The sequence below is a fragment of the Thamnophis elegans genome, chromosome 1 (assembly GCF_009769535.1).
Source record: "Thamnophis elegans isolate rThaEle1 chromosome 1, rThaEle1.pri, whole genome shotgun sequence".
NCBI lineage: Eukaryota > Metazoa > Chordata > Lepidosauria > Squamata > Colubridae > Thamnophis > Thamnophis elegans.
In genome coordinates, this window is record NC_045541.1 from 14,854,041 (window position 1) to 14,915,897 (window position 61,857).

Genomic DNA, 61,857 nt, shown 5'->3' on the forward strand with positions numbered 1-61,857 from the left:
CCCTGAAACAACTGATTGTTGTGAGGCTGATCCAACCAACAATCAGCTGCTTATGCTAATTAGCTGGCTGAAATTGAAAACATGCTGTTTGCTGCAAGGAGGCAAATTGCTGGGAGGCAGAGGCAAATATTTTTCCCCTTGTACTAATCAGCTAACTGAAACAGAAACCGGCTGTTTGTTGTTTGCTGCAAGGAGGCAAATTGCTGGGAGGCAGAGGCAGACGCAGATTTTTTTTTCTTGTTTTTCTCCCAAAAGCTAGGGCTTATATTTCAGAGTGTCTTATACTCTGAAAAATATGGTAGGTTCTGATTTTACAAGACAAGTTATAGGTAGAAATTGGCCAGAAGGTTCACGTGACTCTTGAAGAGAGAAGGATAAATTTATGGGCATATTTCTACATCTTTAAATTGGCATACATTATAGCAGCTGCCATATAAAACATAGTTGTTTCTGGATTTACAGGTGTAAGGAAAGTAGATACAATAGTGTAATTATTGGGCAAATAAGAGAAGTTAAAGATGCTTTCAGGACAAGCCTGCAGTTTAGAGCTGCAGTCTCTAGGAGATTCCTTCATCTAAGTCAGGGGTGTCAAACTCAATTTCATTGAGGGCGGCATCAGGGTTGTGTTTGACCCCAGGGCAGGAGTGGGTGTAGCCAGGGTGGGTGTGGCCAGCTCAACATCCACTCATGTCAGAAGTGCCTGTGGTGGCACTGAGCATTCTGCCAGCGGAAAACGGGCTGGTGAGCTCCATTTTCAGCTGCAATGGCCTCCTGCAACCCGCTGCCAGTGAAAACGGAGATTAGGATGCCCCTCTCGAGCTCCATTTTCGCTGGCAGAGGTCATCTAGACCAGTCCATTGTTGTTTCCATGGCAGACCCCCCCCCCCCGACCAGATCTAAGCACACTGTGGGCCAGTCTGGCCCCTGGGCCTTGATTTGACACCCTGATCTAAGTAATAATGGCGGTGGGGCAGCCTTTCATAACTTTAGAAATCAACCAAACCTCAGCTACAGGTTATTTACTTCCATTGCCAAATTGAGTTTCATGAATACATAAATAAAAGTAGAAAGCACTAAAGTCTAGCGTTGCACAAAGTTCACAGATCCTAATTCATGGGGGGGGGGGGGAGAGTTAATTTGCAAATATGAATCTCGTATGAGAAACTGTACTAATATTTGTATCTGTCTTGTCTGATTTGGGTGGGGGGGATTTTAGGAATTGACAAGGGTATGCTAGGTAGGGTAAATGTATTACACCTGCTCCCCAGAGCCATTAAAGAATCAGTAAAAATGCCCCAAAATGCTTAGAAGGCAAAGGAATGTTGATAACAAGGAGAAGGGGTATTTGGAGATGAAGGGAGCTACGGGGAAGTAAGGGAAATTAAAAAAATCAGTCAAAAATCATTATTCTAATCCACACTCTCTGTATTCTTAATAAATATGTCTCTGTAGTCCCACTTTCCTTATTTTACCACCTCTGCTCTTGTGGATTACATCTTACTCTGATTTGCATAAATATGGAGTTTTCCATCTCCTGCTTGGGAGATTTGATATTGCAACTTCTGATATCAAAGAAACACAATTTGAGCTTCAAAAGGGTGGGTGTTGCTGGACTTCATACCTTCATAACTAGGTATGTCTAGTTTAGTAGAAAGAAGGACTAAGGGAGACATGATAGCAGTGTTCCAATATCTGAGGGTTGCCACAAAGAGGAGGGAGTTCAAACTATTTTCCAATTCCAAGGTACCTGAGGTTAGAACAAGAAGCAATGGGTGGAAACTAATCAAGGAGAGAAGCAACTTAGAACTGAGGAGGAATTTCCTGACAGTTAGAACAATTAATCAGTGGAACAACTTGCCTCCAGAAGTTGTGAATGCCTCAACACTGGAAGTCTTTAGGATGATGTTGGATAGCCATTTGTCTGGAACGGTATAGGGTTTCCTGCCTAGGCAGGGGGTTGGACTAGAAGACCTCCAAGGTCCCTTCCAACTCTGCTATTGTATTTGTATTCATTATTAATGATCGCCAGGGGAAAAATGTCTTAATACGGCTATAATCAATGTCTTTATATTCCTTGAGCCTTAAAGCAGACATAACACAGCGAGATTCCCTATCAGATTGAAAACTAAGACAATAATTGCTTACTTCCTCCTCGTAGTTTTGTAGATTAAATACAGTAAGAACATCTTATATGACCATACATCAACTCCATATTTATTAATAAAATATTGACACTATTTATAATTTACAATGATTATTTCTAAATAATTTAAAAAAATATTAAAAACAATAAAAAAAAAATTTTAAATTGAAAATATGAGGGAGAGTCTATATCAGGGGTGGGTTTAAACCGGTTCGCGGCTAGTCCCTACGAACCGGTTGGTCGCCGAACCCGGAAGTAAGTAACTTCCGGGAACGGCGAAGGGGCGCCCGCCCGCCCGCGGTCCTTACCCGGTTTGACGAGTTCTGCGCTTCCACGCATGCGCAGGACGCATACAGCGCCTGCGCGATCCGGTTGGAACGGGGTGAGAAACCCACCCTGGTCTATATGTGATTTTCCCATTATTTCTCCCTTACCCATATTACAGTCCTTGAGCTACTGCTAGTCAGCTTGAAATCAAATGGAACTTAATGTAGCTTTGCATGACAAGAAGGTGACAGATACTAACAACATGACCACCCTATTTAGTAGACGTAGATTGGATTCAGATTCCCTAAGTTACCAGTCACCAGTGAAGGACCATAATGCTACTTTTTGAGCAAGTTAAACCTAGCTTTCCAATCCAGTCCTGTAAGATACTGTACCTTGGCCCAAGGGTACATTCAAAGAACATTAGATTAAGGTATTCAGATTGTTTTGAATAATGTATTTGATGTTATAGTGAACAATAAAGTTACTTCCCATAGTATCTCACAACATTAGTGTTTTGCCAAAAGCCTAAGTTAAAAAATGGCAAAAATCCCCATATGTACATCAGTATGAACAATAGGTAGTGCATCAAAGATAATTTATTGTAGCAGAAGGATTGCTTAAGATGGTCCCTCCATATTTTAAAAGAAGGATTTATAGGAAATATAAGAGAAAAATTATTGTTGTATGAAGGATATGGAATGAATTTTTGTATGAGATCAGTTCTGGTGCATAGTTGAAGGTAAATATAATTTGTAATAAGTTCTTCAGACTATGTTAGATAATGAGAAATCTTACTTACATGTTTAACTGTTTTGTTTTCTTCTATATATTACTGATTCTTTTATCTTACAAACTCCCTCATTCACATTCAACAGAGATGTGGGTAAAACCATCAAAATAGAAGATAAGGAATTGTGTTCTTTTTTCTGTGAACACTATTACCTTTACCTACTTGGCATGAGAACCATAGTAGGGGATATGATGTCACAATGGAAGGCCTTATGTCATAATGGTCTTCCCAATCATCAGCCATGAACAGTAATTTTGAATTCAAGTTTTAATATTTTAAATTATTTTTAACACAGCTTCCAATCCAAGTAAAATGTTGATGAATTATAAATGGTTGCATTTGATGAAGATAAAAGTGCATATAATACTTTTAATTATTATGAATACCATTTTAATTTCTTTTAATATCATTTGATACTGCCTCCTAAACTTAAAAAAAATCTAATCACTTTTGACAGCATGTCACAAAGCACACACACACAACATACACAAAATCCTAATGCACTATTCCTGTTTTTTTCTTTATAGATGTCAATGGATAACAGTTTCATATTATCACTCATTATCAAATCTTCGCATTGTATTTATTCTTTGTTATCTTTAATCAACATTACTCAGACCGATCATAAGAAACTATCTCTATCCCAACTAATAACCAACTTCAGAATTATCAGATAACTGAAAATTAAATAGGTAATATACAATTGTTTTCATCGTCTCCTCTGGTTATTAAAATTGTATTATCCTTATTTTTACATTAAGTACATTAAGCACTGCACATTAAGACAACTAGACACAAGAACAGTTTTTCCCCCGAATGCCATCACTGTGCTGAACAAATAATTCCCTCACCACTGTCAAACTATTCACTAGGCTGTGTTACTATTACCATTAGTCTTCTCATTGTTCCTATCACCCATCTCCTCCCACTTATGACTGCAGGACTGTAACTTTGCTGCTGTATCCTTACGATTTATATGATATTGTTTCCTGACTGCTTATTTGTAACCCTATGACTATCATTAAGTGTTGTACCTTAAAAGAGCCGAGGTGGCGCAGTGGTTAATGCAGCACTGCAGGCTACTTCAGCTGACTGCAGTTCAGCAGTTCGGCTGTTCAATCTCAGGGTTGACTCAGCCTTCCATCCTTCCGAGGTGGGTAAAATGAGGACCCAGATTGTTGGGAGCATTATGCTGACTCTGTAAACCGCTTAGAGAGGGCTGAAAGCCCTATGAAGCGGTATATAAGTCTAACTGCTATTGCTATTGCTATGATTCTTGACGAATGTATAGTGTCTTTCTATGTACTTTCTATGGAGCACATGCACCAAAGACAGATTTCTTGTGTGTCCAATCACACTGGCCAATAAGAATTCTATTCTATTCTACATTAAAGTACAACTTTAAAAGAGTAACAAATATCTTCAATTTCATAATCACATTTGTTGGTCAAAAGTATTGCTTTTTTTAAAAAAAAATCTACCTATAGATGAGGGTAAACCTATCCTATTTCCTAATCCTAACCCTGAACCACCACAAAAGGGACTTCCTTTGTATAACAGTTGCATTATAGGGAATAGAAAGCAATAGCTTTCCTTGGAAAAAAATCTTGTTAATTTTTTTATTCTGTCTGCAAGGAAATAAAAGTGGAAGGACGAACAGCCACAACAGACATAATTCAACTCTAGTTTATTTTTTTATTACAGGATATATTACAATTGGCAATTGTCACGCGATGGAAGCATCAGCGGCGAAGCGCACGAATCTTGGTAGCTGGAAAAGTGGGCGTTGCAGCGGGAGGAGGAGAGAAAACAATCCGGTTTAGCGCAGTTGCTTCAATTACCACCAGGAGGCGCTGTATACAGCAGTGCAGCGCTCTTTGAAGGGGAACTCTGAAATATGTTTCCAAGTAATTTTCATTCACAAAATAGAGAGCAAGCAATGCTGCGCTTCTGGGGTTTTAGGAACTCTTGTCTTTTGGGCGCAAAGAACTTTCTAGCACGGGTCTCTCCAGATCAGGAGAAGCAACACTGGGGAATACGGGCAAGATCCAGATACTGTCGGATGTATCGGTGACCTGATCTTTCCTCCTCCAAATAAATTTCTTTTTAGTCTCTTCGAGACAGTATTGACTCTTGGAAAACTGCTTACGTGCCACTTCCTCCGGGTTTATTTATTTATTTATTGTCAAGCATGTATAAGATAACAGATATAAGTATCAACATGATTATGACTGCAGAAAATGGGACACGAATAAGTGGGGACATTAAGACAGGGACGGTAGGCACTTTGGTGCGCTTATGCACGCCCTTACAGGCCTCTTAGGAATGGGGTGAGGTCGACAGTAGACAGTCTAAGGTTTACTTTTGTTGGTAAAGTTTTAGGAAGTAGAATATAGAATAACCAGAGCTGGAAGGGACCTTGGAGGTCTTCTAGTCCAACCTCCTGCTTAGGCAGGAAACCCTACACCACTTCAGACAAATGGTTATCCAACAATCTTCTTAAAAACTTCCCGTATTGGCGCAGTCACAACTTCTGGAGGCAAGTTGTTCTGTTGAAAGAAATGTCCTTCTGGGTTCAGCTCCAAGTGGGGAAGAAGACACTGGAGACATGGAGGCTGCTTGGAAAGATGGTTTATTGTTGGACAGGGCCACATGGCTTGAGCCCTGTACAGAAAAGGTGATCACATGCTTCAATGTTGATGGAGAAGAAGAGAGAAGGGCTGAGGGAGGGGCTGCTAGGCTTTTATACCCTGTTCAGTCCCACCTCTCGTTTCCTGTTCCTGTGTAAGAAATGTATTCTGATTGGTTGTCAGACTCCCATGGTGCCATGCAGGGGGCTACTCTCAAGGCTGTGATGAGTTCTGTTGCCTTGTGGTCAGTTGAGTAATATCCCTTCCCCCTACAGCTGCAGTGAGGAGAAGTCTTATTATGTAAAGTGGGCTAGCTTGGCCATCTTAATAGCCCATAGCTGGGGGTGGGCAAGAAGCTACAGATAACTATTCTGTCTTTAAAACATGTTTCTTTTCACATCCAGAGAAATATTCTGCCTTTTTCAATATTTCCTAGGATATTTCATTTTTCTGGGAGAGGGCTGGATGATAAACTTCCCACAGTTCCACTGATCAATTGTTCTGTCAGGAAATTTCTCCTTAGGTCTAAGTTGCTTCTTAGAGGTAAAGTAGTTTACCCTTGCTTGCTTTTCCCTAAAGCTGAGAGAGAGCGATGGCTATGAGTTCCCCATACGAAATGTCCATTCCTGAAATGCATTATTTGAACCGCTAAAAGCACCGACGAATAACTGTAACAGGGGAGGGATGTTTAGCTGTAAACTCAGACGGTCATCGCCATATGGGCAGCGATGCATAATTGTTGGGTGCCTCCTGTAGGCCATCCTTAACGTGAAACGTGGAGCCCATGGCAAAGTTATCCTCTGTGAGAGGTTTCCGCGCCAGGAGAATAAACCCAATCCAGATATTTCCGATCCAGGCTATGAGATCGTTCCCCGCTATTCGCTTCTCTTCGCTTCGGGTGGCCTCCCTACACGTGCTCTGCCTTCCAGCGCACTTGGATGACGTCATCGGGGCGCGCCTCCCCGGCGTCTCCTTGCTCGGGCGAGGGTGGGGGCGTGAGCGGACGGTGGCGTGATGGGACTGCTGGTGACCCCTGTGATGCGGAAGTGTCTTCCAGGTAGATTCCGACGACCGAGGGGGAAAGGCTACCTTCAGTTTCGACACCTAGTAGGATGGAGTAGGGGGGATTGAAGAAGTGCCCAGCGCAGCCCTCCGTCCCACGCTTGCTCTGAGCGATCCCGCTCGCCCCGGGGATTTACTTAAAGTCCCACGAGTTCTGATAGTTGAACTCTGCCCCGTTTTGCATTAAGATCAGTTCGCACATTGCGCGCGAAACCCGGAGTGACGGTGTCAGCTGGGCGTCCCAGCGTAAGGTTACAGCTGCTCCCTCTCTCCTAGATAGATACGCGCTGCAAGCGAGCAAAAAAACATACTTCGCTGCCATCCTGATGGATCAGCCCCAAAACGGTGAACATCTTCTCACGCATGGCACTGCACTGCACTGCACATGATAATAAAAGCTTGAATCGGTGTTCCTAGTTGTAAGCAAGCTCAGCCGATCACTTTCGAGTGCATTTCTTTAGTTGGATACTATAGAAATGATCCCTTGAACTGTAAGGGCAAACATTTTGATTTATCAACCGAATTTGAGCTGCAGGATTAAGCAGTGATTTGGAGCTTGCCCTGCATCCAAGGCCAGTAACAGTTAATTTTCTGCTACCAAAAGAAACAATAAAAAATATCAGTGTTAAGCTCTTTGGAAATTAAGATAGAGAATCGGGCTTTGCAGATATATATATATATATTTGCATATATTATTTGGGCATACCAGGGGTTGTGACTCTACATACATACATACATACATGTATGTATGTATGTATGTATATATGTATATGTATATATGCAATTCTCTATCCTAATAGAGAATCGGGCTTTGCATATGTATGTATGTATGTATGTATGTATGTATGTATGTATATGTATACATACATGTGGACTTTATTCCTTAGTATAAGTATATTTCCTACATGTTTTATGTCATTCTATTGAGTCCCAGATCTAGAGTGTTTCGGGGAAAACAGTGGAGAAAGAGCATTAGGAGAACAATATACCAAAGTCATGTAAAGTCCCATATGTCTGGCCAGTATTCTTGAATTTATATATTGTTTGTATCAGAGCAATAGAAGCAAAAAAATCTTTGTACCGTATATTAGAAAAAATGTAACTACATTAAATGGATGTATCATTTAGAGAAATATGCAGAGGAATGAAAGACATATCTAAAAACAAGTCTAACAAAAATACATAATTTGCTTTATGTATTTACATTTGCTGTGGCAGAGATATGTCTGACCTTGAGTTTTTTGTTTCAGGTTGAAGTCATTCAACAGGTTGCAAATCACACTACGACACTTAGTAAGTGTGGAAGTTGGGTGAATAAATATTGTTTAAAACACGGTAGCCTGTAATAACACTAATTCCTCAGTCCAATGAGGATTTGTTGATTTGTGTTTTTTAAATAGCAATCTCTCAAGGCAAAAGGAAAAATGCTTTTGAAAATGAAGGAAGTTCTTACAAAACTATCAACTGGTAATGTTCTGTTTCAAGACGGGATAAGGGTAAAATGCGAAGAACATCAGATAGTTAAACAATATGGTTTTCTTTAAAATAGAAAAGTAACAATTTAGTCCAAATGCACAAAGCATTATAAACAGTACTATACAAACAGAGTTGACAGGTTCCTAGTGATTTCACTTTGGCTTATAAACTTACTAATTGTGGAACCTCTTAGATAAAATTCAATTTTGTAATAGGTTGGGTATATTTAACAGTGTAAGAATGAGAAAATTAAGAACAAGAATCAAAGGTGTTGTAAGGAATGTAAGAAAGAGTTCTATGTCTGGAATACTCAGTTCAAAATTGGTGGAGGTTCTTATAGTCAATATTGGGTACTTCTGTAGATTTTTGCCCAAAGTACTTGTCTTAAAAATAGCCATTTTAGTATGTTACTAATTATGTTTTGAAGATCTTCTGCAGAGTTACAGATTTTGTAGAATTGCTAACCAATCTGTCATTGGAGCATAATTACTAATTATGTTTGAAGATCTTCTGCAGAGTTACAGATTTTGTAGAATTGCTAACCAATCTGTCATTGGAGCATCAGCTTCATTAAAGTCTTTGCCATTCCATACAGAGTATGACTAAGGATCCTTCAGCTGAGGTTCTGTTGGAAAAAAGAGGGGGTGCTGGCATTATTACCATGAACAGACCGAAATCTCTGAATGCACTTACTCTTTCCATGATTCGACAGATCTATCCCCAGTTAAAGGTTGGTGGCTTTATATGAAACCAAGGTTATAACAGTACCAAAACATTTTAAATACAGGTAGTCCTCGACTTATGGCCACAGTTCAGCCCAAAATTTATGTTGTTAAGTGAGATGTTGTTAAATAAATTTTGTCCCATTTAGGACCTTTCTTGCCATAGTGGTTAAGTGAATCATTGCAGTTGATAAGCTAGTAACACGGTTGTTAAGTGAATCTGGCTTTCCCATCTACTTTGCTTGTCAGATGGTCACAACATGACCTTAGGACACAGCAACAGTCATAGCAATAGCAATAGCAGTAGACTTATATACCGCTTCATAGGCCTTTCAGGCCTCTCTAAGCGGTTTACAGAGAGTCAGCATATTGCCCCCAACAATCTGGGTCCTCATTTTACCCACCTCGGAAGGATGGAAGGCTGAGTCAACCCTGAGCCGGTGAGATTTGAACCGCTGACCTGCTGATCTAGCAGTAGCCTGCAGTGCTGCATTTAACCACTGCGCCACCTTGGCTCTAAGTATGACTCAGTTGCAAGCATCTGAATTCTGATCACATAATCATGGCGATGCTACAAATGACATAAATGTGAAAAAGAATCATAAGTCACTTTTTTCAGTGCCATTGTAACTTTGAATAGTCACTAAATGAACTCTTGTAAGTTGAGGTCTACTGTAAAGCAATTGATGAATGGATTGACAGAAGACATATGAGACTACTGTGTTTCTCCAAAAATATGACAGGGTCTTATTTTCTTTTGATTCACAAAATAAGTGTTTGGCCTTATTTTTTTTGGGGGGGGAGGGTGTCCTACTATTTTTGAGGTGCGGGAGGCCCCTTAACCTCGGCCTGTGGATCAACAAATCCAGAGAGGGCTGGATGTTCTGTCTCTGTTTCTGGCACATTCTTGCCAGTCCTAACATCGTTGGGCCTGCCGTCACTAAGATAAGTGGCTTAAATATTTTAGGGGAGGTCTATTTTCAGGGTTTTTTTCTAAAGGGTTAGGGGTGCAAGGTCTTATAATTTGACAGCTTTAAGACTTGCACACTTCAATGCCAGAATTCCTGAGCCAACATGACTGGAGGAGGAATTCTGGGAGTTGAAGTCCACAAGTCTAAAAGCTGTCAAGTTTGAACACCCCTGTTTTTTTTTTCTAAACGGTTAGGGGAACAAGGGTCTTGTAACTTGACAGCTTTAAGACTTGCGTGCTTCAAGTGCCAACATTTTGGTTGCTAAGCAAGAGCGTTGTTAAGCGAGTTTCACTACATTTTACAAGTTGGCCACGCCCACCCAGTCACATGGTCAGCAAGCCACTCCCACAAGCAGGCCACACCTACAGAAGAGATTCTAAAAAAAATTGAAACCCACCACTGGTGTGTACCTCTTGCATGCTGGTTTGTATAGTAGAAAGAGGGTGAGAAGAGATGGGGGCCTAATGTGCTAATAGTCCCAGCCTCTTTCATGGATATTCTAAGAAGGAAAAAAAACTTCTCTCAGTCCCCTGTGTTACTTGATTTGATTTGATTTGATTTGATTTATATGGTTGCTCATCTTGCAAAATGCAACTGGTGAGTAACACCCTTCCAAACAACAAAATAAATAACAGAAATAAGAAGCAATTATCATAAAATAAAAGAATCAAAGAAAAGGAAAAATTGCAACCAGAATAAATCATCCAACACTAATTAAATCAGGGGGACACCTCATCTCCTGGCCCCCATGCCCAGAAGAACAGCCAGGTCTTAAGGGCTTCCCAAAAGTTGTATGGGGTCAGTCCGATCTAATCTCAAATGAGATGGTGTTCCAAAGGGAGGAGGCAGCAACAGAAAAGAGTACTCTTGCCTCTCCTTGGCCATCCTTCAATAAGTAGAACTGCAGTATTTATAAGGTTTCAGCTTGATACAACCTTTCCTGAACTTAACTGTATACATTTTTATCTGGGCATATGAATAGATTGACTGATTGTCCAAAAGGCCTTTGTAAGACTGTGTAATAGGGTAGAAAATTGTGAGTTCCATATATTTCTGAATTACAATTTCTCATCCTGCAAATGCAGTGATTGGGAATCCAAGGGTGGGGTATAGAGTCAGGATGCTTATGATGGAAATATGCAGGAACAAGTTACCTAGGCAAAAGGGACTGAAACTTTTTTTTAAGACTGAGAATTGAGATAAATTTGCTAGGGTCAGATAGTATTGTGGCCTGCTGGCAGCCTGCAGAGCTGACAGCAGAGTCCGACAGTGAGGAGGTTGGGGAGGAACATGGGCCAGTCCTGGGGGTTGAGGAAAGCTCAGATGAGGGCTCTGCGTCTGAGGCAGAGAGGGAGCTAGACAGCAGCGAGGCAGAGGAACAGCTGGAGCCTGTTCCCAGTGTGCGCATGCGCAGAGCTGCCAGATGACAAGAACAAGTAAGAAAGCAGGTTTGACTTAAGAGTAAAGCCACACCTTGGAGATGATTGGCCCTTCCTATAGGAAACAAAGAATAGCAATAGCAATATAGCAATAGCAGTAGACTTATATACCGCTTCATAGGCCTTCCAGGCCTCTCTAAGCGGTTTACAGAGAGTCAGCATATTGCCCCCAACAATCTGGGTCCTCATTTACCCACCTCGGAAGGATGGAAGGCTGAGTCAACCCTGAGCGGTGAGCCGGTGAGCCGGTGAGCCGGTGAGATTTGAACCGCTGACCTGCTGATCTAGCAGTAGCCTGCAGTGCTGCATTTAACCACTGCGCCACCTCAGAAGTGGGCTTTTGCAGGAAACAATTTGTTCATTCGGTCATGTCAAGAGAGAAAAGTTCTGTTTGTAACTATAAGAGACTGTGCCAAGTTTTGCCTTGCCCTGCATTTGGAACTAGTTATTTGGTAGCTTTCCAAACGAGATAAGGTTCGTGTTTGATAAACAACCCTCTGAAAGACTGTTTGCTAAGCCTTTTGGACTGTGAATGAAAGGAATCCACAGTTGTGTAAATAAAAGGGGTTTTTGCCAGGACCAAGACTCCACTTCTTACTTGTTAAGGAAGCCTGGATCAGAACAGATAGCTACCTTTCTGCTTTACTGGATGATAGAAAAAGGGAGTCGGTATAGCACAACCATTCTTGTACGATTTTGTTATTATAGTCAGTAGTTTATAACCTTCCTGAGGAATTGATTCCTAGGCTGGTCTACTTGAATGAGGCTGACAATAGACAATGTTCCTCAGGCTTGCTGCAAAGAGTTTTAATGCTTTGGCTTTCTATCTTTCTGGACAATCCAACCTGATCTAGGTAACGTTTACATGTGTTGCATAATTTGAAAAAAGAGAGACCGCACATTTAAAACGTCTAATGCTCTGACATGGTTTTTCCCATTATTTCTTTCAGAAGTGGGAGCAGGATCCTGAAACTTTCTTAATATTAATAAAAGGAGCGGGTGAAAAAGTGTTCTGTGCTGGGGGTGATATAAAAGGTGAGAATGTGAACATTTTTTTTTACAAAGTTCAGGGCTTTGTCCTTGATTTTGAATCCAAGGAAATGTCATCCTAACCCTGCTCCCTTATTGAGTGCTAATGCCTGGGTGGCCTCTTGACACGAACTTCTTACTTTGAACCTGAGAGGACCTCATAGGAAGCCATTTCCTCAAGCCTCATTTGATTTGGGGTGATCTACTCTCTATCTTAGCTCACCATAGTTAACAGAATTTGATAATTCTTATGAAAGGAATTGTGGAAGCCAGAAGGAAAGGGGGAAAAAAGAGGAATATTTCAGGATATTAAATGTCATCATTAATTTTGACATTTGTTTTTTAGCTATCAATGAAGCAGGAAAACATGGAGACAGATTAGCAAAAGATTTCTTCAGAGAAGAATACAGATTGAATAATGCCACTGGTATGTGTACTTTTAATAGTATCCCCTTAATAACTTCTTTCGACTTCATCTCTGCAGTGAAAATTCTGTTTTAGGATAATAGATATTTATTGTGTAAGCCAATAAAGTCTGTTCTGCTTGGTATTTTTGATGGTCTTTCCCATGTTTAGGAGTGAACGCTATTCATTTAAGGAAACACAGCAGCAGAAGAGAATGAAACTTTATGAAAGGGTTTTAAAATTAGGACAGTTATTTTTTTAGATCTTTTTAAGGTCACATCCCAAAAGATAAAAGACTGAGTGCTATAACCCTTTATGTGCAAAATTTATATTATTTGAATTTATGCTTAATAGTATTTATTTGCAATTCCTGCTAGGGGTGTCCCCGTTTCATGTTTACATTGCATACTATATAAGTAAAGCTAAAGAAACATTAAAGGTGGAGTATTTAAACCAATTCCCTTATTAACTTGTTTGCTTTTCTTAATATTTACTCAAATTATTCTAAGAACAGTGGCTCCATATTTAAAATGTAAAATTCTAATTATAGAATGCCCTCCTTATTGAGACCTATCTACTATTTAATATGTTGTTCCTTTGACAATGAACAAATAACTGTTTCTTGTGTGCTACCGCTATCAGTACCAATCTGTTCGCTAATTTGGGTACAGCCAGCTTCTTCTTTTTTTCTATTCTGGCCTGTTTTTACTTCTCTGCTATGTTTTACAAGGTGACTGTTGTAATCTGGTTAAATGAACAGCTGGTTTTTCCTCCCCAAACAACATTAAGAATGGGGGGGAAAGAACCAGTATCTTAAACATAAAAATATATTTTAAAATGAAAAAAAGGATTGAAATTTTTAACTTACCCATCTGAATATTTTATTCACATTATAAAGATCTATTTCCTTAGGTAAGTGTGCATTCTAACATTTTAAGTAGGATAACATATTATATCATTTTTGACAGGCATCTGCAAGAAACCCTATGTGGCACTTATCGATGGAATTACAATGGGTGGTGTAAGTGGAAACATTTTGTAAAATGTTGTGTTCACAACTAGTCTTAAAAATTGTGGGTGAACTAGTTACAGCAATTTCAAGCAATCTTATTTGATGGATAAAATTGACATTTATATATTTTGGAAGAAGGTTCACAATACTGTCTTCTCATACTGAATGTTCATCAGGCTGCTTTGTTAAAACTATTTTTAGCTGCAACCCCCCACCCCCGAACTATGGTAAGGAAAAATGAGAATACTCTGAATACTCTAAAAGGAGTTATTCCAGGAGGAAGAATATTTAAAGGTGCAAGGTGAAAAGTGTCTTAGAAAAACAGAAGACGAAGAGTAGGGAGGAACCATCTTAAGAAACAGCATTAAGGAAGAACAACAGCTACAGCAAATAAAGGTTAAACGAGCAAGATAATCAGGGATTCTACCAGGTTTTAAATACAATATTTTTTGAGAAAGATACTGAATGAATTTCTGCCTGGTACTGTTTGTCTTACTACGTAACTAGTACTGTGATGCCAATGACCATCTTACCTTTATTGTGCTAAAGGATTGTGCTCTTAGGAAAAAAGCATCCTGCTTGAAGAATCTAGTTTCCTTCTGCTAATATTTGGACGGTGTCACATAAGCAGTGGTTGAGTTACAGACAAAGCACTGTATGATGTATGCGTTTTGCAAAGAAAAACAATTGCCTGGTTTATCTTACGTAGGATTGGGAATATTCTCCTGTTGCCCCTTGTATCTTTCCTCTTCTTAGTATAGTATATGGCCTTTATTGTCATTGTGCATTATGTATACAATGAAATTGGTTCTTCTGCTCCCTTGGGAATAATCAATCCTTGAAAAGCTGGGTGTAATCATTGTCTGACTGCAAATGATGTAGTCTAGTCACCAAACTTTTGGAGACCCCCCCCCCCTTTTCCCCCCCCAATATATGCAATTATACGACCCCATTCCCATCTTGAAAGAGCTGAGTAAGTAAACTCTCTTCTCTCCTAATTTTTTTCTCGTTAAATGGTAGCACGAACATTTTGTGTTTCGTTCCATGACAATGTTTTCCTTTGAGATTTCAAAAAAAAGAAGAAGTGTCATTTGATCCTAGAACCAGCTTTGGATTTCAAATGTGCAGGTGAGCCCTTTTGTCTGTGGGCAAGCCGAGGTGGCGCAGTGGTTAAATGCAGCACTGCAGGCTACTTCAGCTGACTGCAGTTCTGCAGTTCAGCTGTTCAAATCTCACAGGCTCAGGGTTGACTCAGCCTTCCATCCTTCCGAGGTGGGTAAAATGAGGACCCGGATTGTTGTTGGGGGCAATATGCTGACTCTGTAAACCGCTTAGAGAGGGCTGAAAGCCCTATGAAGCGGTATATAAGTCTAACTGCTATTGCTATTGTGACAAATTTGCCACGTTACATCCGGGTGTCCTGATCCAAAAGGAAGTCTTAGCTGAATATTCCGTATTTTGAAACTGCTTGACCAGGCAAGCTCTGGACCTTCCTTCCTTGTATATCTCATTTACTTAGGCAATACTCAGGGTATTCAGACAAAGAACTAAAGTAGAGAGATCCCCCCCCCCCAAAAAAACCCCAGTTTCATGCACTCGGGTTTGAGGAAATTATGTCAGTTTTCCCATGGCACTCTAGGCTCTGGATTGGTTCTCACTGGGGCAATGACAGTGCAGTCACCCATTTCGCCCAAAGCAAGATTGGACATGGCTTGCAGATCAGTTAGTTTACAAGAGCCGAGGTGGCGCAGTGGTTAAATGCAGCACTGCAGGCTACTTCAGCTGACTGCAGTTCTGCAGTTCGGCTGTTCAAATCTCACTGGCTCACGGTTGACTCAGCCTTCCATCCTTCCGAGGTGGGTAAAATGAGGACCCGGATTGTTGTTGGGGGCAATATGCTGACTCTGTAAACCGCTTAGAGAGGGCTGAAGGCCCTATGAAGCGGTATATAAGTCTAACTGCTATTGCTATTGCTATCAAGCTGTCATCATCTCTGTAGGCTGAGAAACCAATGTATCAAGATCACTGATATCGCTACTTGACTTTCACACATTCATTTGAGCCAGCCAGCAAAATCTGGTATTGAAGGAGGAGAATGAGCAAAGGTAACAACGTTTATTCAGGACTTGGGTCTCAGTACCTCCAGCTGTACTGACCAATCCTGTGAGACTTCAGCACATTCTCAGCCACTAGAGCAGAGATGTAACATAATGGCAAGAGGTTGTTGAAGTCTGCTTGCTCTTTTCCATTTCTGGCTTCTTAGACAACTTGATCCCGTGATTGTGCATCTTTCTCGGGGTAGAGGAATGGTCTGCTAATTGGATTGGGCCAGGAGCTCTTATGCCATACCCACACTGGTATTTGGGCTGCGCAGCGCCTGTGGCATTAAATGGAGACTTGAGTTTCAAAATGTGCTATTGAGATATACAAGGATGTCCGTGGAATTCCTCCAAGTTTAACTTCCAGGTACTGAGGGGGCTTGAAAGTGTGTGCTTTTGCCTTATTAAAGAATAGAAATAATAATGGTCGTAGTTATATAATAATAGTATAAATAAAAGAATATAAATGTCAAATTAAAAAGAACTATGTGATCTAAATTAGCAATTTGCAGTGTATTTTGTTGTTGTTCCTTCAGGTCAGTCTCAACTCCTAATGACTGCTCGGACAAGTCCATGCAATTTTCTTGTGAATATTTTTGGAAGTGATTTGAATTGAATTGAATTGAATTGAATTTATTATATTTCTATGCCGCCCTTTTCCCCGAAGGAGACTCAGGGCAGCTCACAACCCAAGTCAAGGGGGGGGGGGTACAAATAAGGAATAAAAAAGACGAACAAAACAATACCACAATTTAAAACACACAACAACCATACCATTCGAGGGGGGACAAAAGCTCATTAGCCCCAGGCCTGTCGGAACAGCTAGGTTTTAAGGGCTTTGCGGAAGGCCTGGAGGGTGGTGAGGGTTCGAATCTCCACGGGGAGCTCGTTCCAGAGGGCCAGAGCAGCCACAGAGAAGGCCCTCCTCCGGGTGGTCACCAGTCGGCATTGGCCAGTGGATGGAATTCGGAGGAGGCCTAATCTGTGGGATCTAATCGGTCTAGTGGAGGTAATTGGCAGCAGGCGGTCTCTCAAGTACCCAGGTCCAATACCATGAAGGGCTTTATAAGTGACGACTAGCGCCTTGAAGCGTATCCGAAGACCAATAGGCAGCCAGTGCAGCTCGCGGAGGATAGGTGTAACGTGGGTGTACCGAGGTGCACCGTGGGTGTACCGAGGTGCACCCACAATTGCTCGCGCGGTTGCATTCTGGACAAGCCTTTCTGGATTTGCCTTTGCCTTCTTCCTAGGGCTCACAGGATTAACACTCAAGAGTCTCCTGGTATCTTGCCCGGTGCCTTTAACCACTCCTCAAAATTGGCTCTCAAATGCTAATATATATGATGCAAATAAATAAATAGCACAAATAAATTGAATTTAAAAGGAGGGTAAAATTGGATTAATCAAGTAACCTTGCTGATATCCAATGACCCAGGGAAAATTACTTGTTTCAGTTTACAGTTGACTTAGGAATAGTTGCTTCTCATCAGCTTACCCCAAAAAGGTACTTATGACCAAGAATTGAAGTTTCAGTGGCTGCCATCCCATAGTTATGCGATTGCATTTTGGATGCTTGACAACCAGCCCATTTACAGCATCCCGTGGCCACATGACCACAATTGATAGAGGTATTTTTGCCAGAAACTTTTAGCCTTCAGAGAAAGCCTTAAAACCTTGCTCTAACAACTGGCATGGGGCCCTTAGGAGAAACTGCTGGCTGGAAGTGATTGTACACTAATATAGAAGGCAGCCTGCCTCTCCCTTCCAAATCCTTGTTTTAAGCTTGTTTTAATTGTTGTAATTTTAATCCATTTTTATATTTATAATTGTTGGATTTTTGTTAATTGATATAATCCACTCTGAAGTGCAAAATGGGAAGGTAGGTAGGTGGATGGATGGATGGATGGATGGATGGACGGACGGACGGACACACTCTGGGTTTCAGCAAAAATGACTGGCATTTGCTTAACTTAATGACTATGGCATTTGCTTAATGACAGGGTGACTAATGGCCACTGCAAAAAATGTCATAAAATTGAGTCAGTCATATGATGACTTGCTTAATCGCTGGCATGACTTATGACCATCGTTCCAAGCTCAATTATGATCGCAAGCCGAGGACTACTTTATATCTAAGCAGTCTGGTGGTAATGACATCTTTGAAAGGGTAATATCTTTAAATGCAGACTGGATCTATTTTAAGACACAGTTTGCTTTCTATAGTTTGTTAAATAAATAACCTTTAGCCAATGTTCATTCATACTATGCCTAAATCACACTTCAATGCATTGCATAGCAAAGGGTAAAAGTGTCTCACAGTTTGCAGTAGCAGCTAAATTAAAGCAAAACTTGATGGGCCTTGCATGATTAAAATGCATCCTGAAATAGTAGATAATTGTATCTTTTTTTGTCAGTTGACCTAGAGTCCAGTAGTCGTTTCCTGTTGAAATCATGTTTTCATATGGTGAAGTGCTCCCAAATGGAACTGAGATAGAACAGAGGCAAACAGCAATTCAGATAAAATATTGGAGGTGGAGCAGAACAGAAAACAGACCACTTCCTTTTGAACAAGGCAGCTGAAGCTTTTAAGAACATTTCAGGCCATCGGTTGACCAGAAATGCATGTTAAATGGAACAAACGGAGCTTTAAATGGATTACATTAGTCTAATAAGGCGTATAATGCAGGAACCAAATTGATGTTCACAAGACTGGTTTTTAGATGTATTGTTTTATTTTCTACTCATTTATTAAATCTGGTCTACCACAGAGTCACTGCTTATAAAACCAAAGATGCAGCCCAGCCTTAGGTACAGAAGCCAACTGAATGGTGTTTGGGGGAAAGGCATTCCTTCTCAGCCCTAGGAAGGAGGCAGAGGCAAACCATTTCCCAAAATTTCACCCAAGAAAACTGAAGGGACCTGTTCAGACAGTTGCCAAAGACAACACTGACTTGAAGTCCCCACGCCACCCCCAACCCCAAAAGTGAGAAATAGGCTATGGGAGGAAGTATGTGTATGATTTGAAGGTCTCTGAGAATCCCGTTTTTCCTCAAGATTCGTTTTGACTGGTGATTCGGCAATAAGGATATTTTATTTGATCATATAACATCTGTAGTGAATATTCATAGCCCTTTATTCAGTATTACGTTTCCCCACTAATTTTTGAATGCACTTGAACCAGGCCAAAAGATGAGGCAGTGTTAGCAGCTGATTTTTACGAGCATGTGTGAAAATATAAATACGCTAAGAGTATCCATAGTATTTTTAGCACCATGTAGTAAAAGCTCCTCTTAGGGGGAGCATCAGTAAATAAAGCTGCAGATGGCCGTATAAAATAAAAACAGATTGTGATTTCTCCGTTTTGTGACTAGCCCCTGGTGGAATGAATGTAATGAATTGAAGACCAATGACTTCCTGTTTCTTTTGGGAATCGTGAAGGAGAAATAACTTGCCAGGGTAAAGTGTGCGAAGGAAATTTTAGATGCCAGCAGTTTTATTCTATAACACGAGGGGTTTATTTACTAGCGTTTTTTCAAAAATGTCCTCACACAGAGTTTATGGATGTTATTTTTCATCAAAGAACAACAATAAAAGGCATCTGAGGAGCAAACCTCATTGATTTCTGTTAGTTTGCTTCCATGTGTAAATTGCCTAGAATTTCTAAAAGGGTAGTCAGGCTGGGCTGTTGCTGAAAGAAATAGCTGAGAATAGCAATAGCACTTAGACTTATATACCGCTTCATAGGGCTTTCAGCCCTCTCTAAGCGGTTTACAGAGTCAGCTTATCGCCCCCACAATCCGGTTCCTCATTTTACCCACCTCGGAAGGATGGAAGGCTGAGTCAACCCTGAGCCGGTGAGATTTGAACCGCCTGAACTGCTGAACTAGCAGTCAGCTGAAGTGGCCTGCAGTACTGCACTCTACCCACTGCGCCACCTTGGCTCTTCTTTCCTGAAGCATCTCAAAGACCAACACATCTGATGTGAAGGTAGTCTCTTAGAGCTTTCATTACATGTATATTACCCTTAGTTGGGAGGGGAATATACAGATGGGAACTAAAACATAGTCTAAATTAACAATAGCCAAATGTACCTGTATTGACAATCCTGTTCCAGCTTAAATGAGTTCTAAGTAAATGAGTGAGTGGGAATAATCTCTTCATCTCCCAGCTAAAGCCGCATTATTTTTGTTGTTTCTGTTCAAGATGTGTTGTTTTTCCCCCTATTTTTGTATCATGTATGTAAATCTGTGCCCATGTAGCTTCAGGGATAGAGAAAGCACAATGTGGTTTTGAACTAAAAGCTGTATTAATAGGGATAGGAGGAAAGGTAAGAGCTGTATGTGTGCCTAGATACTTTTTTGGATTGCAATAAGATACATATTTTTAATTAATGCATATTAAACAGGCCTGCACGCTGGGATGGGGGTGTTAGTGTACTTACGAAATAAATTTATTTATCCAAAGCTCAAACCAAAAGCGCATATGAAAAAAAACACCAAGCTAGTTTAATCCAAAGCCAGCATCTAATTCAGCTTTCTGTTCTTACAGTGGTCAAGCAGATGCCTCTATAGCACGGGTGTCAAACTTGCTGCGTCACGTTGCTGTCACGTGACGTTTCGTGATGTTTTTCCCATTTGCGGTGCTGGGGTGGGCGTGGCCTGCGCATGACGCATCTGGCCTGAGGGCCGTCAGTTTGACACCCCTGCTCTATAGAATGCCTAAGGGAAAATGCAGCGTGACACTATCTTCCCATTAAATTCTCTGGCAACTGGATTCAAAAGGTCTTTTAGCTTGGAGTCATGGCCTTGGCTTGGCTTCCACTAATGATGTTCCTGCTGTGGTTCTGAGTGAAAGGTCCTTTGTTTCCCTCCTCCTCATTGCTTTTCCATATATCTCAGCATTAGTATGTACTATTTGTTAACATCAAATGACAGTAGCCGTCTAATGTTTTACTCGCAATTCTTTCTCAATCGTATAATTGTATGTATGTATGTCTAATTTATTTAACTGTAGAGCCAGGCCCATGTAGTATTGCATTTCTGATATAGAATTCTTCTTAGTTGTAAATTTTAAAATCTGCATGAAGGTGCCAGATGAAATCATTTTAAGGATTAAACATGTGAACATTATGCAAATGAAGACTCTATTTCTGGATTCTGAGTTAGATGAGACATTTGAAGTATACAACTTCTTGGATAAGGCTATTGACTGAATGAAGATCAGTAAAAATGGAATTCAGGGAAAGCTCTTCTGAATCATTATTATTTAATGTTTGTTGGTGGGAGTGTTGACAATGGAGACCATTCATCAATCCAGTCTGGTTGCCAGTGCTTATTACAGCCACTGACATGTAGCTCTTCCCATAGCTACGATATATAATATAATGGAAGGGACCTTGGAGGTCTTCTAGTCCAATCCCTGCTCAAGCAGGAGACCGTACAGCGTTTGAGACAAGTCTCTTCTTAAAAGCCTCCATTGATGGAGCACCCACAACTTCTGAAAGCAAAGTGTTCCACTGGTTAATTGTTCTCACCATTAGGAAGCTTCTCCTTGGTGCTAGGTTGCTTCTCTTCTTGATTAATTTCCATTCATGTTTTCTTGTCTTGCCTTTTGGTGCTTTGGAAAATAGGTTCTTCTTTGTGCCAGCCCCTCAAATATTGGAAAGCTGCTATCATGTCATCCCTAATCCTTCTTTCCTCTAGACTCGCCATACTCAATTCCTGCAACCGTTCTTCATACGTTACGCCACTTTTTGTCCTCTGTGTAATTTCATACACATATTAGATACTAAATATTAGATTAGTGTGGTAGGTAGGCCACTTAGCTTTGGGATTAAAATATTAATTTTGCTTTGCCCTTTTCTCCCCCTCCTCTGTGTAATCCCCTCCGCCATGAAAGTCTCAAACAAATTTCTGTACTCTGAGGGGAAAAAAAGAATTGTAAAGTTAAGAATAATAAATGAATTATTGGAATGGCTCTGAAGAACATCTTTAAAATATTTCACACATTGAAATGTGTGATGTAGCTATTAATATATTCACAGTGCAGTGACATCCAATTAGCCATGTGCTCCTATGCCTTTGTACTAAGTAAATCAATCTCCCATTTTCAAGTTATCTACAGCTTGATGACAAATTTGTAAGGAATTATGTTAATGTCACAGATAAGGATAGCTGAATCTTGTTTTTAATGAGCACTTGGTTGAACCTTCTTATAACATTGTCACCTGTACATTTTGATAAACAGCCCTTGATGCCATTTTCCCCACATAATTGGCAATTATTTCTGGGGATTTTTTTGCCCTTGATAAAATGTTCAGCTCAGCCAAAAATATAATAAAGTAATTGCAAGGGATGAGGATTTAAAGTTCAAGATGGAACAATTTGGAATATGTTTGAGTTTTAGACTCCTCTTGCAGGTTTCTAACATCACATCCTATAGGACTAATTGTCTTTACAAGTACTGAAATGTCATCCTGTCCCTAGCATCATACGACGTAGGGGCATAGAAAATTGCTTATAACTGTTTATACCAGTGGTTCCCAAACTTGGCAACTTTAAGACTTGTGGACTTCAACTCCCAGAATTCTCCAGCCAGCTCTGCTGGTTTATACTATTGTTCCAAGTAGCTTAGTCTGGCAATGAGTGCCCATAATTGATGCATTTTTCCAGCTGTGCAAGGAAATGCAAAGGATTGAACCAGAGATCTCTGCGTGCAAACCACATGAGCTATGAACTAGGGTCAGTGGTGGGTTTCAAAATTTTTTCGAACCTACTCTGTGGGTGTGGCCTCCTTTGTGGGTGTGGCTTGCCGGCCATGTGACCTGGTGGGAGTGTCTTGCCAGCCATGTGTTTTCTTTCTTTCTTTCTTTCTTTCTTTCTTTCTTTCTTTCTTTCTTTCTTTCTTTCTTTCTTTCTTTCTTTCTTTCTTTCTTTCTTTCTCCTTCCTTTTTCCTTTTTTCTTTCATCTCTCTCTCTTTTTCCTTTTTTTTTTTCATCTCTCTCTCACTTTTTCTTTCTTTTTTCTTTTTTTCTCTTTTTCTTTCTTCCTTTCTTTTTCTTTCTCTTTCTCTCTCTCTGTGAGTCTCTCTGTGTATGTGTGTGTCAGTGGTGGGTTTCAAAAATTTTTGGAACCTCTTCTGTAGGTGTGGCCTGCTTTCTGGTGGAACCTCTTCTAACCGGTTCAGTAAATTTGACGAACCGGTTCTACCGAACTGGTGCGAACTGGTAGGAACCCACCTCTGACTAGGGTCCTTCCATTGAGATTGGTTTAACATTACTATTAAGTTTGCTTAGCATAACATCCATTTCATGTCATTTAAAATAATGCTTGTGTTTGGGAGATGAGGATTGTTCCATTTTTTTTTTTGCATTAAATCTTGCAAATGATTTAAGAGGTTATAACATTTTTTGTATATTGATATATGGGAAAGGATTATTATAATTCACCCCTCTTGAAACTGATGCCCTCTGCATATGTTGGGCTGCAATGTTGATCATTCTTGGCTTATATAGCTATTGAACTTTCTTAGATTAGAGCATTTGGAGGTTAGCAGATTAGTAGAGCCTCCATCTTTGTTACCGCCCTTTTCTTCTACGTTAGTAGTTGTGCTACCAGAGCGAAACTTTTGTATTTATCAGAAAAGCTGCTATAGCGGTCTTTCCCAAAGTAAGAGATATGCTTACTTCCAAGCTTCCAGTAACTGATGACTGGATGATGACTTTCGGTTCCAGTGCTTATGGGATGCAATTTGGAAAGTATTGGTTGTCTTCAAACTGTAGCAAAGGGTTATTTATGTCCATCAAGTGCAACGTTTGTATATTCAAATCTCTTAGTATTCCCATAAGAAGATTGAAAATATTTGCTTCCATTTTGAAATAGGTGTGATTTGCTCTTTTGAAACCTGAACAAAAACCATGATCACATCAGAGGTGATATTCAGCTGGTTCTCTCCTGTTTGGGTGAACCTGTAGCGGTGGATGCAGGAGGCTCCGCCCACCAGCCCCGACATAATGCGCGAGCACTGCACATACACAGAAGGCGCTGCCGCATGGGCAGACGTGGTGCGTGCGAGCGAACCGGTAGGGAAGGGAAGGTATGATGTGATCCAGCGGGATCCCAGCCCTGGATCACATCATAGGATATCCACATGGTATATAGTTTTTGTTTGTTTAAGGCCAAATTGTGGTTTCTAATCATAGTTTACTTGTTTTGGACAGCTCTCATTAGACTGAAGGTATTTTTATAGAAACTTAAGATAAATTACTGGCTGATCTACTGTGTTATTCCTTGCCAATATGTATGCCTTACGTGCCTAGTTAGAAATTTCAGTTTCTGTTTTCCTGACTCTGAGGATTTTCCTGACTCTGAGAATTCAGTTTGGTTGAAAACGCTTTACCTGTTTGAGGGCAATGTTAATTTCTCTCCTACAGTAGCCTTTGTATGAGATCGTTCTGCGTACTATTTATCTGTAAAGGCTGAAAACACTGAAAGCAGCCCCGAATTAAAATTGAATCTTTCTGAATCTATCAGATGGCTGCAGACATAATCCCAGAGACAAAGGGTGCAGGTTGTTTTGTAGCTAATCCTGAGTTATCTCATAATAAATCTTGATAATTGAAAAAAAAAAAAGATTCAAGAACTGGTCAATGGAAAAGCTTGACCAAAGTAATCCTGTGAAGCATTTCAGTAAGCCTGTGAAAACCACGTCTGTGGAGAAGCTACTAACCTACATTTCCTTATTGGCTGCAGAAACAAAAGTAAAATGCTTGCGTTTGCAACTAGTGTGGAAAGACAAATAACTGGCATTATGGACATTAGTTTGTGAAACAGCAGGTGGCAGCAGCTAGCCATGTTTGGCTGATCTCAAAAAAAACTTAGGAAGCTTTTAAATAGTGATGGGAGACCCCCTTGGAATCCCAGGACTGTAGATTAAATTGGGAAGTTGACAAAAGCTTCCCAAGAGGAGGTGCTAGCAAACCACTTTTGTAATGTTGCCAAGCAGGCTACAGAATCACATCTATGAAGTCGCCCTTTTTGCCATTGTGGGAAGTTATCATCCAGCCCTCTCCCAGAAAAATGAAATATCCTAGGAAATATTGAAAAGGCAGAATATTTCTCTGGATGTGAAAAGAAAGGAACATGCTTTAAAAGACAGAATAGTTGTCTGTAGCTTCCTGCCCATTCACACTTTGTCAATAGGCCATTGAGAAGGCCAGCCCAGCCCACTCTACATAATAAAGACTCCTCCACTGCAGCTGTAGGGGGAAGGGATATTACTCAACTGACCACAAGGCATCTGAGAACTCATCACAGCCTAGAGAGTAGCCCCCTGCATGGCACCATGGGAGTCTGACAACCAGTCAGAATACATTTCTTACACAGGAACAGGAAACAGAGAGGTGGGACTGAACAGGGTATAAAAAGCTTAGCAATCCCCTCCTTCAGCCCTTCTCTTCTTCTCCATCAACATTGAAACATGTGATCACCTTTTCTGTACAGGGCTCAAGCCATGTGGCCCTGTCCAACAATAAACCATCTTTCCAAGCAGCCTCCATGTCTCCAGTGTCTTCTTCCCCAGTTGGAGCGGAACCCAGAAGGACATTTCTTTCAACACCATTTAGAGAAAATAGGATAACTGTATCATTAAAGAATACTTCAACTAAGCATAATGGCGGGGCAGAGACCCGTTTTCCAGATGGTAAAAGGAACAGAGGCACTCTTTTGTGTTTTCCTAGCACAAAGCTTTCGGGAACTTGGGGGAATTGACAATAATGAAATGGGTGATTTAAATATTGCAGGTTAAGGTGCCTGTTTTATCCTTTAAAACTCATCTCGCCCCTCTCAAATCAAAGACCTGAATCTTTGTCCTCCTGACTTCAAAGGAGAAGGGGGGGGAAAGGAGGAGGAGAAGGAGGAGGAGGAAGAAGAAGAAGCAGCTTTATCAGTGACTGGGCAGCTTATGTAATAAAAAGTTTAAAAGTACTAGGAAACAATTAAAATTACAAACATTGAATAGAAAAGCTACAAATAAAAATGATGGGGTTTCGATTGGTATCGATTGAGAATTGCTGTTATAAAGAGCAGGAAACTCCTGTTCGTATTGTATTGTGTAAATGTGGTGTACATCTAAGTTTTGTGTGTGTGTATTTTACATGTTTGTTAATAAAAATAAAAAACATGTGGATCTTCTGGAGATGTTTTGATATTTTCAAAGCTTTTGTTAGTTGTGCAGTGGGGGATTGAATGAGCTTATCAATCAAATTGCACGGGTATTCCTTCTGTTGGAAGATGTTGTGTAAATAGTCTGTTTGCTTTTCTTGATGCTCAGGGTTGTAGTATGTACTCGTCTAAATGGTGTTTTTACACAGCTCTTGTGGGAGATTAGGTTGTCACCTTGGTAATGGAGCACTTGCTTAGTGTGGATGGTTTTATGATAGATATTTGTTTCTAATTTGGTACCATTAGCTCTGCTGATGAGAAAACCTAGGAAGGGTAGAATGTTATTGTTTCCTTTGTTCCTTATGAATTTTATTCTTTAGATGATGTTGTGTCATGTGTCTTCTCCACTTATTCTTTTTTTTACTATGACAAACATGTCATGAACGTACTGGATCCATATTTTGATTGTATACATGGGAATATACTATAATTTCTAGACATTGCATTAGTCCTAAAAATGGTGATCCCATGGATGTTCCTCTGATTTGTTGGTATATTTTTCCATCAAATTGAAAGTAGTAGTAAGGCAAAGATTGACAAGGTCCACAATTCTGGTTATTTGAAACTACATACATACATACATACATACATACATACATACATACATACATATCAGTGGTGGGTTTCAAAAATTTTTGGAACCTCTTCTGTAGGTGTGGCCTGCTTTCCAGGTCCACTGGTGAAACCTCTTCTAACCGGTGCGAAATGTGTGTGTGTGTGTGTGTGTGTGTGTGTGTGTGTTTTATTTTTATTTGTGCTGATAAATAAATAAAGGGAGACTAGTATAGATCTATTTCAAGCTATTTAGCTCTCATCAGCTAGCCATACCCTTACTGGGATTTGAACCTGGGCTATATTGCATACTAGGCAGAGATCTTAGCCATTAGGCCACAGGCTCTTATCCGTTATCAGCGAAAAATCTAATGTATGTATGTATGTATGTATGTATGTATGTATGTATGTATGTATGTATGTATAGTAGTGCTATCATGGATTCTTTTACTAATTCTGGGAATGTGCAATGTTCAGAGTAAGAAAGTAGTAGATGTTGGGGAACTGTGATTTAATTTAATTTAATTTATTTTGATTTACATGTACCGTGAATAACACTAAATTAACTTCCATTAATTAATATGAGTTGTCCATATGTATACAATGTGTTTTCTGTTATGCTACAATGTACCAGTTTGGGAGGGATCGTGAAGGAGGACCAAAGATGCTGGAAATATAGGTAGGGTTTCCTAACAGAAATTGATCAGAAGAGGAAAATCAGTGATAGACAAGAGTTGTTGATTTTTCAAGTTTTAAAACTGGAAAAAAATAATTAAATTCCCCAGCACCACCTTTGTATTCTCAGAAGTTTGTCATTTTTTGGCATGACCCCATTTTAGTCTGAATCATTGTTCTATGATTTATCTCTGACATTTACAGGGGTTACAGTTACAGAGATTTTTTTCAGACATTGTCAATTGAAAATATATATTTTATATTGGATATTAAATTTGTTGGCATCCAGTAGAAGTAATTCTAACCTGAGAAGCTTAAAAATATAACGAAAATAAAATGTAAACAAAATAGGCACCGACTAATTCATTGATTTAAGCATGAGTCATCAGATGCAAGCATGCAAACGCAGAAAATATATATTACCCATGCCTCACCTTTCTTGTTTAATGTTTCTTTTTTGCAGTTTTATGTAATTTACAAAAGAAAGAATCATTTACTAATAAAGTTAGAAATTAGTAAAAACTTGGCAAGACAAAGCTGTTCTTCCATGTCTCTTAAAATTTGAGCTCCGGTGTTATGGAGGCTTGAGTCCCAGTTTTCCTCTCTTCTAATGAGCCATAGCTTTAAATGTGGTAAAAATATGGTTTGTGTTTGCATTTTGTGGTTCTTTTTTTGTGCCTAGTCTTGAAATGTTACAAAAAGTTAGCTCATCCTTACTTGAATTGACCTTATTGAATAGCAAGACATCCTTTTTTTTCTATTAGCATAACATGCATATGGAGGAACCTTTTGATTGCACTACTAAAGGATTAATTTAGCAGCTTTGCAATACATAGACCAGCTCCTGAAATAATTTGGTTTCCCAGCAGTGAAGGCCGGCTTCAGTTAATTAGCATTTTATTGTAATTTAGAAGGTCAATCAACAGAGCTGATAATTCACTGGAGATGCATTTTGGTGTCAAGGAAGGGTGGTTAGTCTGTAGCACGCAAGATATTGCTGAACTACAATTTGCAGCTTCTCTAGGGAGTATGGGCAATGGTGAGGAATGCTGGGAGATGCAATTCTGAAATACTTCGAGTGCCAGAAATTGCCTAACTTTCAATTATGTTCCTTTATATTTTGAATGTTGGAACTGTTCCTTTAAATTATTGTTGGCAATGACAGATTGAAATGTTCTTTACAGAAGGGGAAGTCCTTATCTCAGGTGCCAGAAGCGGCAATATTTGACCCTGAAAGAAATAGGTTGTCTAGCCAGTTCTTTTTGCGCTGAGTGTTTTCCTGTTCTGAATGAGCCAAATAGTTCTGACCTTTCCAGTATCCTGAGTAGTGAATACTTTTGAACATGAACATTGAAAAATATAGGAGTATGTGCCTGCAGTTTTCCCAACTTCCCTGTAAATATCTGATCCAAAACATTGGGTCTAAAGCCATGATGGCAAACCTATGGCACATGTGCCAGAGGTGGCATGCAGAGCCCTCTCTGTGGGCATGCACACCATTGCCATGTGCTCTTCTGGTTTCCAGCACACACACGGACAAGCCAGAGCACTGGAAAACGACCTGAAAAACGGCCAAGAAACAGGGCATTTTTCACCCTTTTTCGGGCTGTTTTTGGCCTAAAAAACCACCAAAAATAGACATGTGCACACGGGCCAACTGGTCTTCGGGTTTCCAGTGCTCTGGCGCACGCACACATGCACATGCGTTCCGGTTTGGGCACTTGGTGCCGAAAAGGTTCGCCATCACTGGTCTAGAGCACGTCATAGCAGTTAGCAATAGCAATTGCTAACTGCTATGACGTATATAAGTTAGACTTATATACCGCTTCATAGGGCTTTCAGCCCTCTCTAAGCGGTTTACAGAATCAGCATATCGCCCCCACAGTCTGGGTCCTCATTTCACCCACCTCGGAAGGATGGAAGGCTGAGTCAACTTTGAACCGCTGAACTGCAGATAACAGTCAGCTGAAGTGGCCTGCAGTACTGCACCCTAACCACTGCGCCACCTCGGCTCTTTTTATCACGGCAGCATCATGTGACGTATTGTGACTTTCCTCCCTGTGTTAAACCGGCACAGGCGTGGCCATCACATGACACATTCAGCCCGCGGGTTGGGAGTTTGACAGCCCTGGTCCAGAGGCAGAGAAACTGGGTTTGTTTCCAGAGATAAAAACAGTGGTGTGATTAAAAGACCTTTTAATGTGCTTAATTGTTAGCTTTAGTTGTAAAAGTGTTCCTAAATGTCTGAATGAATGAAAATTGTATTTCTGCAATAAGTAGCAGTTTGACAGCCAGTTTGGTATAATGGTTACGGCAACAATGTAGAAATGGGGAGATCCAAGTTCAAGTTCAAGCCCATTGTCAGCCATAGAAACTTACTGGATCACATAGACCCAATCACTCTCTCTCAAAGTAACCTGAGAATGTATCTATTGTATGGATAAAACACAGAGAGATTCCCCAATAGACTGTCTTGCGGAGACAGGGGGTGTAAATCTTACAAATAGAATAGTAATAAAGATACAATAGCCTTGCGAGAAATGTATAAATATGCAATTGGCATTATGTTAAGCAGGGCATGAGAGAATTCCACTTAAAATAGTTCTCAGCATCTGCAGTGTTTCTAAGCACCTGTATTAAATCTGTATTAATTAAATCAAGCACAGATTTTAGTCATTATAAAATGGTTGACAAATGAATGGCCTAAGTCTTGTAGCAATTGCAATAAAAGATGATCACGGGATTATGCAACCATCTGGTTGCCAGGGGTCTGAATTTTGATCACATGACCTTGGGGATGCTGCAGTGGTTTTAAGTGTGAGTACTGGCTGCAAGTCACTTTTTCACTGCTATTTCCATGTAAGTTTGAATAGCAATAGCCCTTAGGCTTATATACCGCTTCACAGTGCTTTACAGCCCTCCAAGCAGTTTACAGAGTCAGCCTCTTACCCCCAACAATCTGGGTCCTCATTTTACCAACCTTGAAAGGATGGAAGGCTGAGTCAACCTTGAGCCGGTCCGTGACCCGTCAAAAGCGCGAACGTCATAAGCGCACCGACAACACTGCGGTGCTAAAACCGCGATTTCAAAAGCGCGCCGACAACAGCGCGCCGACAGAAGCGCGATTTCATTTAAGGTAAGATTTACAGTTAGGTTGAGGGTTAGGTTGAGGGTTAGGTTGAGGGTTAGGTTGAGGGTTATGTTACAGCGCGCTTCTGTCGGCGCGCTTTTGTCGGCGCGCTTTAAGGCTAATTAGTCGCTCATTCGTCGCACGGTTTTGTCACCGCGCTTTAGACACCGCGGTTTAGTCAGGCGCACTTTTGTTGTGCGCGCATTTGTGGTGGAACCGAGCCGGTCAGGATTGAACTCCTGGCAGCGGGCAGAGTTAACCTGCAATACTGCATTCTTAACCACTGCACATCATGGATGGATGGACAGATGATCAACGGAAGGAAGGGCAATAGCACTTGGACATATATAAAATTTATTATTAGACAAATAGAGGGGGGGAGAGTAGTTAGGCCTAAGTGTGGACTACAATAGGAAACTGGTTACTAGGGTTCCCACCTGAACGTATTACAGGTCTTAACTGTCCCTTCCCTTCCTTTTTGTTTTCTTTTGGTAGGGTGTGGGCTTGTCTGTCCATGGGCATTTCAGAGTTGCTACAGAGAGGACCATATTTGCCATGCCAGAGACAGCAATAGGTAAGCATCACACATTGCCTTTTATGTTGACTTTCCATGGAGAAGCAGAAGCTACTATATAATACCGGTATAATACCGGCTAGAATATGAAGAGTCAAGTTCCTATCCTGCTGCAGCACTTAATAATATTGATCTACTCACACACTCTGAAAATATCATTTCACAAACCCTTTGTGGGATGTTATTGTCAGAGTGTGTGAGTAGATCAATATTATTAAGATCATTCACCTCCATCTATACCACTTAGACTTTGCAGGAGAATACATCAGATAACATCTGAATAACAATAATGATTTGCTCTTTATGTCCCGAATTACTTCTTTGATCTTAATTTCCACACATGGAGTGTGCTTTTTCATGCTAAGGGAGAATAGTTCCCGAGCCCTTCGCTCATTTTTGAAATATGAGCAGAGCAAGAGATGGAATTTGACAAAGAAATTAACCTTTTCTTTATGTAGAATTAGGACATCATCATTAGAGATTGGCTACTAGATTAACTAAGGAGAAACGATATAATGCATGGGGGAACCACATAGTGTCTGCAGAATCCCAAAATGGGGAAATAGATTTTAGGGCAAAAATGGTGAATTAAAATAAAAAATAAATAAATTACTGCCACCTGAAGTCTTACCATGTTTGGTTTCAGAACACCAACATCCCCTGAAATGTGGCGATCTCCAGAAATATACAGTACATTTGTTTTTAGAAATTATTGTAGCACTTAATCCATAGACCACAGGCTGGGAATCATTTGTTCAGAGTTCATTCTATGAATAAATACATTTTGTTCATGGGGAAAAGATTGGGACGTCATTAGAATATCTGGAAGAAAAGCAACCTGATGAATTGAAGCAAAGTCTTTGGGGTGATTACACTAATCACATGCACTGTTTTGATAACACAGCATCATCTGTGTCGCTGTCATTCCAGGGTGTCTGTTAAGCTTGTATTTTTGGCTTCCAAGATCTCATGAAACAAATCCAAGGACGGATAGAGCAAGAATACCCTTGCAGGGTATTAAAAAACTGTTTTACAAAGATACTCTAAAGACAGCCTTTTTTTTTTTCCTCAACTGAAAAGGGCTAAACAAGTGGCAGTTCTCAGAGAGTGCAAATTGTGGCGTTGTGGTTAGGTCTGATTTGGATAGAGACAGTAATGAAGAATTTTCATTGCCTTTTATCTCCATTGTGAGTTAAACTATTATCAAAAGCTCTAAGAAAATGTTTCTTCCAATATGGATGTGAAAGGGAACTGCTCAGTTTGTGGACTGCAGCATGGGAACCCAGAGTCTCCCTAACCTAAGAGCCAGAATCCCTTCTCTCCCAGTATTCATAAACCAATAGTTTGGTTTTATACTTAGTTTTTGTATGTATTCATTTCCCAGAGTCACCCAGGATTTGGGTAAGTTAGAAATGTGAAGTGGATGCATTCCATAGTGTCCCATTTTATTTGACCCTGAGACTACTCAGAGTCTAAGTGTTTAAGCACAAGGTTTTTAAAATAGCTGGTATGAAAAAACACTATCATGGATTTGGAGTTGGAGTTTGGAGTTTATTCAATTTGTAGGCCGCCCTATTCCCCGAAGGGACTCAGGGTGGCTGAACAAAAGCCAAGGGAGGGGAAATTACAAAAAGTAAGACAAAAACAATCAGACAATACGAACAGTTTAAAAGCACAACAGACACAGCAAATTCGAGTAGCGGGGGGAACTCAACCCCAGGCTTGCTGGGACAGCCAGGTCTTCATGGCCGTCCGGAAGGCCCAAAGGGTGGAGAGGGTCCGAATCTCCACGGGGAGCTCGTTCCAAAGGGCCGGAGCAGCCACAGAGAAGGCCCTCCTCCGAGTAGTCGCCAGCCGACATTGGCCGGCAGATGGAATACGGAGGAGGCCTAATCTGTGGGATCGAATGGATCTGTGGGATTTGACTTCTGAGAACTACCTTTCCAATCACAAAAAGAAAAAGGCCCAGTGGCTCCTAGTATACCAACACAATTTTCCATTATAAGGCCATCCTAAAATCTGAGGACGGCTTTGAAAAGATTATTCACACAAATACAAAGTTTGAGGAAACGGTCTTACACATGTTCTGCGGTAAATGGTATTTTGTGATGTGGCTATTAATATTTGTGCCCCCACAATAATTCACATAAGCTCCTCAAGTTAAAAAAAGGGGAAATGTTCCTCTTACTGGCTATCAACTTCAGCAGAGATGTTAAGAAAATTGTGTGGGCAAAAATGGTGCAGTGTGTTTTTCCACAAGATGAGCAAAACAGCAAAGGATTCATTTTCAAGCAAAGCAGCCCACTTACAAGGCCTAGTTATTAGCAGGAGGAGGGGAAACAGCACTTAAGTTTTAATTATACAGCTTTTTTTTTCCATCTTGCATATCTTTTCCCCCCTTTAATTGCAGGTCTTTTCCCTGATGTGGGTGGAGGCTATTTCTTGCCAAGACTTCCAGGGAAGCTGGGCTATTTTCTTGCTCTTACAGGATTTAGGCTGAGAGGAAGAGATGTCCACACAGCAGGAATTGCAACTCATTTTGTAGAAGCAGACAAGGTAAATCTGCGCCAAATAGGTAACAGTTATGGAATGTGCACCTGGAAAAGAGAGGGGGGTATTGCAGTAGCAGCACAGTTTCTCAAGGAAGAGACAGCACATTCCAGAGAGAACCCAGTCCAGAGCTGGATGGGAGAGAGAAGAAGAGGTTTAGGAAAGCATATATTTAATAGATTAGACACTTATAGCCTTAGTCTGGCAAGATTCTGTCTATTAGGTATAAGCAAATAAAGAATTGGATTCAGTTGGATTTCACTGTTTCTTCTTTGGGCTTGGACCTAACAGTTACTGCTTATACTGCATCCTTGTTCCTAGTTTTGTGAGGCAGGTATGTTTTTAGATAATCTCGTGCACTTTTGATCAATACTCACTTTGTCTTTTAACCCTGTCTAGTTTAATTTGGCACTCACAAATAAATTTCCAGGCTACCACACAAATCAGAACTCAGTACATGCAAATCTGTCGTTTTCAATACTTTGTATTCAGACTTTGCTGGATTTCTTTCCTCTCCCTGCTCTATGTTTGTGTCTCATTTCGAGGTTGAGGGGGGTCCTTTGGAAAATAGACTGTGGACTATAGGAAGAAAGACATTTCTGCCGTTCAGTAACCAATCCCAAATCCTTTTATTGATAGAAACCAGGGTAGGATACAATACACTGGGCTACATAACATCTTACATTGAAGTGGTTTGGCCCCTCAGAAGTCTGTACTTTTGTTGGAAATTTCTGCTTTCTCCCGTAGATGTCCACCTGCAGATGGAACTTTTTAAAAAAGTGATGATGCCCCAAACTTCAGTTGCTCCCCCCCCTTCCCTTTCTTTTTATAAAATGTTGTGAAAGAGAATAAAAATGAACTAGCTTCCCAAGGTTTCAAACTGTTCTATTTTTTATAACATCAGTCTTGAAATCACTTGTGTGAAATTATGGTTCCACCACAAAACCACGGTCGACTAAAGCGCGCTCGACGAAACCGCGTACCTGACGTCATCACAGCGCGACGAAAAAAGCACGCTGTGAGCGCTAAAGCTAAAAATAACCCCTAAACCTAAACCTAACCCCCCGAAACCTAACCCTAAACCTAACCCTAAACCTAACCCTTAACATAACGCTAAACCTAACGCTAACCCTTAACCTAACCCTAAACCTAACCCTAACGCTTAACCTAACCCTAAACCTAACCCTAACCCTTAACCTAACCCTAAACCTAAACCTAACCCTTACCTTAACGTGAATCGGCTTGCTTTCAAAGCGCTTTTTAAAGCGCTCTTTTTTCTCCACGGTTGCTGTTGTCGCACTGCTGATGACGTCAGCGACGCGCTTTAATCGGGCGTGCTTTAGTGGACCGCGGTTTTGTCGTGCCACGGAAATTATAATGTTTCAGAAGTTAGAGTTCTATACTAGTTGTGGAGATAAGAGCAAAAAGGAGAAGCCAATGTTCATGTAACACTGTTTTGTAGATATCTGAAATCTCTCTTGATATTATCAAGAAAAAATCCTGACAGAAATGTGATTGGATAATATTAAGGCCTGTATTGAACAAAATTTTGGCCTTTCCCCCCATCGTTGTTTAAATGTTAGATTGTTTGATAAGGTTCAAACTGTAAATATGACAATAGATTTGTATGCTTTTTATAACTGTTCTTTTATTTGCAGATGGCCTCTCTCGAAAAAGATTTGATAGAATTAATATCCCCCACAAAAGCAAATGTTGCAGTTGTTTTGGATTCCTATCATAAGGAGGTAAATGAAATTTAAATATACAATAGATTTCATAATAGGTAACCTTTATATACAAAGCACACCTCTATTAAGAAAGTCGGTCTTCATTTTAAATTTTTGCTGCGTCTGTGTGCAGCAGAAAATGTTCGAAATATGGCAAACCTTCTCTTCATAGGCTACAATAGCCTATAGTTCTGCGTATAAGCTATTTGGGTAGAAAACGAAATTGACACCAACTTCTTAAGAATAAGATAAACTAGATGCAATCTTGAATTAAAATTCATTAGAAAGATAAAAATATGAAGTATGAATTCTCTAATACTAAGAATTATTGAAATAATGATCAAAGGTTGGTAATTGAATGATGCAATACTTGGTACAGCAAACTTGGCATACTATGCTTGAAGTAAACAAAACCTTGTGAATTATTCCTTTGAGTTTTTACATTTGAGATAGTTTCCTTGTTGATTTAGGCAGCAGCATAAACGATCAAATAACATCAAATAAAACATTGTTCCCAAATGTTTGCTCTTCTGCTGTGTCCGGGTTATTCCTACATGGAATAACTTAGAAGGATGTTTACTGTTTTTCTATTAGAAATTTCTAAGGTGCATTCTATATATCTATGTATGTGTAATTAACTCATTTGTCTACTTCCAAATAGGTACATAGAGGATTTTTCTATGCAAAATGCTATTTTTTTTAAGCGAAGTAGGCTTTTGAAATACACAGAATGCATCGCATCTTTAAATAAATAAATAATAAAGATGGTGGTTACTCTCATCTCTGCGTTCCTTGAAACCTTGTGCGCTGACAGAAATTGAGCTGTAAATCATCTTACAGTTTGGCCACAGATTTTAGCATTCGCGTTCTCGGTCAGCAAAATGGACTGAATTTATGCCCATAGCAAGATGTTTTCTACAAAGAGGAAAGGTTATGATGAGCTGCAACTATTAAAAGTTAATGGAGTGGAAGCAGTCTGTGGAGTGTCCAGGATATTAATGCCGGGCCTTTTGTTATTATTTGTAGCTAGTATTACTGTATTACAGATACGTTCATATTACAGAAACATGACATGTAACTTGTGAAAAACTACAATTCCGACAATTCTCATTTGCAGAAAGAGTGTGAGTAGTTGCACTGACCCTTCCCACCATCAAAATGTGCTAAGCATATCTATTTACAATAGCCACAGTGGGCTATTGTAAATAGATATGATAGATAGATAGATAGATAGATAGATAGATAGATAGATAGATAGATAGATAGATAGATAGATGGATGATAGATAGATAGATAGATAGATAGATAGATAGATAGATAGATAGATAGATAGATAGATAGATGATAGATAGTGTTGTGGCTCGGCAGGAGCCGTTGGAGCTGCCACCAGACTCCAACAGCGAGGGGTCTTATGAGTCGGCCCTGGAGGATGCGGAGGACCCTGGACAGGGTTCTGACTCCGAGCAGGGCACAGAGAGACTAGTTGGTCACCAGGTGATGCCTGAGCCTTGGATCAGTGGGGAGGAGACAAGAATGAGTGATCCAGAAAACACCTGTGAGTTTTTCCAGGATGCACGCCATCGAAGGGCTACTTGGCGTCAAGAACAACTGCGTAATCACAGGAGGTGATTACGCTCAGCTGATGCTCATTAAGATCCTCTCCTGATTATAAAAGAGACTGCTTGTGCCACGCCTTTCTGTAGAAGTCAACGTTAACGATTAACAAGAAACAAACTTGGCAGGCTGGATTGCTGCCAGAGTTTGTTTGCATTGCTGCCAAGTTTTGTAGGACTCGCTGCCGGAGTGCTTATCTCTTTATGTGGCTTTCAGCCAACGAGAGTCTGGACTGATTAAAAAACATTCTCATTTACATTGGCTTCAGCGTTGGTTCCTGGACGGAGAAGGGGGGGTCAGAACAGATAGGTAGGTAGGTAGGTAGGTAGGTAGGTAGGTAGGTAGATGATAGATAGATAGATAGATAGATAGATAGATAGATAGATAGATAGATAGATAGATAGATAGATAGATAGATTATTGTTGATAGGATTACTGGGAGCTAAAATTCAAAATAGTAGAAGGAGGAGTTTGAGATAGTGCATGTCTTCTCACAAACAGATACAGCAGTCCTTTTCTAATTACGATAACAAAGATAAAGATGGTTTATTGCCAATTAGGTTAGTTTTTCTTTCATGAAGAGAAATAGCATAGGCTTTGCTTTTTGTAACCATTTTAAATGATTTGGAAAGAGTTTTGTTATCTTTTTTTCCTCTTAGTGCAAACTTGATCAAGACAAAGAATTTATCCTTGGTGAACACATGGACAAAATCAACAGGTACACAAAAATAGCTGTGGCTCTATACAGGGCTAAATTGCCTACTATGGCCATAAATGAGAATAGTATGTCTCGTCCCAGAAATGGATGGAGAGAGTGGGTCTTAAATTTTTCCCTGCCTGCTTCTGTAAGCTGTCTTCAAAGTTTTCCCAGCTAAGCTCCAGTGCTAGCGATAGGCTGTGAGAAAAGAACTGGGATAGTGAAGATACTTTGGTTCATCTGGCTATCTGTATATATAACATAACAATGATAGTCATCAGTACTTCATACATTATTGTGGCTGATCCAATGCCAAGTTGTTCATTTGTTTCTTGTTTTCCTTCCTGAACAAATGTAGAATGGTGTTCCTCCCCACGTATGCCACACCTCATATTTAACGATGGGGAAATTGCCATTATGAGTAGTTCTTTAATGGTCACACCATTTTTGTATGATTGGTGAGTCTATGATCTGTAATAAAGCCATTCATTCGTTGATTATCTGTTTTTCACTAAAGTGCAATGAATCAAACATAATTTGCAGAAAATATACTTTTCAAACTGCTTAACCGTACGGATCTATTGAGTAGTACTAATGAGCAATATGCTGGCGTATCGTGGACTTTCAACTTTCTTTCTTTTTTTTCAACAAACAGAAGGAAGTGATTAATCCCTGCAGTAGCATCTGCTTCTTAAGTAATGACTATGTCTTAGCTTGACTGCCTGGTAGGACTTTTTAAAAAGAAAGTCAAAACAACAACAACGAAAATCTGATATGAGAGTGAATAAACACTTAAGGGAAGAAACAGCATTTTCTAATTCAATGCAAAACGATGGAAGTTTAGGCTTTTCAATCTGATGTAGCAGTTTAAGATTTGCTTTTTTGGGGAAGTTTCTAGGGAGGTTGTAGGGAGAGTGAGGCAAGGTATAAATTGGGTGTTTTCAGAAATCGGAAGTCAAGGAATTCAGATGTTACTTTCAGCTTCTACAAAATGTAAGGCATTATGTTTACACCTTAAACACTCTCTCCCCAAAAGAACATTGATACTGTATGTCTGGTTCTGGGAACTCTGTTAAGGGCCTGGAACAGTAAATCAGATATGTTGCCTACCTCAGCTCTACTCTATGTTGCAGGGCCTCTTTGTAACAATTATATCAGCAAAACCAATCACACACAAAAATCACAAAACCCACAAAATTTCTGGTTCCATATTCATTTTAAAGAGTTTCCAATTTTACATTTTTACTGAAGGTTCTACCATAGTGGCGAGGGCGGAATTCATAGTTTCCCTGCTCAGATTATTTTAAGCTTAATTTAAAAGTATGATATCCTTGCAGTTTATATATTACATTTACTGTCTGGCCTTTTTTGCATGCTAAAGTACCTATTGCTCATCGTAGGTTGCAGCACTTTCCCTCCCTCTCAAATATGGCTCATTTTGACTAAAGAACATTTTCTCTTTTCAGTCTTTTTTCAGCAAACAGCATGGAAGAAATTGTCCAAAACCTGAAGAAGGATGGATCTCCTTTTGCACTTGACCAATTAAAGGTAATGTTGCATTCGGTTTTTATCCTATTTGAAGGATGTCTATATCCAATCATTTTAAGCAGCATTTTGATGCCTGATCCATCAAAAAGGAGGACAACCTGTAGCCTGCACATGGCCTTTTAAGATACTTTTATATTAACCTGAAAGCCATTTTCCAAACTCTGACATAAAGTGACTAATATAGTTTTTGCTGCCTATTTGTCTTTTAAAAAGATGAAGAACAGATACTCATACAATGGCTGCTGCATTCTGCAGTTACGTTTCATGTCATAAACTGTCCACCTTCCAAACTGTGGCTACAGAAAAAGGTTACAGCTATATCTTGCCTTTGGATCTTTTATGATGCCTTTCCATTAAAATTGTCTCCAGCCTTAAAATCCAGCAATATTCATTCTGATTCCCTCCTTCATAGCGCAAATTCTCCACTGAATGGTGAATGAATGTCTTTCCTACATAGCTTGTCTTGTTCTTCTTCTACCTTCTGCTTCTTTCCATAGTAGAGCACTTTCTCTCTCCCTGTCTCTCCCTCCTTCCCTCCCTCGCTCTCTCTCCCCTTTTTGTCTCTCTGTTTGTGTACTTGCATGACTGTCTACCTACCTATCTGGTTGGCTTCCTTTCTGAAGAGCCGAGGTGGTGCAGTGGTTAGGGTGCAGAGCCTTTAAAAGCCGAGGTGGCACAGTGGTTAGGGTGCAGTACTGCAGGCCACTTCAGCTGACTGTTATCTGCAGTTCAGCGGTTCTAATCTCACCGGCTCAAGGTTGACTCAGCCTTCCATCCTTCCGAGGTGGGTGAAATGAGGACCCAGACTGTGGGGGCGATATGCTGACTCTGTAAACCGCTTAGAGAAGGCTGAAAGCCCTATGAAGCGGTATATAAGTCTAACTGCTATTGCTATTGCTATTCTGCCTCAACAGCATGATATAAACCTATGAATTGGTTTGATTGCTATGTTATTCGCTCTCTGAGGAGGCTGTGTGGTTTAAATTATTCAAATTGAAAATAGATTTCCTTATGAAGTTAAATGTGAGGAAAAATACCAATAGTGAGTGGCAGTTATATTAATGAGTTATTAGCCCCTATGTGTAGTGCCAACTATAACTTTTGGCTATGCTGATACTTAATAAATACATAACTATAACTACAACCACAAGTACTATGTTTATTTACAGGGATTTTCTGTTTCTTCTGCTCATCGTGCTCTCTCTGCAGCTCAAGCTAAGAACTTCATAGTTAATAAAATACTACAGATAGCGCACTACTTACACAAGGACGATTACACAATTGAGCTGAAAATTTCTGTTGTTAAGTGAGACATTTGTTAAGTGAATCACTGCAGTTGTTAAGTTAGTAAAACAGTTGTTAAGTGAATCTGGCTTCCCCATTGATTTTGCTTGTCAGGTGATCACAAAAGGAGATCACGTCACCTCGGGATACTGCAACCATCGTAAATATGAACGAGTTGCCAAGTGTCTGAATTTTGACCATGTGACTATTGGGATGCCGCAATGGTTGTGTGAAAAATGGTCATAAGTCACTTGTTTCAGTGCCATTGTAACTTCTGTCACTAAATGAACTTTTATAAGGACTACCTGTGTAAGCCAAAGGGAGAAATAAGTTATACAATTTAAAAACCAAGGAGTTCACCAAGGATTTGGTGTCACCCATGGGCAACATAAAAATGTAATAGATAAATAAATAAAATATAAATAAATTTTGTTGTTGCAGATTCCATACTCAAACCTGAAGTCCTATTAATGACAATAGTAATAATTTAAATAGCCCGTAAGTCACAAGAACAAATTTAGTCCTTTTCTGGAAAATAATGTAATAGGTCTTTCAGGCAGTTTTTGCATAAAAATAATAAAAAATGAACTTGTGGCAAGATTATAGAAAGAACAGTAAATTATGTGACTTTAGAGAGAGAGGTTGACCTTACAACTGCTGTGAGGAATATTTATTCACTTTGATATATATTGTTGTTTCATTTCTATTTTTCAACTTTTCTTGCACATTTTGTTTTTTCTTTGATTTCTTTTTTTCTTTTATCTTCTTTATTTTATATCAAATTATTGTTGCCAACCCTTAGCCTACTTGATCACAGAGCATAATCTTGAAAAAGCCATTACATCATCAGCTGTTCCTTTCTATGTAAAGTAATGGAATTTCTCCTTTGATATATCCAATGTTAAAACGTACATACTGAAGAGATTTCTCCTTTCATGAAGTCCCAGATCAGTGGTGGGTTTCAAAATTTTTTAGAATCTCTTCTGTAGGTGTGGCCTGCTTTGTGGGAGCGGCTTGCTGGCCATGTGACCAGGTGGGCATGGCTTGCTGGCCATGTGACTGGGTGGGAGTGGCTTGGCAGTCATGTGACTGGGTGGGCGTGGCCAACTTGTAAAATGTGGTGAAACTCACTTAACAATGCTCTTGCTTAGCAATCAAAATGTTGGCTCAGAAACTCTGGCATTTGAAGCACACAAGCTTGCACCCCTAACCATTTAGAAAAAAAAAACCCAGGGGTGTTCAAACTTGACAGCTTTAAGACTTGTGAACTTCAACTCCCAGAATTCCTCCTCTCGCTCTTCATCTTGATGATGTGCGGATGGCGGGGGGAGGGAGCTGGAACTGGTTCTAAACGGCACTGTAGATTTGTGGAATCTTTTCTATAGAAGAAGTTAGAACTGGCAGGAACCCACCCCTGTCCCAGATCATCATTTATTTTCTGCAGAACATCTTGGTTTTTTTCTTATTCATTAACTAGGATCCCCTCCCAAAATGCAATTAATATTATCAGGTAGCAATTGCCTGGTTTTTCTCCATTAACCATAGTTAGGGTGAATTTCAGTGAAAGTATAGCGCTGTACCACGGTCACTTGAGAGATATGGAAAAACAGAAAAACTATGAAATAAAGGCTAGACGGAACAACTTCTTATTGAAAGTCTTGGAAAATGTTTTTGCCTTCATAGTTTATACCAGTGTTTCTCAACCTTAGCAACTTTAAGACCTGAGGACTTCAACTCCCAGAATTCCCCAGCCAGCTATGCTGGCTGGGGAATTCTGGGAGTTGAAATCCACAGGTCTTAAAGTTGCCAAGATTGAGAAACACTGGTTTATACATTTTAAGGAGGGCAGTTTCCACAGTTTTTTTTTAAAACCATCTGGGCTTCTTGTTGCCATTCATTTGAAATGAAATTATTAACAATGAAGTGACTAGCACATTTTGCTCTGATGTGCCTTTGGCAAGTAATGTTCTCTCTGTGCTACAATAGTAAAAGTGAATGAGGCTCTGCTTCATTCATTGCTGCGGCTAACTTGTTTTGCTCCTTGAATATAGGCTTCCAGTAGCTTTACTTCAACCAGACGTAAGAATATATCCAGGCTTTATTAAAGTTTGACTGCATTTATGTATTCTGTTGCTTGAAATTATGGTAAATTGAATCTGAATGAAAGTAACCTGCAACTGATTGCAGTAATCAAAAAGAAGACAAATTTCCACAAGTTCTTAAACAGTTACACCTCATTTGATTTCCAGCAAACAGATGGGGAAACAGATCCATTTTGTTTATGCCTGTCATTAAGGCAATTGGCCTGTGGAGCTTGAGAGATGTTTTTTGTTTGAAAGTTGAAGAAGTAAATTTCTGTTATTGTGCCTTCCTTACAGAGATAAAGGGAATATCTGTTCAACTGTGCATGTAGTAGTACTTAGACATATACCGCTTCACAGTGCTTTACCGCCCTCTGTAAGCAGTTTAGAGAGTCAGCCTATTGCCCCCAACCGTCTGGCTCCTCATTTTAATGACCTTGGAGCAATGGAAGGCTGAGCCGGTCAGGATCGAACTGCTGGCCAAATTAGCCTGCAATACTGCATTCTGATCACTGTGTCACTGCGGCTAATATACATTACTATATGCCACGGAAGTAATTGATATAAGTTCTTTACTACTGAAAAGAGAGTTTCATTTTTTAAGTTTTGGCTTAAAGGAGGTGAACCTACATGGGGCTGCCCCTGAAAAGTGTTCGGAGACTACAATTAGTCCAGAATGCAGCCGTGCGAGCGATACTGGGTGTACCTAGGTACACCCACATTACACCTATCCTCTGCGAGCTGCACTAGCTTCCTATTGGTCTCCAAGCACGATTCAAGGTGCTGGTTATCACCTTTAAAGCCCTACATGGCCTAGGACCCGGATATCTACGAGACCATCTTCTGCCGCACACCTTCCTTAGACCGATAAGATTGCACAGGATGGGCCTTCTCCAGGTACCATCAGCTGGACAATGCCGGCTGGCGACACCTCGGAGTAGGGCCTTCTCTGTTGCTGCTCTGGCCCTATTGAATGAGCTACCCCCAGAGATCTGGACCCTACCCACTCTCATGGCCTTCCGAAAAGCTATTAAAACCTGGCTATTCCGGCAGGCCTGGGGCTGTTGACCTCTGGATTGAGGTCCAGCCCCGTTTAGATTGGGTGCATGTTGTGTCTTTTTAAATTTGTCGTGTTTTATCTGTTTTTATCTTTCTTAATTTGTTTCTGTAAGCCGCCCGGAGTCCTTCGGGATTGGGCGGCCTATAAATTTAATAAACAGTAACAGTAACCTGGGCTAGGTCGCTGTTTTGTTGGTGTTTTAATTGGAATTATCTTGTCTCTAAGTAATTCTTCTCCTAAGTTAAAAAAAATAAAATCCAGGAATCTATCTTTTTTTGTATGGTTGGGGCAAAATAATTAATTAATTAATTTTATCCTGCCTTTATTATTTTTATAAATAACTCAGAGGCAGTGATATATCTTAATAAATACTCCTTTCTCCTCCCTATTTTCTCCATAACAATCACCCTGTGAAGTGAGTTGGACTTGGCCCAAAAGTCACTCACCTGGTTTTCATGCCTAAGGCAGGACTAGATGATAGAAAACACTTTGACTGACTCCATAAAAATTGAATAATGTATAATAGATTCTTTTACATTCCCATCTTGACCAAGTTACTGTCAGCGTTCCAAATATCTCTGGAGCCACAATGAATCTGAGAAGCTCATAGCGGCAGCCTACTTATAACTTTACCAGCTCGGTCATTAGCATCGCCGGGGCCCCTCAAATTAGCGTTCCATCTACCTGCTCAACCCGAATGGGACAGGCTAGAGGTCTTGTGCGTATGCCTAGTTGCTTTACAATCGACATGCTGATTAAGCATCGAGTGCAACCGGTGTCCACGATTGCTTCAACTTCCCCTTCCACCCCCATTTCGGGTACTTGGAGCTTGGCTTGGAAGGTGAAGGGACGGATAGGTGCACTCACCATTGGGTCATCTTCGGCATTTTCCTCCTCCAAGGCCTCCCCATTGGTAGGACTCTTCGTCACCTTAGGTTGGAGATCCTCTTTCTGAGGTTGTTGGTCCAGATGACACTTTTCTGGTGGCATCTTGGGCCTTCTCTTTACCGCCATGGCAGTTGGTGTGCATGTTTGTGGCATTGGGGCTGGAGCCAAGCACTCTGACGCTTTGTGGCCACGTTGACAGCAATGGTGGCGTTTTATTGGCCCTCACTAGGGAAAGAACCCAGTTACATCTCTAAACTTAGGAACCACTTCATCACATTGTTCCGCAATCCATCCTGCAGCTTCCCCCTCATTCATCCCTTCTTTCATTGTTGAGAACTCTTCTCTGTAGGAAGGTGGGGTAAGAACCTATTGGGGCATTGCAGGTAAGACTGGACTCGGGGGGGGGGAGGGGGTTCAATCCCTGGGTTATCCCTGCCCAATTATCTGCCATGGTGCCATCTGCTGAGGGAGAGCAGTTGCTTGATTCGCAGGCCAACCATCAGTTGCTGGCTAGGGGAAAATATGGCCCATGTTGATGGCCAAACAGATGCCCACTGGCATCTCTTCCATCCATGACCTGGGAAGAAAGCCTAATCTGGTAGTGCTTGATTCACAGGTTGCAGCCCCAACATCAATAGCTGATTAGGAAGAGATGTTTGCCAAACCCCTTCCTGCTGGCTGGTTTGAATTCCCCATTTTGATAGGGAATCTATCTTCAACTCAGTTGCAGGGTAATGGGGTCATTTCATTTATTGCTGTTTGGAAGGAGTCAAAATCTCCACTCCATTTCCCCCCCCCCCCCAGCCTTGGCTGGGGAAGGAGGGGGAGCATCTACTCATGTTTAGCTGCTCAAGTTGGTCTGGGAAGCTTCAATCATCTTGTCTCCTCCAGCCGTGTATAGAATTAGCCTTTCCAACCCCCATCTTCCCAGATGCTATAAATCTTCCAATTTCTTCCCACACAATTCTTTGGAAGATTCGCAGAGAAGCCTTTCATCATTAGCTTTTTCTTATCTTCGCTGATATTTTACACTGACCGGGTCAGGTCAGTGTTGAGAGTCAGCATCCCTCACCAGCACCCCGTGCTGGGATTGCTGTTGATTTATTTTTAAAGGAGATTTGGGTTAATGTCAAAATAAAACATTCCTTTCTAGAAGCCCAAAGTCATTTTTGTCTCCGCATCTCTGCATCTGACTTGAACTTGATGGGTAGAAATGCCAGCATGGCAGAGGAAGATTGGACCATGTGATGGACTTGTGGGTGTGGGGACAAGATCATGAACTTTTAACTGGGTGGGAAACCGAGGAAGCTTTCAGATTAGGGTTTTCCACAGATGTACCAACACGTCTCTTTTCTTAAATTGGAACTTTGATGAAAGCTATGCCTTGTACTCTGATTTAATTCTGGATGATATTTGGAATGCTGACATTTATACTGTCTGCAAACTTAAATTCTACTTGTTCTTCATTAAATAAAATCGGCACCTTGCTTTTTCTTGCCCTCCGCTATGAGGAAACAAGATGAGAATATCACACTTATCACCTTGCTGATATATAGAAGCAAGAGTTACAAGTATCAAAGGAACGTTTTCCCCTTGTTACCTTAATACCAGTCAAAATATGCAGCCTCTTGAAAACACAGTGGCACAAAAGTAATGAAAGGACATTAAAAAATTCTAAAATGACACTTCTCCTGTCCTTTATTACCAATAAATAGGTAATGAAATGCCTAAATTTCCTTTGCTTTGCAACAGCAGTTAAATCAGATGAATACTGATGAAGGTTATTTGAGACACACATCATTGCAAAACGTAAGGTTTTCCATCTTCACCATGCTTAAGCATTATCTTTTAAAGCAGTTATTTTTAAACAATAATGAAACATTTACAACTGTTTTATCAAGAAATACATAATAGCTACAGTAAAGCACTCATCAGTAGAATAAAACAAGTCCAGATGGAACCCAGGGAATAAAATTATAAACCAATTAAAAACAAGAGTTAACCCTCCAACAGAAGATGGCAGAAGAGGACAGGAGAGTTGCAAGAAAATCAGTGGACAGGGCAACAGACATGGGCTGCTAGAATATTCCTAGAAAGAGAGCCCTGTCAAGTGATCGATAAGAAAAGTGCCTGAATCTAGTGGATTCCAATATTGTCTCCAGTTAAGAAAAAAGCAGGGACTCCTCAAATATCAATGCTAGGAAACAATGACCAAACATATAGAGTTATGCAGAAAAAAAGTAAAGTGGTTAGTAGTCTTTAGAGCTATTCAACTAAGTCATTTTGTATATATAAACTGCCACATTTCGCTTTTCCCTACTTATCTCTTTTTTTACAAAAAAATCCATCCCAGAATGAGTACCCTTCAAAGCTTTTGAACCATGCATTAATCTGCATTATGGTGAACTGCAGTTGCCTCTATTTTTCTTAGCTTATCTCTATTTTTTTTTAAAGAATTCTTAATATTACTTTTCATTGAAATACATGATTTGTAAGGACGTGCAAACCTCACTTATTTAGGCCCATTTTATCTGGAGCATCATGTCTGGAATATCTCAATCCGCTTCTGGTTCAAAGAATTTATTTCTGGAAAGTGTTGAACCACTCCTGGAACAGCATAGTCCAGGAAGACTTGGCATGGCCCAAAGAGGACAGAATGTTCCAGAAATCACTCGAATGATCTGTTCCTGAATTGGGGGGAGCGGGGGCTTCATCCCTCCCTAGTCATACCGAACTCACCTAAGCCTGACTTTTGTCTAAGTCATATAATTCAGTAGTTACAATAGATTGGTTATACAACTAGTTTGTATTCAATTTGGCACAGCTGAAACCAAGGAACCGGGCTAACAATACATGGTGTACCCATACGTAAACATAAAAAAGTGTATTATATAACTTATACTACATAAAGATAACATTACAATTCATATTACAAATACAATCTATTTTTAATCATGTCGAATTTGTGGTGGTAGAACTGACTGTTATTTCTCCTTCTTACATGTCCTAATTACATACTGTGTGTGTATGTGTATACTTTGTGTGTGTGTGTGAGAGAGAGGGGGGTTTACTTATAATTTCATTGTGCTTTTGGTGAAATATAAATTTCAGGGTTGTGTAGTTGTGATGTATATTTCAAATAAAATTAAAGGCATAATATTAAACAAGTTGCTACATGAGGCATTATTGGTAGAGCAACATTAGGGGAATTTATGTTTTTATTTATAGATATATTGCCCAACTATTCCAGTATATATGTTTGCCTGTGGTCACAGAAAACTTTCTTATTTAAGAGATTAATTACATCTTTGCAATGCTTATATGTTTGCGTAAATAAATAGCAATGCAAGAATTATAATTGCAATTAAAAGCAATTATATTTTTTATATGAGAATAAGGCAAAACTAGGATATTTCTCACTGTTAACTATTTAGGTTTCAATTCTGCAATCACTTTCCAGGGAGCAAAGCCTATGACATCCATTGTATATTCAATTATGAATATACATATTGCTCTTTTTTCTTTTTGTAAAACATCACATTAGATTGGATTTAACTACTGCTTTACACTGCCGTTTTGAACCTATAGTGGGATGAGTGTAGCTGTGGTCCTTCCCCAAGTCCAGCCACATGATATCAGTTCTTATCACACACCCTGAAGCAGTTATCAATGAAACTCAATCTACTTTATGATTGGATGAAACAGATTCCTATGTTTTGTCTTTGTTATTGTGCAGAAAGTTAATAAGTGCTTAATAAGGGGGGAAATGGAGAAAATGAAATATAAATTTCTGTTTTCTGGACTTTTGGACTCTATGGCAACCAAGAGTATGTCAATGTTTTTTGACAGGCCAGAGTGGAATTCAATTCAATTATAAGAGAGAGAAATCCTGGCACACTTTCAAGATCCTGTTATTCTACAGTAATAAATAACATTTCTGGAACCCATTTCTTGACCTTGCTTAACTCAAAGGGCTGATTTCCTAGACTCAATTAATAAACATTGCACACAGGAGAAATGCTTGATTAGTAAAGCTGCAATTTCTCGAAGATCCCTTAATCTAGGGCAGCTTCCTTTCTAGCCCTCCCTTGACTGCACAGCTGTTCATTCATCCATTATTATTCTTTCTACAATGAGAAAAGAATCTGTTTTCTCAAACATTGTAGTTGGATGCTGCTGTTTTGCGTGCCTGCCCATTACTCCCCCCCCCCCCCGGCCGCCGTGTCTCCTTGGTCTGCACGAGTTGATGAATACCAGGTGCTACAGCTTACCCAGATTTAAATCCTCCTTGCAAAAATCAGGATCTCTCTCTAGACAGCATTTTTATCAAGAATAAATTAACATCTCGTTAGCATATAATCTGCCTTTCACTTAACTGATTGGTTCTTCAACTATTCTCCAGTTCAAATTCTTAATTTTGACTCACCTCCTCTGTGTGTGTGTGTGTGTGTGTGTGTGTGTGTGTGTGAGAGAGAGAGAGAGAGAGAGAGAGAGAGAGAGAGAGAGAGAGAGTGTCAGTGACGCATTACTTAGTACTTTCCCTACCATTCATATTTTCAGCTGTTTCTTTTCATCTTATTCTGAAAAACGCTCTGGATGAAGCAGGGCCACAAGAGAAACAGACTTTCTACTTTAATCTGTAGAATCAAAAGATTGGCGATAGATAAACTATCCCGGCTCAGTGTAGAATTGACTCAAAATTGAATCCCACCAAAATAGAAAAACAAGCTACTTTTGGGAGAAATCTACATTGACTTTTAATGTTCCCGAGTGCAGCGTTTCAAAGGACCCCCTGCCAACAGGAAGAGAATATAGATCTCCTGAAATTTGCAGAAGTGCTGCTTTGAAAGCTACAGCATGAAAAGCTGCTGGAAGCCAACAGAAGCTGGGAATTCTATAATGATCTTGGAGTGAATAAAGAGGCGGCTGCTGCTTAGAAACCAGTAGGGAGTGAGAAGTGGGAAAATAGTAATTCATTGCTATGCGTTATATTCAGGGGTGGTATTCACTTACCTTCCCAACAGGTTTGCAAATGTGAACACATGTGCTTTGCTTGCATGTGCCACCTCTGTGCATGCACACAGCCTTCGCACATGCGCTTTTGGTTAAAAAAAGGGCCTAAATGGGATGCTGTAGAGCTGGGGTGGGTGGGCAGGCCCACCCACTATTTCTGCTACCAGTTCTCACGAACCCGTCTGAACCGGTAAGAATACCACCTCTGATTATATTGTTTCAAGGCCTTTCAATACTTTCGCTCCTGACCAGAGTTTTTAGAGCCAAGTAGAGAATTCCATGTCTTGAAGAAATTGGGAGCTCTAATGCTCCTCTTGAAGTAAGTTTCACTGAATTGCTTCAGTTTTGCCAAATGTTGCCAGCATTAAGAGCCGAGGTGGCGCAGTGGGTAGAGTGCAGTACTGCAGGCTACTTCAGCTGACTGTTATCTGCAGTTCGGCGGTTCAAATCTCACCAGGCTCAAGGTTGACTCAGCCTTCCATCCTTCCGAGGTGGGTGAAATGAGGACCCAGATTGTTGTTGGGTGCAATATGCTGACTCTGTAAACTGCTTAGAGAGGGCTGAAAGCCCTATGAAGCAGTATATAAGTCTAACCGCTATTGCTATTACAGGTAGTCCTCGACTTATGACCACAGTTAAGTGAGAAAATAGTTAAAGTGAGTTTTCTTGCCACATTTGTTAAGAGAATCACTGCAGTTGTTAAACGAGTAACACGGTTGTTAAAGGAATTTGGCTTCCCATCGACTTCGCTTGTCAGAAGGTCACAAAAGGGAATCGCGTGTGACCCCGGGACATTGCAACCGTTATAAATATGAATCAATTGTCAAGCATCCGAATGTAAAATCACGTGACCATAGGGATGTTGCAACATTCTTAAGCGTGAAAATAAGTCACGTTTGTCAATGCTGTTGTAACTTCCAGAGGTCACTAAACAAACTCTTGTTAAGTCAAGGACTACCTGTATTTTAGCATGCATTGCAATTTTTCAGGATTTCCACTCCCTTCATTCCATGTTATGAGTAGGCTTCAGGCTTCAGCCAAACTCAGTTAAGCTCATTCTGGTTATTGCTTCAGATAAAGTTGCATCTCCATTAGTTCATCAATGGGTACAAGGGAGCAAGATGCCACCGATTCATGCGTTATGAGTGACAAGAGCTTGGATTCTTAAGATAAAACGGATAAATGGTGTGTATCCTGTGGAGAAGTCCCTCATTGGAAGGATAGGTCAGTATCAAATTAGCCCCTTTTAATGAGCTCCTGACTGTAGATAAAAATAAAGGAACTGGAACATTAAGGATGAAAGTAGATGCTATTTAATCAGCTGCCCTGTGTTTGGGGTTTTGTGCATGTGTGATGTTCGCTTTGTTTTGCTATTTTGCAGAGGAATATTTGTCCTCTCGTTGCTTCCCTATTAAGCCAGCTGGTAGTGACTCATGGATTCAAAAACCAGAGGTATAAAACTGTCCTGCTTGTGCTTGCAGGATCTGCCCAGCAACTGCATATTAGCAGATCTAAAGGCCTAAGCAAAATGGGTCACTGCTTTTATCAGCTGACATCTGGGGGGAAAAAAACCAGGAGAACTGAGTAATCAGAAGCAGAAAAATGGTTGAGTGCTGGAAACCTGCCACTTGTTCCAATGGGTTAGTAGTTTTAATGTTTTTTTTTAATAAAAAGAACAGCAACTGGTAAACTTGTTCCTTTGCGTGCTGAGCACAGCTAGCTTCAAGGCGGTATGTTATAATGAACATTCTATAATTGATGAAGTGTCTGTATCTACATTTTATGAAAAACTTACACAGACCTTATTTGGCCGCAGACAGATGGCCATTCCAGGCCCAAGAAGGCCCCTCCTTTGAGAAAGGAAGTTTTGTGTCACCTTACCCAAGGACAGATTTCCTTCAGTTTCCCTCAGCTAAAAAAACATGTTGATTTCACTCCTGTTTTTGAAGAGAGAATTAAAAGAGAATGTGCCTCAAAAATGGCTCCAACTGAAGCAAAGACTCCAAACAAAACAATTCCTTCTTTTATTTCTCTGTGACTGTAGGACCATCAACAAGCAACAAGCAAAGTGCTTGAAGAAAATACTGCCCATTTTAATAACAAATAAATAGTGCTTTGAGTATTTTATCCAGACGCCTACAGGTACATAAAATCAAACCACCTTCCTAAACAATAGCAATAGCAATAGCAGTTAGACTTATATACTGCTTCATAGGGCTTCCAGCCCTCTCTAAGCGGTTTACAGAGTCAGCATATTGCCCCCAACAACAATCCGGGTCCTCATTTTACCCACCTCGGAAGGATGGAAGGCTGAGTCAACCCTGAGCCGGTGAGATTTGAACAGCCGAACTGCAGAACTGCAGTCAGCTGAAGTAGCCTGCAGTGCTGCATTTAACCACTGCGCCACCTGGGCTCAACCTTCCCCACTTCAACTTCTTGTAACACATTATTTCTTCATTTGATTTACGGTCTGCCTTTCCTTCAGGAGCTCAAGGCGGTGTATGCTGTTTCCTGTTTTTCCCATAGTAAGTCTATGATACTGTTATGTTGTAGCAAAGTGACTTTCCATGGTTCAGGGTAGGTTAAAACCTGGATCTTCCCACTTGTGGAGTACTTTGGCTCAGTATACTGGTATATCCATATTTCCATGTAGTCCTTGTTTAACTATCACAAGTTCAGCAACCATTCAAAGTTAAATGGCATTGAAGGTTCCACCACAAAACCGCGGTCGACTAAAGCGCGCTCGATGAAACCGCGTACCTGACGTCATCACAGCGCGATGAAAAAAGCACACTGTGAGCGGTAAAGGTAAAAACGCGTAAACCTAAACCTAACCCCCCCAAACCTAACCCTAAACCTAACCCTAAACCTAACCCTAAACCTAACCCTAAACCTAACGCTAACCCTTAACCTAACCCTAACGCTTAACGTAACCCTAACCCTAACCCTTACTTTTACGTGAATCGGCTTGCTTTAAAAGCGCTTTTTAAAGCGCCCTTTTTTCTCCGCGGTCCTTGTTGTCGTGCTGCTGATGACATCAGCGACGCGCTTTAATCGGGCGCACTTTAGTGGACCGCGGTTTTGTCGTGCCACGGCATTGAATAAGGACACTTAAGACCAATCCTCGTAGATGCAGCCATTGAGCCAAGGTGGCGCAGTGGTTAAATGCAGCACTGCAGGCTACTGCTAGATCAGCAGGTCAGCGGTTCAAATCTCACCGGCTCAGGGTTGACTCAGCCTTCCATCCTTCCGAGGTGGGTAAAATGAGGACCCAGATTGTTGGGGGCAATATGCTGACTCTCTGTAAACCGCTTAGAGAGGCCTAAAGGCCTATGAAGCGGTATATAAGTCTACTGCTATTGCAATGTTGTGATCACAATTCTGGTGCTTGACAAATGGCTTGCGATTACAATGCCTGTAGATCTTGCAGCCATGCAATAATCTGAATTTGTAACCTTCATTTGAAACCTTTGGTTTCTCACAAGGAAAGCCAATGGGAAAGCTGGCAGGAGGTCACAAACAGTGATCATTGCCATTTGCTTAATAGTGGCAACCGGAATGGTTGCAACAGCTGTTGTAAGTCAGTACAATCATATGAGATAGTGCGTTATGATCACATTGCTTAGTGTCGGAGTTGCCAGCTGCAGTTCCCCTTGTTAGCAACTGCAATTGGGACCAGCAACCTATTCACTAAACAAATCAGTCACTAAGTGAAACCAAGACTTTGCTTGCAATCTTATTTTCAGCTTTCCTTTGCTTCACAGACCTACAAACATTGTAAATGTGAGGACTGGTTGCAGTTACTTTTTGATTACCATCATAACCGCGAACAGTCTCTAAAGCAACGGGGTCAAACTGGCGGCCTGCGGGTCGGATGCATCACGCGCAGGCCATGCCCACTCCAAGTCGCGATACGTCACGTGACGTGATCGAGTTTGACACCCGTGCTCTTAAGGAAGCAGTTACCAAATGAGGACTACCTGTACATCGGTTCCCAGCATTCAACCATACTAATTGGGATAGCAGGAGTTGCAACCCAGCATTTTGAGAAAGGCAGGCATTTCCTCATTCTAATGTTCTGCTGATGATACTTGTCTTCTATCTAGTACACTGGTTAAATATTTTAGGAATGATTAAATTCATCATTATCGAGGAGTCTCCTGAAAAGTTTTTTTGGTCCTCTCCATGTTATTATATGAATCTTTTTACTTCCGTTACTACAACTCTCATTTGTTTTAACAAACTACTTTTTTAAAAATAGTTGTACAGAGATGCATCTTTTCTCATAATGCACCTGTCAGGCCTGCAGCGGTTCCTTTAAGAATCTTTGGCCCGCCACACTCTCATTAAGGGGGGGGAATTTAGCAAGGGGTAGAATGTGTTGTTTTCAAAATAAGAAAATCCTTTCTAGAAGCTCAAGGTCATCTTTTGTCTCCGCACCTTTGCACCTGATCGGAAGCAGTTGGGTGTAGGTGCTAGCGTGGAAGAAGAAGATTGGACCATGTGATGGAGTGTGGATGTGGGGACAAGATCATGAACTTTTAACTGGGTGGGATTCTGATGTGATTTGCAGAATTGGGATTTCATAGCATAATGCCAAGATGTCTGATTTATTAAATTGGAACTTTAAGGATCGTTTTGCCTTGGACTCTGATTTAATTCTACATGATACCTGGAACGCTGACAGCACCATAACTAAATAACTAGAAATGTGTACTTTCTGTCTAGGTTCCATTATTTTCTTGAGACTGGAGATTATTTTGCATTCTTGCTTTCCCAGTTCTTCTATACACAGATATCTTTTAATTCCCTTAATGCCCAGAGAGCATTAGCTTTATATGTACACAGTATCTGTTTTATATACTGTCGTAATTGGCAAATACTCCCAGTGATTAGAATTATAAAAAACATAAAAATATATCAATGTAGTATTATTACCTAAAAGCATGTCACCAAGTGTAAGTACCACAAAAGGGAAATCAGAGACTGCACCAAGCCTATTGTTCTCCAAAAGAATAAATGTTTTAACCATTTTCTAAAATGGTTAAAATGCTACCAGTATGTCTGCTAGCTTAATTTCAGTGAGGAGACTATTCTGTGGCATTGGGGCCATTACAGAAAAGCCCTTTTTTCACCCCCTCAGAAATGGGGAACTACTAATAAAGTCTACTGGGAGGAATATGCCATCCCTTTTGGAAGGAGTGCTATGTGGGTACCAAGCCATATAAGCTTTAGAGGTTAAAATCAGGACTTTGACATGTAAGACGTCCAAAAACATTGACTTTGAAAGCTAATCCATGACCTTTAGCACAAGTGTTTTGTGGCTAGAGTCATTCTTATTTGTCAATAAATGGGCTGCTGCATTTTGTACCAAATGCCATTTCTAAATTGTCTTCAAAGGTAGCACGGTGTAAAATACTTTGCAGCTACTTTACTATCATGGTAGTTTAATTGTTTAGTGATAAAGTTGAGGGGTCTTTGGTGCTCTCTGAGCTTGCTGGGTTTCTTGCAGACGTAGCCCTCCCACCTGTGTCCCATAACTCTTAATTCCACAATAACCTAAGTTATACTGATAGTGTCTCCCAAGAATTTCATTTAGAAGTTGAGATGTAAAAGAAAAATGACTGAACTTTGTCACCATAAGGGAGCACTCATCAGGCCAGTTTTTCCTCTTCTCCCTTCTTTACTAGAACTATAGTAGTAGTAGTAGTAGTAGTAGTAGTCACTGTAAAATGATTGTCTCTAACTACCAACAGCCATGTTTCTGAGTAGTTCAACATCATACATAGCCATTCGTGTTTCATCAGGTCACTTGGTCACAAGAAAGGTGTTTCTTAAGACCATTGCCACCATACCTTCGCAATCTTGTCTGTTGAAGGATCAAGATCCAGGTGGACAAATCCTTAAAGGGTAACATCCCCATCTCATTTAATCAGCCTTCAATAATGCATGTCAGGTCTTCCCACTCGTTCACTTCCAAGTCATGGCCAAATATGGTCTTATTGCAATGGATTTAGCACAGTGTTTCTCAACCTTGACGACTTTAAGTCCTGTGGACTTCAACTCCCAGAATCCCCCAGCCAGCACAGCTGGCTGGGGAATTCTGGGAGTTGAAGTCCACAGGACTTAAAGTTGCCAACATTGAGAAACACTGATTTAGCATTTATCAACAGAGGCCTGACGTGAGAGTCACCAGTTATTTGACTTGGATCAAAGATTGAGGCATATGGATGAAGAGAGGGACCAACACCAAATGGTTGGCTTCTCTTTTTATTTAATGGCTTGTTCTGTATCTGCCCCCATATCTGCATCAACCCATCACTAGTAGGTTCTGTTCACCTCTCCCCTTTAGTGACCAGAATTGTACCCTTCAACATCAGATTACTAATCCTCGACATTGTATCTCCCACCAATATTTCACTAACTTGACTTCTCTCCTTTCACAACCCAAACTCACCATCAGTCAACACTGATGGTCAACCATCTGGTAAAAGCCACTTGAACTGCCAATCTGTATCTCACCTGTATTTTCTTTTACTTCCATTCTGTCCTAGTTGGCGTCTTCCTATCCCCTTTTATTCACTTGGTGCTGTGTGCGTGTGTGTGTGTGTGTGTGTGTACGCGTTCGTGCTGGCACATTTTTAATCACCCAATCCTTTTACTGAAAGGATCCACTATGGCCCCTGGAATTGAGGAAGCCGCATCTAATAATCCATGTTTATGTATTGAGGGTGATAATTAGCACAAGGAACATGATTAGTTCTGTCCCTGTACATCAGTGGTTCCCAAACTTGGCAACTTTTAAGACTTGTGGACTTCAACTCCCAGAATTCTCCAGCCAAGTTTGGGAACCACTGATGTACATAATTCCAGAACTCCATTAACTAAACCAGGTTATTTCGGAATCAACTGCAAATGTGTTATTTCTTTTGTAATATTCCTTCTCTATGTCATATCTTTGTTTTACTAAGCCAAGTTATGGAAAAAATTACAGTATTATAAATCTGTTATCAGAAAAATAATAAACCAGAGCTTTAGATGATGTGAAGAGTATTCATATCATGTTTGAAAGCTATTGTTTGAATGTATGTTTCAATTTTATTAGGGTGTTTATCTTTATTTCTATCTTGTATGGTTAATTTATCTTTCGACCGTAAACGGTAACTTGTGGTTTCTATTCTTTGGAATCAAATATTCACACATCAGCTGTTTTTTCCTCCCCTCTGCAGACAATTGCTAAAATGTCCCCAACTTCACTCAAGATAACTTTACGGCAACTTAACGAGGGAGCTTCTTTGAACCTGCAAGATGTATTCACAATGGAATATAGATTGAGTCAAGCATGCATGGTAAGAGGTGTTGATGTTGGCACTTTCTGAGCCAAGTATATTTTTATGTCACTAAGTATGGCTTACAAGGCTGCTGGTATTTCCTATAGTCCACTAAGGATACGAACAGGAATTCTGTTATCTATTCCATTCTATATTTGTACACTGTTGTGTGTGAACATATTAGACAAGGGGCAAACCCTTTAGCTAAGGGTAGACAAACTATCCTCCTTCCATTATACCATGTCATTTTTTTTTCCTTCTGTTTTACTGTTCCTAAATGAGAATTAGCTTCTCTTTTGTGCCTGAACTCCATGATCTGAGTAAATTATGTTTTGTACCATTGATTTTAAATGTTAGCATTTGATCCTTGCAGCGCAAGTTACAGGCCTTCTTGTTCTCTCACTGGCTCTGTTCAGCATTGTTTCATATTAACCCTAATAAAGAGGATGGTAGCCAAGATGTGAAGGGTCCATGCCAATCACACTTTAATCACATATATCTTGACATTTGAGATCCACTTGGTGTCTGATGGTGCTACTGTCTTGTGGGCTGTGGGAAAAGAGACATTAAGCTAAATGGTGTACTTCCTCTCCTGTTTTTTTTTCAGGAGTTTGTATTCTTTAACTTAAGCTTTATTTTTTGGCAGCTACAACTTTCTGCGGCTTTGTGTAGCAGACATCTATTTTCTCACCCCCTCCCATACAGAATGTATGAAAGAACTTATAAAGATGAATTCAAGGTCTAAAACAACCTGGATTGCCATTGTCACTTCAGTGAAGTCCTTATGATTTGTCAAGTACTGACAAACAAATCTTTTGAGGGATTAACAACCATAAATTGTACCTTGGAAAGTGTCCTTGCTTCTGGTTATCTCATCAACATAATGCAGATATACTACAGGATGACCCCATTTTATGTACCTTTCATAAAGCTGTGTTCCACTCAGATAAAAATGCATGTGCGTTTTTTTCCTGAACTAATTTTGAGTTTCTAGTTCAATCAAAACATTGCTACCCATTCTTCTCGGTTCCCCACCCCTCACTTGAGACTACATTATAATTCTGAAAGTTTGTCGAGCTTTAGCATTCTGTATTGACTATGCTTGGTTCTTTCGAGAGATTCAAAAGCTGTTGCTATGTTACAGGCAAAGAAAAACCTATTTTCTCCTTCCTCTGTCTCCCATTGGTTGATAGGGAACGTTCATATTGTTGCTGTGCCTTCAAGTTAGTTTTGGATTCCTGGTGGCTGCCTGGACTAGTCCCTGCAGGTTTTTTTGACAAGTCTTTTGGAAATGGTTTGCTCTTGCTTCCTTCCTAGGCCTCAGAGAGAGTGCCCAAGGTCACCTGGCTCTATAGCTTTGTATCTGAGGGTGGCTTTCTGCCTAAAGCAGGACTAGAACTTACAGTCTCCTGATTTTTAACCTGATATTTAACCAGTACAGCAACTGGCTCATCTAGCTAGCATATTATTACAACTCCCTACCACTATACTCAATGAAGACTCATTCTGCAGGGGTGATGCAATGAAAGGTGCACATGCCATCAGTTTTCCACTGACTTGGCTATTCATCACCAGTAAGTGAGCGTTGCTATTCTCTCATGGTCTGTATGTGAAGCTCAGAAATCAACAGTGGAAAAACCACCAACGGCTTATTTTCAAGTAGTAATCTTTATATCAAACAACCCTCCCATTGATCCTGTGCAAAATCTCACACTTCCATAGGGATCTCATCCCGGAATCTCAAAAGACGCAAGCTACGAATGTTACCAGATTGAAAATAAATATACAAAAGTGGCCTTTTGATGAGATATTTTTCTATGTTGAGTTCTTGGTGTTCTCTGAGCTTGGTTGTTTGCCAACAGACATTTCATTACCCAAGTAAGCAACATGTAATGAAACATCCAGAAGCAACTAACTAACTCCAGGACTCCAACAATTCAACCCTGAGCTACAGATATTCTTTCCTATTGGAAGATATTTTTCTTGTGAAAAATTGCTATGGGAACAAAATATAGAAAGAAAATTATATTTCAAAATATACTAGGAAAATTACCTAATGACTTCTTTTATCTTACAGCGAGGCCATGACTTCTATGAAGGTGTCCGAGCAGGTAAAATTTGAAGCCAGAGTGCCCATTTCAAATGCCTTACAATGCAGACCTAGTGAGATTCTTCAGAAACTATTAGTTACAGGTGGCAAGGACAGTTTAAGACATGCTCTTTGGACACAACATTTCTCTAGGATACTTGCCAAATATATTATCTGGTGACCTCTTTTTATTTGAGACAGTTTTAATAAAGTAATCAAGATGATGGTAGAAAATAATAACAACAAAATAATTAACTAAATTAACTAAAATATTTTAATAAAAATAAGAGTTAAATAATAATTAAAATAGTTACTATTTATTCAGAACATCAAGCATATTGCTTCCTATTTCACTGGGTAGCAGAATATGCAAAATTGAGCTGCTCTAAGAAAAACAATGTTCTGTTGTGGTTGTGCTAGTATGTAAGATTGTTCCAGGCACATGGTTTGCCAATGCAAAATCTATAACAGAAGCATATTTCAACTGTCATATAACTGGTGAGTATAACTTAGCCAGGGAGAGTATTTTAGAAGGCTCAATGCACCTTCCAGGGTATGAGGAGTTTTATCATTGAAACATCTCAGTGCATTATAGCTGGATAGAAGAACAGTGCGGAGGATTTTGGAGCCACTGGTGGTAAGGACATGCAATGTGGGGGAGGTATAAAGACTCACCACTGAGATTGAGTTGAGATTCGGTATTTTATATTAAATAATTTGCCGGTGTTTGGCTTAAAAAATAATCATTTATTATTACTGCTCTTTCTGACAGAAATTAACTAGATTAGGAATACAAATAATAAAATGCCTCTACTGGGCTGGCACAAAAAAAATCCCATTAAATAAATAAATGCTTTAATATTGGATTCTCAGTCATTCTGTTTTCAGGAGATGGGAATATAAAGTATATTTCTATTCAAGAAATCCAATGAATCAGTTCCATCTTCTAAAGAAAATGCATAAATCATACATAATGTACTGATCTTTACAATGGTTTATCTTTCATACATGCTAAGGATAATATAAAATGATCTTTCCAATATGACTAAGAAAAGCATAACTGAAAACATTTTTCTCTACTAGTACTTATCGACAAAGACCAATCCCCTAAATGGAAGCCAGCTGTTCTTGAAGAAGTAACAGATGAATTTTTGGACTCATGCTTTAAGTCTCTTGGAAGTGATGACCTCAAATTATAATGATGTGTTACTAATGTAAAATCAAAGCCTGTATTATATAACCCAATAAAATGTCTGATGAATTTAATCCAATAAATTATTTCATCATGTTAAAAACAAAAAAGATTTGGAATTGATTGAAATGCTTTGAAGAGGACTTATATTTTTCAGAGACAAACACCATTCTTGATTCTAGGAGTTTGGTACCTATACGTTTTCATTTTTCTGTGAAAACAATGTAAAATGCGACACTCTGGGTCAGCTAAAACAATTTCTGTTCTATGGACAGTTAAATATGGGAAGAATCAACTGCACTAATTCAAAGGAGAGTTGAGCAGCTGTCCAAAATTAGTATTAATGCAATATATCTTAGTTCTCTTTAATATAAAATTGCATGGTTTTTTTTTTTTTAACTTGCAGACTATAGTTACTCAGAAAGTTCTGCAGTTGCCCCCTGTAGTTCAGGTACAGCTACTTCAGGGGTGGGTTTCAGGCGGTTCGCGGCGGTCCCCGCGAACCGGTTGGTCGGCAAACCCGGAAGTAAGTAACTTCCGGGAACGCCGAAGGGTCCACCTGCCCGCCTGCGTTTCTTACCCGGTTTTGACGAGTTCTGTGCTTCCACGCATGCGCAGGACGCATACAGCGTCTGCGCGATCCTCCAGGAGCAGCTGGAGTATCGCACAGACGCTAGTACGCATGTGTGCACTGCGCACTTGCACGAGGACGCCGCCGGCGCACGTGCACGAAGACCCCTGAGCTACTTCCACCACTTCAACTTCACTGACAAAACTAATATGTGAAAGGATTTGACTGCTAAGTCAAATCTGTGACCATGTACATGTGGTAACTGGGGCATGTGATGCATCCTTAATCAAAGCTCCTTTTCAACATTTTGATACTATATTTTTCACCAGCTTAGGTTTTGCATATTAGAGAAAGTGCACTGGTACTAGATTAATTTAAAAGTAAACAGGATCCGTGTAACTGTAGCAGAACAAACTGTCTCTAAAAAGATAATAGTACAGCTAGTTAAAAGAAAACAAAAGCCACACTGCTTTTAGTTCACTTCTAAGATGATCTAAAATCACTCAAAACTGTTACGGATTCCTTTTTAAAAGAATATATTCTTCCCAAATACTTTCAGTACGTTCTGCTTCTAGTCTTATTTGGGACTTCTCCAGATTTCTTCTCCAGAATAAAATAGAAGAAATGTGTGCAAAGCCAAAGTAAAACCACTTTCTGGCTATAAAACAGTATGGAGGAGAAGACACCAAGGCCTAGGGGTCTCACAAGGCCTGAATGAAATCTGAATGAATCTCCACATCCAGAATTGTTTTCAAAGAACTATTAGCCTACTATGACTGAAAAATATCTCATTTGTATTTATTTAAGTTGAGTCAGACCTCAACAAATGGGCAATACTTACAGCATGAAAACAAAATAACATAGTATAATAAAAAACTAGAAAATATACCATATTAAACAAGAAAGCAAATCTGAGTCAGCATAACAAAACATATACAGTACTAGGCATCTAGGTCCAGCCATCCTAGCCCAGATCCCGAGCAAAGAATCGGGTCTTTAAAGTCCTCTGGAA

General features: G+C 40.1%; 1 protein-coding gene across 1 annotated transcript; it reads left to right on the forward strand.

Annotated features, from left to right (window-relative positions):
* The first annotated feature begins 6,788 nt into the window (after positions 1 to 6,788).
* Positions 6,789 to 60,348, forward strand: HIBCH (3-hydroxyisobutyryl-CoA hydrolase). Its single transcript, XM_032231059.1, has 14 exons — positions 6,789 to 6,888; positions 8,143 to 8,188; positions 8,967 to 9,101; positions 12,454 to 12,538; positions 12,879 to 12,959; positions 13,906 to 13,958; positions 31,122 to 31,200; positions 33,611 to 33,756; positions 35,409 to 35,495; positions 37,751 to 37,809; positions 39,255 to 39,336; positions 56,892 to 57,011; positions 59,071 to 59,104; positions 60,166 to 60,348. The coding sequence occupies exons 1-14, from the start codon at positions 6,848 to 6,850 to the stop codon at positions 60,279 to 60,281; spliced, it is 1,164 nt and encodes a 387-aa protein (XP_032086950.1). The 5' UTR covers positions 6,789 to 6,847; the 3' UTR covers positions 60,282 to 60,348.
* Positions 60,349 to 61,857: the final 1,509 nt, after the last annotated feature.

Coding starts and splice junctions, on each gene's coding strand:
- HIBCH (XM_032231059.1), top strand. CDS start 6,848: ATGGGACTGCTGGTGACCCCTGTGATGCGGAAGTGTCTTCC. Junction 8,189..8,966: donor AAATCACACTACGACACTTA/GTAAGTGTGGAA, acceptor CATTCCATACAG/AGTATGACTAAGGATCCTTC. Junction 31,201..33,610: donor CATGCCAGAGACAGCAATAG/GTAAGCATCACA, acceptor CTTTAATTGCAG/GTCTTTTCCCTGATGTGGGT.